The sequence below is a fragment of the Oncorhynchus mykiss genome, chromosome 19 (genome assembly GCF_057628025.1).
Source record: "Oncorhynchus mykiss isolate SJ-2025 chromosome 19, ASM5762802v1, whole genome shotgun sequence".
NCBI classification, from domain to species: domain Eukaryota; kingdom Metazoa; phylum Chordata; class Actinopteri; order Salmoniformes; family Salmonidae; genus Oncorhynchus; species Oncorhynchus mykiss.
In genome coordinates, this window is record NC_143040.1 from 8,510,581 (window position 1) to 8,582,669 (window position 72,089).

Here is a 72,089-nt window from a genome sequence, read left to right on the forward strand (position 1 = left end):
AGGGAGGGAGGGAGGAGCAGTGAGAGAGGGAGGGAGGAGCAGTGTGAGAGGGAGGGAGGGAGGGAGGAGCAGTGAGAGAGGGAGGGAGGAGCAGTGAGAGAGGGGTGGAGGGAGGGAGGAGCAGTGAGAGAGGGGTGGAGGGAGGGAGGAGCAGTGAGAGAGGGAGGGAGGAGCAGTGTGAGAGGGAGGGAGGGAGGAGCAGTGAGAGAGGGAGGGAGGAGCAGTGTGAGAGGGAGGGAGGGAGGAGCAGTGAGAGAGGGAGGGAGGAGCAGTGTGAGAGGGAGGGAGGGAGGGAGGAGCAGTGAGGGAGGGAGGGAGGAGCAGTGAGAGAGGGAGGGAGGGAGGAGCAGTGAGAGAGGGGTGGAGGGAGGGAGGAGCAGTGAGAGAGGGAGGGAGGGAGGAGCAGTGAGAGAGGGGTGGAGGGAGGGAGGAGCAGTGAGAGAAGGGTGGAGGGAGGGAGGAGCAGTGAGAGAGGGAGGGAGGAGCAGTGTGAGAGGGAGGGAGGGAGGAGCGGTGAGGAGGGAGGGAGGGAGGAGCAGTGAGAGAGGGAGGGAGGAGCAGTGTGAGAGGGAGGGAGGGAGTGAGAGAGGGAGGAGGGAGGGGAGGGAGGGAGGAGCAGTGAGAGAGGAGGGAGGGAGGGAGCAGCAGTGAGAGAGGGAGGGAGGGAGGGAGGGAGCAGCAGTGAGAGAGCTGGCAGCCATTGATGTCAGGTACACGCTGGAATATTTTCCCAAGGTGGTGAAAGAGGAGTGTCATAGCAACACCCAGGAGGAGAGAGAGACGGGGGCTGTCAGAACGAGAGAGCAGACAAGGACACAAACTCCTACCTGGAGGTGACAGCATTCACTCCCCAATATGCCCCAGTAGGCACAACTAAGACAACATAACCAACAAAAATGGGTCACAACTCCTGGAGCTCTGTAGCACACTGTGTCAGTACACAGTCAATGGTAGGCTTCAAAGGGACTCTAATGGTAGGCTTCAAGGGGATTGTAATGGTAGGCTTCAAGGGGATTGTAATGGTAGGCTTCAAGGGGACTCTAATGGTAGGCTTCATGCGGACTCTAATGGTAGGCTTTAAGGGGACTCTAATGGTAGGCTTCAAGGGGATTGTAATGGTAGGCTTCAAGGGGACTCTAATAGTAGGCTTCAAGGGGATTGTGATGGTAGGCTTCAAGGGGACTCTAATAGTAGGCTTCAAGGGGATTGTAATGGTAGGCTTCAAGGGGACTCTAATTATTTATTATTTATTTACCCGTTATTACTAATGGTAGGCTTCAAGGAGACTCTAATGGTAGGCTGCAAGGTGACTCTAATGGTAGGCTTCAAGGGGACTCTAATGGTAGGCTGCAATGGGACTCTGATGGTAGGCTTCTAGGGGACTCTAATGGTAGGCTACAATTGGACTCTCATGGTAGGCTTCAATTGGACTCTAATGGTAGGCTTCAAGGGGACTCTAATGGTAGGCTTCAAGGGGACTCTAATGGTAGGCATCTAGGGGACTCTAATGGCAGGCTTCAAGAACACTCAAATGGTAGGCTTCAAGGGGACTCTAATGGCAGGCTTCAAGGGGAATTTAATGGCAGGCTTCAAGGGGACTCTAATGGCAGGCTTCAAGGGGACTCTAATGGCAGGCTTCAAGGGGACTCTAATGGTAGGCTTCAAGGGGACTCTAATGGTAGGCTTCAAGGGGACTCTAATGGTAGGCTGCAAGGGGACTCTAGTGTAGGCTGCAAGGGGACTCTAATGGTAGGCTGCAAGGGGACTCTAATGGTAGGCTGCAAGGGGACTCTAATGGTAGGCTGCAAGGGGACTCTAATGGCAGGCTTCAAGGGGAATCTAATGGCAGGCTTCAAGGGGACTCTAATGGCAGGCTTCAAGGGGACTCTAATGGCAGGCTTCAAGGGGACTCTAATGGCAGGCTTCAAGGGGACTCTAATGGTAGGCTTCAAGGGGACTCTAATGGTAGGCTTCAAGGGGACTCTAATGGTAGGCTTCAAGGGGACTCTAATGGTAGGCTGCAAGGGGACTCTAATCTTAGGCTGCAAGAGGACTCTAATGGTAGGCTTCAAGGGTAATCTAATGGTAGGCTTCAAGGGGACTCTAATGGTACTGCACCTATAGCTTTTTTAACCTTTATTTAACTACAGTAGTACTGTATATTACTTTATCGCTGACCTCAACCCAGAGTCTCTCAGAGCGTTCACAGTCAACCCACTGACCTCAACCCAGAGTCTCTCAGAGCGTTCACAGTCAGCCCACTGACCTCAACCCAGAGTCTCTCAGAGCGCTCACAGTCAACCCACTGACCTCAACCCAGAGTCTCTCAGAGCGTTCACAGTCAACCCACTGACCTCAACCCAGAGTCTCTCAGAGCGTTCACAGTCAACCCACTGACCTCAACCCAGAGTCTCTCAGAGCGCTCACAGTCAACCCACTGACCTCAACCCAGAGTCTCTCAGAGCGTTCACAGTCAGCCCACTGACCTCAACCCAGAGTCTCTCAGAGCGTTCACAGTCAGCCCACTGACCTCAACCCAGAGTCTCTCAGAGCGTTCACAGTCAGCCCACTGACCTCAACCCAGAGTCTCTCAGAGCGTTCACAGTCAGCCCACTGACCTCAACCCAGAGTCTCTCAGAGCGTTCACAGTCAACTCACTACCACTGCTATTAGATCACAGCAAAATCACAGTCTACCTGAACAGAGCAATACTCAACCATGAGGCAACAAAGCCCAACATACTGTACGCTCCTTTGAAATGCTATAGATGGAAGGAAAGTAGTATAGCAACCAACCAGACAACAATTAGACAACAACAAATGTAATACCGTTTAGACAACTTCCTGGAGAAAACGTTTCACTGAGATAGCGAAGGAGTAAACCTGCCAGTAGAAAGCCTACAGTATATTTGACCTTTCAACTTCCCTATCAAATCTAAACATGTCCAGCAGACATCAGAAACCAGCTCAATGTAATTTAATAATCGATAGAATCTAACCACTTGTGGGAAAATTGTAAAACACTAAACAAACAACAACACGAAGAGTTATGAAGAGAGAGAGAGAGAGAGAAAGACAGAGAGTATAATGTTTACTGTTTTTATTGTTTATTATCTACTTCACTTGCTTTGAAAATGTAAACATATGTTTCCCATGCCAATTAAAGCCCCTTGAATTGAGAGAGAGAGAACAACAAAAAATGTCCAGCAGTCTAATTTAACAACATGTGGGGTTTTATGTGACAATTTGGGAGCATGGTAATATATTCCACTGGGTCGTCATTGACCGAGTACCAATCAGAGCGGTTGCTGGCAGCTTCCTGCACTTTGAGACTTATGACACTCCCCCTCCACCTCCCTGGAGTTTATAACGGCAGGAGGGAGAACCCAATCATTCTAGAGTGTTCTTTCCTGCCTCACAGCTCCAGACCCCCTCCTCACTTTAACACCTAGACAGACCTACTACACCTGTTGCTGTTCTGTTCTTCTCTTCCTCTGTGACAGAGGTCTGTCTGTCACCACTCTGTTGGTCTTTAAATCCTCCTTCATCCGTCCATTTGTCTATCCATCCGTCCATCCAGAAAGAGAGAGAGAGTGACTGGGAGAGACTCCCCATGTTTATGTGAATACCCTGAACAGACTGAACTGACAGACAGACTGACAGACCTGCAACACTATTTGGGACGTTATCTGTTATTCATTTAGGTACGTATGCGTTTATGGTATTTATTAGACTTCCCCCTAGACGCTGCTACTGTAGACTACCGTGTGTTTTATCTTACTGCTGAAAGGTCAACGTGGTTCATCTGACTGACAGTAAGATGCTGTACGGACAGAGAAACGTGTGAGTGTTTGTGTTGTATGTTTGTGTGTTTTCTGAGGTTGTGTAGGTTGATGTCATTTGCGTCGTCACAGATGTGTGTGGGTAGTGTGTGTGTGTGTGTGGGTGTGTAATCTACCTGTGTGCTTGTGATGACATTTGCGTTGTTAAAAAGGTGCATTGAGTTCAAGTTGTGTGTATGTAAGTGTGTGTGTGTGTGTGTGTGTGTGTGTGTGTGTGTGTGTACTCCTTCCATGTGTTGATAGAGCTGCATGTCTTGGCAGTAGGTCTCCAGGGGTTATGTAACAGTGAATACATACCTCCCCAGAATAGCTTAAAGAGAATTGCATGCCTCGGTTTACCCAGCACAACCCAATTTAAACCCACGGGTGCCAATCACAACTGAACCAGGTCAACTTGGTTCGTAACACTTGTATGTAAATGCTGGGGAAATAACTGTACGTTTTCATCGAGATAAAAGTCAAAGACTACAGTATCTTGTTTTGAGTCTCTCTCTCTCTCTCTCTCTCTCTCTCTCTCTCTCTCTCTCTCTCTCTCTCTCTCTCTCTCTCTCTCTCTCTCTCTCTCTCTCTCTCTCTCTCTCTCTCTCTCTCTCTCTCTCTCTCTCTCTCTCTCTCTCTCTCTCTCTCTCTCTCTCTCTCTCTCTCTCTCTCTCTCTCTCTCTCTCTCTCTCTCTCTCTCTCTCTCTCTCTCTCTCTCTCTCTCTCTCTCTCTCTCTCTCTCTCTCTCTCTCTCTCTGCATGGGAAACATGTGTTTACGTTGCCAAAGGGAATAGACACTCAACACAAGGGAAATAAACAAGATAAACTTTAGTAAACACTGATAAAAGTTGTCATTGTCCATTTGGAAGACCCATTTGCGACCAAGCTTTAACTTCCTGACTGATGTCTTGAGATGTTGCTTCAATATATTCACATAATTTTCCTTCCTTTTGTGAAGTGCACCAGTCCCTCCTGCAGTAAACCACCCCCACAACATGATGCTGCCACCCCCGTTCTTCACGGTTGGGATGGTGTTCTTCTGCTTGCAAGCCTCCACCCTTTTCCTCCAAACATAACAATGGTCATTATGGCCAAACAGTTCTATTTTTGTTTCATCAGACCAGAGGACATTTCTCCAAAAAGTACGATCTTTGTCCCATCTGCAGTTGCAAACCGTAGTCTGGCTTTTTATGGCGGTTTTGGAGCAGTGACTAGGCAGTGTGGTGTAGGACAGACAGTATGGTGTAGGACAGACAGTATGGTGTAGGACAGACAGTATGGTGTAGGACAGACAGTATGGTGTAGGACAGACAGTATGGTGTAGGACAGACAGTATGGTGTAGGACAGACAGTATGGTGTAGAACAGACAGTATGGTGTAAGGACAGACAGTATGGTGTAGAACAGACAGTATGGTGTAGGACAGACAGTATGGTGTAGGACAGACAGTATGGTGTAGGACAGACAGTATGATGTAGGACAGACAGTATGGTGTAGGACAGACAGTATGGTGTAGGACAGACAGTATGGTGTAGGACAGACAGTATGGTGTAGGACAGACGTGATATCTTAGACTCAGGTCTTCACATGATTGTATTGTATAACGGTGGCCCTCGCATACACACACTAACCCACACACACACACACACACTAACGCACACACACACACTAACCCACACACACACTAATGCACACACACACATGCACAAACACACACACTAACCCACACACACAAACACTAACCCACATACACACACTAACCCACATACACACACTAACCCACACACACACACTACCCCACATACACACACTAACCCACACACACACACAGAGAGAGTCGGGGAGAACGTTGGAAAACTACTGAGAGACATTCCTGGAGAGTGAGAGGAGACGTGTTGGTATGGCTGTTCAACCAGACTAATTATACCCTGTGACAACACAGACAGAATCATGTTTCAATGCATCACAGAAGTCGACCAATCACACCGTCTATGTAGATAGTTTATCTGAACCTGGTGTAAACTTAGACGAACAAAATAAAGGAAAGAATATTTAAAAAGATATGTTAAGAAATAAATATATGGAGGATTGGAAATGATCCAGACAACAACATTAATTGAAGCCACAATCTAGTTGTCCTATTAAAGTTGATCCACCCACCCCCCTCCCCCCTAACTTATATACTGGGTTGTCAGTATTAAAGTTGATCCTCCCCCCTAACTTATATACTGAGTTGTCAGTATAAAAGTTGATCCACCCACCCCCCTCCCCCCTAACTTATATACTGGGTTGTCAGTATAAAAGTTGATCCACCCACCCCCCTCCCCCCTAACTTATATACTGGGTTGTCAGTATTAAAGTTGATCCACCCACCCCCCCCCCCTGACTTATATACTGAGTTGTCAGTATAAAAGTTGATCCACCCACCCCCCTCCCCCTAACTTATATACTGGGTTGTCAGTATAAAAGTTGATCCACCCACCCCCCTCCCCCCTAACTTATATACTGAGTTGACAAAACATTATGAACACCCTTGACATTTTATTTAACCTTCATTTATCTAGGAAGGTCAGTTAAGGACAAATTCTTATTTACAATGACGGCCTACCCCAGCCTAACCCTACCCCAGCCTATCCCTACCCCAGCCTAACCCTACCCCACGCGTGTGTGCGTGTGTGTGTGTGTGCGTATGTGCGTGCGTGTGCGTGTGTGCGTGCGTGTGCGTGTGCGTGCGTGCGTGTGTGTGTGTGCGTGCGTGTGTGTGTGTACCCTCCTCCTCTCCTTATCTTATCCAGCTGATAGCTCAGAACCAATGAACACACATTCATCATAATGGCATATTATCAGCAGTCCTAGTTAACGACTCAGCTAATGATCTGGAGCTCATTGTGATGACTGTGAAGTAACTAGTTAACGACTCAGCTAATGATCTGGAGCTCATTGTGATGACTGTGAAGTGACTAGATAACGGGCCAGTTTCCCAGACACAGATTCGTCCTAGTTCTGGACACTCAATGGAGAACCTGTATCGGAAAAATATATAACGCTTTTGAGTCCAGGACTTGGATCCATCTGGTGTTTCAGGAAACCACTCCAAAGAGTCTGATATGTAGGTTTTGTTTAAAGGTCTTGTTCAGATGGAAGGCGAAATGGCATTTGAGGTAATGATTCTGGAAAATTCTATGCACCTTCCGCATTGACAATGAATTAGTTAATAAACAATATCTAGGTATGAATCAGCATCCTGCGGCTGAGGTGAGAGAGTGTGTGTGTGTGTGTGTGTGTGTGTGTGTGTGTGTGTGTGTGTGTGTGTGTGTGTGTGTGTGTGTGTGTGTGTGTGAGTGTGTGTGTGTGTGTGTGTGTGTGTGTGTGTGTGTGTGTGTGTGTGTGTGTTCTGTTCTTATAAAATAATTAAAAAGCTTTTATGAGTCACCTAAGTGATGTGTGTAGACCTAAGTGCTAGTCAAGGAAGTGGTTTGTTAGCAGAGCCAGAGTTGGCTTATACCTGTCCTGACGAGAGAGGGCAGGTAAAGGGTCGGAGACAGAGAGTAGAGTTCAAGGGTAGAGGTCAGAGGTCGAAGACGCCTGTCTCTACTAGAACCAGGTGAGACAGTGTCGGCTACATGTATCGGCAAGCCACCGTCCTAACCATTAACAAACCAAGAGAAACCCCTCCCTTTTTTTGACAGAGGGTGACACTGGTTTTGGAAGTAGGAGGTACCGTAGCAGATTCATGAAGTGGAGCCTTGCCCTCCATACCTGGTCGCTAGAACACAGTGAGAGCTGGGAAATCTGCTCCCCAGCTGGACCCTCTAGTCATGTCTACTGAATCAACACCACATTCAGAGAGGAGGAAAGAAAGGAGGAAAGAAAGAAAGAGAGAGAGAGAGAGACAGAGAGACAGAGAGAGGAGAGAGAGAGAGAGAGAGAGAGAGAGAGACAGACAGACAGACAGACAGACAGACAGACAGACAGACAGTCAGACAGACAGAGAGAGAGAGAGAGAGAGGGCGAGAGAGAGACACTTGTGAAAGACCGAGGGAGGAGGAGAGGAACTGGCCAACCCTTAGAGCCTGGTTCCTCTCCAGGTTTCTTCTGTGCTTCTGCATTGCTTGCTGTTTGGGGTTGTAGGCTGGGTTTCTGTACAACACTAAGTGAGATCGGCTGAGGTGAAAATGGCTTCATGAATACCTTGTATTGAATTTGATTGGCTGCAGTTGTGGTCCAGCCGTATAATACTGGGATTGTAGTTCTCTTCTCTACCACTCCTTCTACCCACCGACAGAACGTCTCCTCACATATCCCTCTAGTGTGAAGACAGACAGAAACATAATCCATCCATTCAGATCGACACTGGTAGTAAATATGACAGATCTGAACAGGAGTCCTGGGATTGATAATTACTTAGTCGTCTTCCCTTTAAGATAAATCTCCCTCCCTTTCCTTCCCTTCCTCCCTCCCTCCATCTCCCTTCCCTCCTCCCTCCCTTCCCTACTCCCTCCCTTCCCTCCTCCCACCCTCACTTCCCTCCTCCCTCCCTCATCTCCCCTACAGCCTCAGTCTCACCCCCCTCATCTCCCCTACAGCCCCAGTCTCACCCCCCTCATCTCCCTACAGCCTCAGTCTCACCCCCCTCATCTCCCCTACAGCCCCAGTCTCACCCCCCTCATCTCCCCTACAGCCCCAGTCTCACCCCCCCCCCATCTCCCCTACAGCCCCAGTCTCACCCCCCCCCATCTCCCCTACAGCCCCAGTCTCACCCCCCCCCATCTCCCCTACAGCCCCAGTCTCACCCCCCCCCATCTCCCCTACAGCACCAGTCTCACCCCCCCATCTTCCCTACAGCACCAGTCTCACCCCCCCATCTCCCCTACAGCACCAGTCTCACCCCCCCCCCCATCTCCCCTACAGCCCCAGTCTCACCCCCCCCCCCCCCCCCATCTCCCCTACAGCACCAGTCTCACCCCCCCATCTCCCCTACAGCACCAGTCTCACCCCTGCCCCCCCCCTCATCTCCCCTACAGAAAAACACCTTTTGTTCATTAGAAACTGCTATATTGCTGCTTCAGCAGCACCATAACCTTTGATTACATCTCTAACAGTCCACATCGCATGAACACGACGCATAACTGCCTCAGTGCTAGCTCTGGTCCCATTGTGTGATGACAACGAGGAACGCACGTTAACACCCTGGACCAGAGCTAGCAGGACATAACCTACATCAGGACATAACCTACATCAGGACTTAACCTACATCAGGACATAACCTACATCAGGACTTAACCTACATCAGGACTTAACCTACATCAGAGTTCTTCAATAGTGGGTTGCAGGCCAGATTCATCCCACGGGTGATTTTATTTCGCACTCCAAGTTTTTGTTTTTTGTTTTTTTGTTGTTAATAAACATAAACAACGGTAAAATCACCAGGTTATCAGCCCAGAGGGGTAAAATCACCAGGTTATCAGCTCAGAGGGGTAAAATCACCAGGTTATCAGCCCAGAGGGGTAAAATCACCAGGTTATCAGCCCAGAGGGGTAAAATCACCAGGTTATCAGCTCAGAGGGTTAAAATCACCAGGTTATCAGCCCAGAGGGGTAAAATCACCAGGTTATCAGCCCAGAGGGTTAAAATCACCAGGTTATCAGCCCAGAGGGGTAAAATCACCAGGTTATCAGCCCAGAGGGGTAAAATCACCAGGTTATCAGCTCAGAGGGGTAAAATCACCAGGTTATCAGCCCAGAGGGTTAAAATCACCAGGTTATCAGCCCAGAGGGGTAAAATCACCAGGTTATCAGCCCAGAGGGGTAAAATCACCAGGTTATCAGCCCAGAGGGGTAAAATCACCAGGTTATCAGCTCAGAGGGGTAAAATCACCAGGTTATCAGCCCAGAGGGGTAAAATCACCAGGTTATCAGCCCAGAGGGGTAAAATCACCAGGTTATCAGCCCAGAGGGGTAAAACCACCAGGTTATCAGCCCAGAGGGGTAAAATCACCATGTTATCAGCCCAGAGGGGTAAAATCACCAGGTTATCAGCCCAGAGGGGTAAAATCACCAGGTTATCAGCCCAGAGGGGTAAAATCACCAGGTTATCAGCTCAGAGTGGTAAAATCACCAGGTTATCAGCCCAGAGGGGTAAAATCACCAGGTTATCAGCTCAGAGGGGTAAAATCACCAGGTTATCAGCTCAGAGGGGTAAAATCACCAGGTTATCAGCCCAGAGGGGTAAAATCACCAGGTTATCAGCCCAGAGTGGTAAAATCACCAGGTTATCAGCTCAGAGGGGTAAAATCACCAGGTTATCAGCCCAGATGGGTAAAATCACCAGGTTATCAGCTCAGAGTGGTAAAATCACCAGGTTATCAGCTCAGAGGGTTAAAATCACCAGGTTATCAGCTCAGAGTGGTAAAATCACCAGGTTATCAGCCCAGAGTGGTAAAATCACCAGGTTATCAGCCCAGAGTGGTAAAATCACCAGGTTATCAGCTCAGAGTGGTAAAATCACCAGGTTATCAGCTCAGAGGGGTAAAATCACCAGGTTATCAGCCCAGAGGGGTAAAATCACCAGGTTATCAGCCCAGAGGGGTAAAATCACCAGGTTATCAGCTCAGAGTGACTGTATTGGAAGACATCTGTTCCCACACACTGTAAACAGAGAGACACGTCCCCGTATCTCAATGTCATCAAGGTTTGGAAATGATTCTGTGTTTTGTCAAGCGTTGTCTCTGTTTGGGGTTGTTGGCGGTCAGTTTGCAGTGGACACGTTATTTATAATTATGCTCCGCATCCCACGACCATCTGCTGAAGAAAAACAATGAGTCCCGTGGCTGAATGGAGCACTGACCTACACAGCCAATGTAACTTCTCCATTGTCCCTCAACCAGGCTGTCATGTCATTGGGGAGCACTGACCTACACAGCCAATGCAACTTCTCCATTGTCCCTCAACCAGGCTGTCATGTCATTGACAAGCCACACCAGTAGTAACAACAGTAGACGATGGTAATGTTATCTCAACGTTTAGCCAAAGAAGTGGCTAAGCTAGATTTAACTGAGCAAAACCGTTTCAACCGGTCTAATGTAAGAGTTGTGACTGAGTTCATTCTCACCTGGGCAGCGTCGTACCCATAGGTTTCTATGGTGGGAGCCAGAGCCCAGTGGGAACCCACCGTCACCTATAGAGGGTGCTGTTGTGACTACTGTAGAGACCATTGGACAGGCCTCTATATACACCAATATACTTCTACCTGAACCTGAACACCACAACAGGCCTCTATATACACCAATACACTTCTACCTGAACCTGAACACCACAACAGGCCTCTATATACACCAATACACTTCTACCTGAACACCACAACAGGCCTCTATATACACCAATACACTTCTACCTGAACCTGAACACCACAACAGGCCTCTATATACACCAATACACTTCTACCTGAACCTGAACACCACAACAGGCCTCTATATACACCAATACACTTCTACCTGAACCTGAACACCACAACAGGCCTCTATATACACCAATACACTTCTACCTGAACACCACAACAGGCCTCTATATACACCAATACACTTCTACCTGAACACCACAACAGGCCTCTATATACACCAATACACTTCTACCTGAACCTGAACACCACAACAGGCCTCTATATACACCAATACACTTCTACCTGAACCTGAACACCACAACAGGCCTCTATATACACCAATACACTTCTACCTGAACCTGAACACCACAACAGGCCTCTATATACACCAATACACTTCTACCTAAACACCACAACAGGCCTCTATATACACCAATACACTTCTACCTGAACCTGAACACCACAACAGGCCTCTATATACACCAATACACTTCTACCTGAACCTGAACACCACAACAGGCCTCTATATACACCAATACACTTCTACCTGAACCTGAACACCACAACAGGCCTCTATATACACCAATACACTTCTACCTAAACACCACAACAGGCCTCTATATACACCAATACACTTCTACCTGAACACCACAACAGGCCTCTATATACACCAATACACTTCTACCTGAACACCACAACAGGCCTCTATATACACCAATACACTTCTACCTGAACCTGAACACCACAACAGGCCTCTATATACACCAATACACTTCTACCTGAACACCACAACAGGCCTCTATATACACCAATACACTTCTACCTGAACACCACAACAGGCCTCTATATACACCAATACACTTCTACCTGAACACCACAACAGGCCTCTATATACACCAATACACTTCTACCTGAACCTGAACACCACAACAGGCCTCTATATACACCAATACACTTCTACCTGAACCTGAACACCACAACAGGCCTCTATATACACCAATACACTTCTACCTGAACCTGAACACCACAACAGGCCTCTATATACACCAATACACTTCTACCTAAACACCACAAGAGGCCTCTATATACACCAATACACTTCTACCTGAACCTGAACACCACAACAGGCCTCTATATACACCAATACACTTCTACCTAAACACCACAACAGGCCTCTATATACACCAATACACTTCTACCTGAACACCACAACAGGCCTCTATATACACCAATACACTTCTACCTGAACACCACAACAGGCCTCTATATACACCAATACACTTCTACCTGAACACCACAACAGGCCTCTATATACACCAATACACTTCTACCTGAACCTGAACACCACAACAGGCCTCTATATACACCAATACACTTCTACCTGAACACCACAACAGGCCTCTATATACACCAATACACTTCTACCTGAACACCACAACAGGCCTCTATATACACCAATACACTTCTACCTGAACCTGAACACCACAACAGGCCTCTATATACACCAATACACTTCTACCTGAACACCACAACAGGCCTCTATATACACCAATACACTTCTACCTGAACACCACAACAGGCCTCTATATACACCAATACACTTCTACCTGAACACCACAACAGGCCTCTATATACACCAATACACTTCTACCTGAACACCACAACAGGCCTCTATATACACCAATACACTTCTACCTGAACCTGAACACCACAACAGGCCTCTATATACACCAATACACTTCTACCTGCCGCCAGTTAAATCCTCCATGATCAACCACTCACCAGAAAACACTATGTACATGGCAACAAGTCTTTGCTCACCTCCCGAGGTTTCGGTCCATAAAACCTTGGGGGCCTCGTTCCCTGAAGAAGAGGGGGCCGGCGGACATTTTGTCAACGATGCTCAGCGCTGCCGGGTGAGACCCCGCCCATCTCTCCCCCACTCCCTCGTTCACGCCCCCCTCCCCCCACTCCCTCCTACACGCCCCCCACACTCCCTCCTTCACGCCCCCACCCCCCCACTCCCTCCTTCAACCCCCCCCCCTCCATCCTACACCCCCCCCACACTCCCTCCTCACCCCCCCCTCCATGACCAGTCAGCGCCCTCCACTCCCTCCTTCATGCCCCCCCCCCTCCATGACCAGTCAGCGCCTAACATCAGAGTAAATAGCTTTTTTATTTTTGTTCTTCCTACATCCTTTCTTTCTTTCTCTCCACTTCCTCTCCTCCTTGTCCCTGTATCAGCTGATCATGGACTGGCTTCCTGTCGTTGAGTTCCTTGTTTATTTATTAGTTGTTTGTTTATTGTAATTGAGCTTGACAGGATGCACGTGGTGAATGTTCCTCAGCGATCAACTATGTTGTCATGTGGTTCTGTTAAGATGTCAGTTCTATTTGTGCAACTCCCCCCTCTGCTTACCCTCCCTCAGCCCCATCCCAACGCCCCCCTCTGCTTACCCTCCCTCAGCCCCATCCCAACGCCCCCCTCTGCCTACCCTCCCTCAGCCCCATCCCAACACCCCCTCTCCTTACTCTACCTCAGCCCCATCCCAACACCCCCTCTCCTTACCCTCCCTCAGCCCCATCCCAACACCCCCCTCTGCCTACCCTCCCTCAGCCCCATCCCAAAACCCCTCTGTTTTACAGTCATGAGATTATTGGAAGTGTTCCTATGGTATATCTATGTATCTATATGTATATTCTGAACTTTCCCTTCCTTTCTTTGATCCTGTCTTCTCTGCTGTTTGCATGGTAGTGTACAGCAGGAATGGTCAACTCAGGGTTGGGCTCCATTCCATTTCAACTACAGTCCATTCAGGAAGTACCCTGAAATTCCAATTCCAATTATCTTCAATGCTTTTCAACTAGGAATATTTGGAATTGGAATGGACTTTACTTCTGGAATTGACTGTAATTGTAATGGAATTGAGCCCTAACCCTGTCCAGGCCAACCGTCCTCCTGGAGAGCTAGGGATCCTGCAGAGGCTGCAGTAGAGAGGAGGGATGGGCAAGCCTGATGTACATTCAATGTATGTACATCTCCCCCAATGCCTGAAACCTTCGTCCTTCTTTGTCCTTTTTCCTTTGTTTACAGATATCTCTCTCTCTCTCTCTCTCTCTCTCTCTCTCTCTCTCTCTCTCTCTCTCTCTCTCTCTCTCTCTCCCTCTCTCCCTCTCTCTCTCTCTCTCTCTCTCTCTCTCTCCCTCTCTCTCTCTCTCTAGTTGAACAATCATTTGCTTCAGTGAGAAGAGGAAGGAGAACAAGGTTAAAATGTCTCTGAACGTTCCGGGCCTGATCGTCATGGCGATCTTCTACTTGCTGATCCTAGGCACGGGGATCTGGGCCTCGATGCGCTCCAAGAAGGTGGAGAGGAAGTGTACAGGGTCGGACGGGATGGAGATCACGCTGCTCGCTGGACGCAACATCAACCTGTTGGTGGGGATCTTCACTCTGACTGGTAAGCAGCCAATCAGATTGGGTCTTGTAGAGACCATGCCCAATATACTGGTCGGAATCATCACACTGATTGGTGGGATGGAGGGAAAGAGGAAGGGAAAGAGGGAAAGAGGGAGGGAGGGAAGGAGACAGGGAGGGAAAGAGGAAGGGAAAGAGGGAGGGAGGGAAGGATGGAGGGAAAGAGGAAGGGAAAGAGGGAGGGAGGGAAGGAGAGAGGGAGGGAGGGAAAGAGGGGAGGAGGGAAGGATGGCGGGAAAGAGGAAGGGAAAGAGGGAAAGAGGGGGGGAGGGAAGGAGAGAGGGAGGGAAAGAGGGAGGGAAAGAGGAAGGGAAAGAGGAAGGGAGGGAAGGAGAGAAGGAGACAGGGAGGGAAAGAGGAAGGGAAAGAGGAAGGGAAAGAGGAAGGGAGGGAGGGAAAGATGGAGGGAAAGAGGAAGGGAAAGAGGGAAAGAGGGGGGAGGGAAGGAGAGAGGGAGGGAGGGAAAGAGGGGGGGAGGGAAGGATGGAGAGAAAGAGGAAGGGAAAGGGGGGGGAGGGAAGGATGGAGGGAAAGAGGAAGGGAAAGAGGGAGGGAGGGAAGGATGGAGGGAAAGAGGAAGGGAAAGAGGGAAAGGGGGGGGGAGGAGGGAAGGAGAGAGGGAGGGAGGGAGGGAAAGAGGGAGGGAGGGAAGGATGGAGGGAAAGAGGAAGGGAAAGAGGGAAAGAGGGGGGATGGAAGGAGGGAAGGAGAGAGGGAGCGAAAGAGGGAGGGGGGAAAGAGGGAGGGAGGGAAGGAGGGAAGGAGAGAGGGAGGGAAAGAGGGAGGGAGGGAGGGAAAGAGGGAAAGAGGGAGGGAAGGAGAGAGGGAGGGAAGGAGGGAAGGAGAGAGGGAGGGAGGGAGGGAAAGAGGGAAAGAGAGAGGGAAGGAGAGAGGGAGGGAGATTGCAGCATAGAAATAGAAACGACATGAAGGATCAGTTTATTCTGAGAGCTTTTACACAAATAAACAACAACCAATGGGTCAACTGCATATCTGTTTACGAGCCCTGGGGGAAGTGTTGAATATCAGATGTCTTTAGACTGCATGCCTACTGGACGCCACTAAACATCTGTTGACTTGTCACTGACAGCTTGTTGATAGTTAGTTGAGCGTCTACAGTGGGACTCTCAGAAGTAGGTGTTACTGCATTGGTATGTATTGGCCCATGTTTATGTGTGTTTTTCTCTCTCTCTCTCTCTATCTCGCTCTCTCTCTCTTTCCCTCTCTCTCTCTCCCTCCCTCCCTCCCTCTCTTTCCCTCTCCCCCTCCCTCCCTCCCTCCCTCTCTTTCCCTCACTCTCTTTCCCTCCCTCCCTCCCTCCCTCCCTACCTTTCCTTCTCCCCCTCTCCTCCCTACAGCTACGTGGGTTGGAGGAGGGTTTATCCTGGGTATAGCGGAGGCTGTCTACAACCCTACCCTGGGTCTGGTCTGGGCTCTGATGCCAGTCCCCTACATACTCACCTTCTTCCTGGGTGAGTCATATGACCTCTAACCTCTAACCCCACGGTCTGATCCTGGTACTAATAGCTGATATGAGCTGTATATACGGAAGAGGGGGCAAATTTTAGACGTACCTTCACCTCATCCACTCTAGCACTAACCCTTCTGTTACCCAGTAACACAGTTATAAACACACCTGTGTGCTATGAGGTCATCTGGAAAGGTGCTCAGCAGGCCGAAACAGGATATGTGTTATGAAACAGTAGAGTGAGGTACTAAAGCTAAGATATGTTCTCTGCCCTTATCGACTGCGGCACTCTGGTCTAAAGTAGTGCACTACATAGGGAATAGGGCTCTGGTCTAAAGTAGTCCACTATATAGGGAATAGGGCTCTGGTCTAAAGTAGTGCACTATATAGGGAATAGGGCTCTGGTCTAAAGTAGTCCACTATATAGGGAATAGGGCTCTGGACTTCGGGCTAGAAGTCTTATTGGCCCCTGGTCTAAAGTAGTGCACTATATAGGGAATAGGGCTCTGGTCTAAAGTAGTGCACTATATAGGGAATAGGGCTCTGGTCTAAAGTAGTGCACTATATAGGGAATAGGGCTCTGGTCAACAGTAGTGCACTATATAGGGAATAGGGCTCTGGTCTAAAGTAGTCCACTATATAGGGAATAGGGCTCTGGTCTAAAGTAGTGCACTATATAGGGAATAGGGATCTGGTCAACAGTAGTACACTATATATTAGTGCACTATATGTGTGTATCAAGAATGGTCCACCACCTAAAGGACATCCACCCCTATGGGCCCTGGTCAAACTACATCCTACTCCCCTATGGGCCCTGGTCAAACTACACCCTACTCCCCTATGGGCCCTGGTCAAACTACACCCTACTCCCCTATGGGCCCTGGTCAAACTACACCCTATTCCCCGATGGGCCCTGGTCAAACTTCACCCTACTCCCCTATGGGCCCTGGTCAAACTACACCCTACTCCCCTATGGGCCCTGGTCAAACTACACCCTGCTTCCCTCTGGGCCCTGGTCAAACTACACCCTATTCCCCGATGGGCCCTGGTCAAACTTCACCCTACTCCCCTATGGGCCCTGGTCAAACTACACCCTGCTTCCCTCTGGGCCCTGGTCAAACTACACCCTACTCCCCTATGGGCCCTGGTCAAACTACACCCTGCTTCCCTATTGGCCCTGGTCAAACTACACCCTGCTTCCCTATTGGCCCTGGTCAAACTACACCCTACTCCCCTATGGGCCCTGGTCAAACTACACCCTACTCCCCTATGGGCCCTGGTCAAACTACACCCTACTCCCCTATGGGCCCTGGTCAGGGAATAGGGTGCCATTTGGAACGTGACCTTTGTGTAACTGGATCGCTGGAGCAGAATGCTCCCAACTGGGCCGTGAGTGTCCTACACACACACACACGCACGCACGCACGCACACACACACACACACGCACACACACACGCACACACACACGCGAATGAAACAGCTGTCCTTGCACGTAACCAACAAAAGAACACAGTAGTAAAGTGAGAGGGAAATGATTTGTCATAGTTATGGGCTATGGGGTGAGTGGTGGGGGGCAAGGGTTTATGTGTGTGTGTGTGTGTGTTTTTATTTTTTTATTTTATTTTTTTAAATCAAATCAAATTTTATTTGTCACATACACATGGTTAGCAGATGTTAATGCGAGTGTAGCGAAATGCTTGTGCTTCTAGTTCCGACAATGCAGTAATAACCAACAAGTAATCTAACTAACAATTCCAAAACTACTGTCTTATACACAGTGTAAGGGGATAAAGAATATGTACATAAAGATATATGGATGAGTGATGGTACAGAGCAGCATAGGCAATATACAGTAGATGGTATTGAGTACAGTATATACATATGAGATGAGTATGTAAACAAAGTGGCATAGTTAAAGTGGCTGGTGATACATGTATTACATAAAGATGCAGTAGATGATATAGAGTACAGTATATACATATACATATGAGATGAATAATGTAGGGTATGTAAACATTATATTAGGTAGCATTGTTTAAAGTGGCTAGTGATATATTTTACATCATTTCCCATTAATTCCCATTATTAAAGTGGCTGGAGTTGAGTCAGTGTGTTGGCAGCAGCCACTCAATGTTAGTGATGGCTGTTTAACAGTCTGATGGCCTTGAGATAGAAGCTGTTTTTCAGTCTTTCGGTCCCTGCTTTGATGCACCTGTACTGACCTCGCCTTCTGGATGATAGCGGGGTGAACAGGCAGTGGCTCGGGTGGTTGTTGTCCTTGATGATCTTTATGGCCTTCCTGTAACATCGGGTGGTGTAGGTGTCCTGGAGGGCAGGTAGTTTGCCCCCGGTGATGCGTTGTGCAGACCTCACTACCCTCTGGAGAGCCTTACGGTTGTGGGCGGAGCAGTTGCCGTACCAGGCGGTGATACAGCCCGCCAGGATGCTCTCGATTGTGCATCTGTAGAAGTTTGTGAGTGCTTATGGTGACAAGCCGAATTTCTTCAGCCTCCTGAGGTTGAAGAGGCGCTGCTGCGCCTTCTTCACAATGCTGTCTGTGTGAGTGGATCAATTCAGTTTGTCTGTGATGTGTATGCCGAGGAACTTAAAACTTACTACCCTCTCCACTACTGTTCCATCGATGTGGATAGGTAGGTGTTCCCTATGCTGTTTCCTGAAGTCCACAATCATCTCCTTAGTTTTGTTGACGTTGAGTGTGAGGTTTTTTCCTGACACCACACTCCGAGGGTCCTCACCTCCTCCCTGTAGGCCGTCTCGTCGTTGTTGGTAATCAAGCCTACCACTGTTGTGTCGTCCGCAAACTTGATGATTGAGTTGGAGGCGTGCGTGGCCACGCAGTCGTGGGTGAAAAGGGAGTACAGGAGAGGGCTCAGAACGCACCCTTGTGGGGCCCCAGTGTTGAGGATCAGCGGGGTGGAGATGTTGTTGCCTACCCTCACCACCTGGGGGCGGCCCGTCAGGAAGTCCAGTACCCAGTTGCACAGGGCGGGGTCGAGACCCAGGGTCTCGAGCTTGATGACGAGCTTGGAGGGTACTATGGTGTTGAATGCCGAGCTGTAGTCGATGAACAGCATTCTCACATAGGTATTCCTCTTGTCCAGATGGGTTAGGGCAGTGTGCAGTGTGGTTGAGATTGCATCGTCTGTGGACCTATTTGGGCGGTAAGCAAATTGGAGTGGGTCTAGGGTGTCAGGTAGGGTGGAGGTGATATGGTCCTTGACTAGTCTCTCAAAGCACTTCATGATGACGGAAGTGAGTGCTACGGGGCGGTAGTCGTTTAGCTCAGTTACCTTAGCTTTCTTGGGAACAGGAACAATGGTGGCCCTCTTGAAGCATGTGGGAACAGCAGACTGGTATAGGGATTGATTGAATATGTCCGTAAACACACCGGCCAGTTGGTCTGCGCATGCTCTGAGGGCGCGGCTGGGGATGCCGTCTGGGCCTGCAGCCTTGCGAGGGTTGACACGTTTAAATGTTTTACTCACCTCGGCTGCAGTGAAGGAGAGTCTGCATGTTTTCTTTGCAGGCCGTGTCAGTGGCACTGTATTGTCCTCAAAGCGGGCAAAAAAGTTATTTAGTCTGCCTGGGAGCAAGACATCCTGGTCCGTGACTGGGCTGGTTTTCTTCTTGTAGTCCGTGATTGACTGTAGACCCTGCCACATACCTCTTGTGTCTGAGCCGTTGAATTGAGATTCTACTTTGTCTCTATACTGACGCTTAGCTTGTTTGATAGCCTTGCGGAGGGAATAGCTGCACTGTTTGTATTCGGTCATGTTACCAGTCACCTTGCCCTGATTAAAAGCAGTGGTTCGCGCTTTCAGTTTCACGCGAATGCTGCCATCAATCCACGGTTTCTGGTTAGGGAATGTTTTAATCGTTGCTATGGGAACGACATCTTCAACGCACGTTCTAATGAACTCGCACACCGAATCAGCGTATTCGTCAATGTTGTTATCTGACGCAATACGAAACATATCCCAGTCCACGTGATGGAAGCAGTCTTGGAGTGTGGAATCAGCTTGGTCGGACCAGCGTTGGACAGACCTCAGCGTGGGAGCTTCTTGTTTTAGTTTCTGTCTGTAGGCAGGGATCAGCAAAATGGAGTCATGGTCAGCTTTTCCGAAAGGAGGGCGGGGCTGGGCCTTATATGCGTCGCGGAAGTTAGAATAACAAAGTTCGTTCAGAGCCATCGATGTGTCTGCTTGGGGGGGAATATATACGTCTGTGATTATAATCGAAGATAATTCTCTTGGTAGATAATGCGGTCGACATTTGATTGTGAGGAATTCTAAATCAGGTGAACAGAAGGACTTGAGTTCCTGTATGTTGTTGTGACCACACCACGTCTCGTTAGCCATAAGGCATACGCCTCCGCCCCTCTTCTTACCAGAAAGATGTTTGTTTCTGTCGGCGCGATGCGTGGAGAAACCCGCTGGCTGCACCGCCTCCGATAGCGTCTCTCCAGTGAGCCATGTTTCCGTGAAGCAAAGAACGTTACAGTCTCTGATGTCCCTCTGGAATGCTACCCTTGCTTGGATTTCATCAACCTTGTTGTCAAGAGACTGGACATTGGCGAGAAGAATGCTAGGGAGTGGTGCACGATGTGCCCGTCTCCGGAGTCTGACCAGAAGTCCGCCTCGTTTCCCTCTTTTACGGAGTCGTTTTTTTGGGTCGCCGGCTGGGATCCATTCCGTTGTCCTGGTTGAAAGGCAGAACACAGAATCCGCTTCGCGAAAATCATATTTTTGGTTGTACTGATGGTGAGTTGACGCTGATCTTATATTCAGTAGTTCTTCTCGACTGTATGTAATGAAACCTAAGATTACCTGGGGTACTAATGTAAGAAATAACACGTAAAAAAACAAAAAACTGCATAGTTTCCTAGGAACACGAAGCGAGGCGGCCATCTCTGTCGGCGCCATGGCAACCACCAAGTGTGTGTGTGTGTGTGTGTGTGTGTGTGTGTGTGTGTGTGTGTGTTTAGCGTTTTGTCAAGCGTAGCTTTGATTGGAAATCAGGAAACGTAACATGATCCCCTTGGTGTTGTTTGGATCCATTGTTTATCCGCTCGGCTGGCAATAACAGAAACAGGTGTTGTGTTATCAGAGGTCAACACCTGTTTGTTTTCAGTTTCCTATGTTTTATTATCCCTCCTCTCTCTCCCCCCTCCATCCCCCTCTTCCTCTCTCTCCCCCCTCCATCCCTCGCTTCCTCTCTCTCCCCCTCCATCCCCCTCTTCCTCTCTCTCCGCCTCTTCCTCTCTCTCCTCTCTCTCTCTTCCCCATCCATCCCCCTCCTCTCTCCCCCATCCTCTCTCCCCCCTCCATCCCCCTCCTCCTCTCTCTCACCCTCTATTCCCCTCCTCCTCTCTCTCCCCCCCTCTATCCCCCTCCTCCTCTCTCTCCCCCCCTCCATCTCCATACTCCTCTCTCTCCCCCCCTCTATCCCCCTCCTCCTCTCTCTCCCCCTCTATCCCCCTCCTCCTCTCTCTCCCCCTCTATCCCCCTCCTCTCTCTCCCCCCTCCATCCCCCCCTCCTCCTCTATCCCCCTCCTCCTCTCTCTCACCCTCTATCCCCCTCCTCCTCTCTCTCACCCTCTATTCCCCTCCTCCTCTCTCTCCCCCTCAATCTCCATATTCCTCTCTCTCCCCCTCTATCCCCCTCCTCCTCTCTCTCCCCCTCTATCCCCCTCTCTCTCTCCCCCCCTCTATCCCCCTCCTCCTCTCTCTCCCCCCTCCATACTCCTCTCTCTCCCCCTCAATCTCCATATTCCTCTCTCTCCCCCTCTATCCCCCTCCTCCTCTCTCTCCCCCTCTATCCCCCTCTCTCTCTCCCCCCCTCTATCCCCCTCCTCCTCTCTCTCCCCCTCCATCCCCCTCCTCCTCTCTCTCCCCTCCATCCCCCTCCTCCTCTCTCTCCCCACTCCATACTCCTCTCTCTCTTTTCTCTCTTTTCTGACGCAGGTGGTTTTTTCTTCGCCAAGCCAATGAGGGAAAACAAGTACGTGACAATGATGGATCCGTTCCAGATAAAGTATGGCAACGTCCTGAGCAGCCTGCTCATCTTCCCAGCGCTCATTGCAGACGTCCTGTGGGTCGCTAGGACGCTGGTCAGCCTAGGTAACCAACTGATTCAATCTTTTATTGTGGACCAAGAATGACCAACTGATACAACGTTTGAATGTTGCCTAGGTAACCAACTGGTCCTGCAGTACAGTATGTTCTCCAACCCTCGACACACACACACACACACACACACAACTACACACAACTACACACAGACACAGACACGCACGCACACACACACACACACACAATCTCTGAAGGGGCTAAAGAAAATATAAAAAAGAGATACTCCTCGACATCAGAGGTCAAACATTTAAATAGAAGTTCAAGTCAAAGGTCAAGAGCAGAGGTCAAAAGGTCACAGGCAGGCTGAAAAACCTAGTAGTCAGCGATGTGGTGATCTGACACTTTTCTGTTTAAGGACGTAGGTGCGTCTTGGCCAGGAGGGCAGGGCCGTGCTGGGGGCGGGGCCGAGCTGGGCGGGGCCATGCTGGGGGCGGGGCCGAGCTGGGTAGGGCGGGGCCGAGCTGGGTGGGGCCGTGCTGGGGGCGGGGCCGAGCTGGGTGGGGCCGTGCTGGGGGCGGGGCCGAGCTGGGCGGGCCGAGCTGGGTAGGGCGGGGCCGAGCTGGGTAGGGCGGGGCCGAGCTGGGTGGGGCCGTGCTGGGTAGGGTGGGGCCGAGCTGGGTAGGGCGGGGCCGAGCTGGGTGGGGCCGTGCTGGGGGCGGGGCCGAGCTGACCCTGGCCCTGATTGGAGGGAGGTAGACCTGGATTTACTCATGTTTATCTACTTATTGATTCATTATTTTCTCTATTTATTTATTTTTTTTAAACATTTATTTGTGCATTATTATTATTTAATATTATTTAGTTCCTTAGTTCTTAATAGTTATGATGTCACCTGATGATGGTGATTTATGATGAATCTTCGAGTGAGAGAAGCAACTCAGAGACTCAGTAGGCTTCTTCCGATATGAGCAGTTTTGCTTTCTTCGGTTTTAAAAAATATACATTTTGGCCTGTTGCTTGACCATTGCTCTTCGGTTGCATCAATGGACAGACAGTATGTATGTGGACAGGCGCGTTCTGTCTCCTAGAGATGAATGTACTTTGGTGCGAAAAGTGCAAATCAATCCCAGAGCAACAGCAAAGGACCTTGTGAAGATGCTGGAGGAAACAGGTACAAAAGTATCTATATCCACAGTAAAAGGAGTCCTATATCGACAAAACCTGAAAGGCCACTCAGCAAGGAAGAAGCCACTGCTCCAAAACCGCAATAAAAAGCCAGACTACGGTTTGCAACTACATGATGGGATGGGGACAAAGATCGGACTTTTAGAGAAATGTCCTCTGCTATGATGAAACTGTTTGGCCATAATGACCATCGATATGTTTGGAGGAAAAAGGGGGAGGCTTGCAAGCCGAAGAACACCATCCCAACCGTGAAGCACGGGGGTGGCAGAAATCATGTTGTGGGGGTGGTTTGCTGCAGGAGATGGTATCATGAGGCAGGAAAATGATATATATTGAAGCAACATCTCAAGACATCAGTCAGGAATTTAAAGCTTGGTCGCAAATGGGTCTTCCAAATGGACAATGACCCCAAGCATACTTCCAAAGTTGTGGCAAAATGGCTTAAGGACATTAAAGTCAAGGTATTGGAGTGGCCATCACAAAGCCCTGAGCAAGGAGGCCTTCAAACCTGACTCAGTTACACCAGCTCTGTCAGGAGGAATGGGCCAAAATTCACCCAACTTACCGTGGGAAGCTTGTGGAAGGCTACCCAAAACGTTTGACCCAAGTTGAACAATTTAAACGCAATGCTACCAAATACTAATTGAGTGTATGTAAACGTCTGACCCACTGGGAATGTGATGAAAGAAATAAAAGCTGAAATAAATAATTTTCTCTACTATTATTCTGACATTTCACATTCTTAATTAAAATAAAGTGGTGATCCTAATTGACCTAAGACAGGGAGTTTTTACAAGGATTAAATGTCCGGAATTATGACAAACTGAGTTTAAATGTATTTGGCTAAGGTGTATGTAAACTTCCGACTTCAACTGTATGTATATAAAAAAGTTACATTTAGAATATGTACTGTTAATAGTATATAGCAATAGAAAAGTATTATAGTGTACTTGACCAGGCTCACCACTGTTTCTATGATATTACTTTAGTATTTGCAGTACATTTATGCAGTATTAGAACCAGCATTTAGTCTCCAGAAGAAGAAGCAGAGTGGTTCATCTATACAGCAGTAGGTTATCAGCCAATCACTGATAACGGTCTGTGAACATTCTATTGCTGATGATGCGTGTTCTGAGTGTTCCGTAGCTCAGTGTTCTGAGTGTTCTGTAGCTCAGTGTTCTGAGTGTTCTGTAGCTCAGTGTTCTGAGTGTTCCGTAGCTCAGTGTTCCGTAGCTCAGTGTTCTGAGTGTTCCGTAGCTCAGTGTTCTGAGTGTTCCGTAGCTCAGTGTTCCGTAGCTCAGTGTTCTGAGTGTTCCGTAGCTCAGTGTTCCATAGCTCAGTGTTCTGAGTGTTCCGTAGCTCAGTGTTCCGTAGCTCAGTGTTCTGAGTGTTCCGAGCTCAGTGTTCCGTAGCTCAGTGTTCTGAGTGTTCCGTAGCTCAGTGTTCCGTAGCTCAGTGTTCCGTTGCCCTCCCTGTGTGCTGCAGGTGGCACTATGAGTGTGATTCTGGACCTGCCCTATGTCTACTCCATCTGTATCAGCTCTGTGGTGGCCATCATCTACACTCTACTGGGAGGACTCTACTCTGTAGCCTACACCGATGTCATCCAGCTCATCCTCATCTTCCTCAGTCTGGTGAGTGACAGGTGGCCATTTTGAATCCAATCCAACTTTATTTGAAGAATATTTCAGCCTGATGATCAGTCATAGCCATTCAAATCGAATCCAACTTTATTTGAAAGGAAATGCCAATACAGTGCCTTGCGAAAGTATTCGGCCCCCTTGAACTTTGCGACCTTTTGCCACATTTCAGGCTTCAAACATAAAGATATAAAACTGTATTTTTTTGTGAAGAATCAACAACAAGTGGGACACAATCATGAAGTGGAACGACATTTATTGGATATTTCAAACTTTTTTAACAAATCAAAAACTGAAAAATTGGGTGTGCAAAATTATTCAGCCCCTTTACTTTCAGTGCAGCAAACTCTCTCCAGAAGTTCAGTGAGGATCTCTGAATGATCCAATGTTGACCTATATGACTAATGATGATAAATACAATCCACCTGTGTGTAATCAAGTCTCCGTATAAATGCACCTGCACTGTGATAGTCTCAGAGGTCCGTTAAAAGCGCAGAGAGCATCATGAAGAACAAGGAACACACCAGGCAGGTCCGAGATACTGTTGTGAAGAAGTTTAAAGCCGGATTTGGATACAAAAAGATTTCCCAAGCTTTAAACATCCCAAGGAGCACTGTGCAAGCGATAATATTGAAATGGAAGGAGTATCAGACCACTGCAAATCTACCAAGACCTGGCCGTCCCTCTAAACTTTCAGCTCATACAAGGAGAAGACTGATCAGAGATGCAGCCAAGAGGCCCATGATCTCTCTGGATGAACTGCAGAGATCTACAGCTGAGGTGGGAGACTCTGTCCATAGGACAACAATCAGTCGCATATTGCACTAATCTGGCCTTTATGGAAGAGTGGCAAGAAGAAAGCCCTTTCTTAAAGATATCCATAAAAAGTGTTGTTTAAAGTTTGCCACAAGCCACCTGGGAGACACACCAAACATGTGGAAGAAGGTGCTCTGGTCAGATGAAACCAAAATTGAACTTTTTGGCAACAATGCAAAACGTTATGTTTGGCGTAAAAGCAACACAGCTGAACACACCATCCCCACTGTCAAACATGGTGGTGGCAGCATCATGGTTTGGGCCTGCTTTTCTTCAGCAGGGACAGGGAAGATGGATGGAGCCAAATACAGGACCATTCTGGAAGACAACCTGATGGAGTCTGCAAAAGACCTGAGACTGGGATGGAGATTTGTCTTCCAACAAGACAATGATCCAAAACATAAAGCAAAATCTACAATGGAACGGTTCAAAAATAAACATATCCAGGTGTTAGAATGGCCAAGTCAAAGTCCAGACCTGAATCCAATCGAGAATCTGTGGAAAGAACTGAAAACTGCTGTTCACAAATGCTCTCCATCCAACCTCACTGAGCTCGAGCTGTTTTGCAAGGAGGAATGGGAAAACATTTCAGTCTCTCGATGTGCAAAACTGATAGAGAGATACCCCAAGCGACTTACAGCTGTAATCGCAGCAAAAGGTGGCGCTACAAAGTATTAACTTAAGGGGGCTGAATAATTTTGTACGCCCAATTTTTCCGTTTTTGATTTGTTAAAAAAGTTTGAAATATCCAATAAATGTCGTTCCACTTCATGATTGTGTCCCACTTGTTGTTGAATCTAAACAAAAAAATACAGTTTTATATCTTTATGTTTGAAGCCTGAAATGTGGCAAAAGGTCGCAAAGTTCAAGGGGGCCGAATACTTTCGCAAGGCACTGTATACTTAAAGGCCCAGTGCATTCAAATCGAGATTGTCTTGTGTTTTATATATATTTCCACACTAGGCTGGAATAATACTGTGAAATTGTGAAAATTATGATAATGCCATTTTAGTGTAAGAGCCGACTGAAGTTTCTGCTAGTTGTTCTAGGATGGAGTTTTGGCCTGCCTGGTGACATCACCAAGCGGGAAATGAGTTAATAGACCAATAAGAAAGAGTTCCAAACCTCTCGGACAATAACAGACCACTCCCAGACAATAACAGACCACTCCCAGACAATAACAGACCACTCCCAGACAATAACAGACCACTCCCAGACAATAACAGACCACTCCCAGACAGTCCCAGATAAATTCTTGATTAAGAAGTGATTTTTGTTTCCTTTTTTACCATTTTAATTGAAAACAATTACAGCACTTAATTATTCGATATTGAGATTTTAAAAAAGAAACAGCCTCATTGGACCTTTAACAATGTGTATGTGTCAGCTTTCTACCGTAGGTTGGAGGACATGTATGTGTCAGCTTTCTACCGTAGGTTGGAGGACATGTATGTGTCAGCTTTCTACCGTAGGTTGGAGGATATGTATGTGTCAGCTTTCTACCGTAGGTTGGAGGACATGTATGTGTCAGCTTTCTACCGTAGGTTGGAGGACATGTATGTGTCAGCTTTCTACCGTAGGTTGGAGGATATGTATGTGTCAGCTTTCTACCGTAGGTTGGAGGACATGTATGTGTCAGCTTTCTAACGTAGGTTGGAGGACATGTATGTGTTAGCTTTCTACCGTAGGTTGGAGGACATGTGTCAGCTTTCTACTGTAGGTTGGAGGACATGTATGTGTCAGCTTTCTACCGTAGGTTGGAGGACATGTATGTGTTAGCTTTCTAACGTAGGTTGGAGGACATGTATGTGTCAGCTTTCTACCTGAGGTTGGAGGACATGTATGTGTTAGCTTTCTACCGTAGGTTGGAGGACATGTGTCAGCTTTCTACTGTAGGTTGGAGGACATGTATGTGTCAGCTTTCTACCGTAGGTTGGAGGACATGTATGTGTCAGCTTTCTACCGTAGGTTGGAGGACATGTGTCAGCTTTCTACCGTAGGTTGGAGGACATGTATGTGTTAGCTTTCTACCGTAGGTTGGAGGACATGTATGTGTCAGCTTTCTACCGTAGGTTGGAGGACATGTATGTGTTAGCTTTCTACTGTAGGTTGGAGGACATGTATGTGTTAGCTTTCTACCATAGGTTGGAGGACATGTATGTCAGCTTTCTACTGTAGGTTGGAGGACATGTATGTGTCAGCTTTCTACCGTAGGTTGGAGGACATGTATGTGTCAGCTTTCTACCATAGGTTGGAGGACATGTATGTCAGCTTTCTACCGTAGGTTGGAGGACATGTATGTGTCAGCTTTCTACCGTAGGTTGGAGGACATGTATGTGTCAGCTTTCTACCGTAGGTTGGAGGACATGTATGTGTTAGCTTTCTACCGTAGGTTGGAGGACATGTATGTCAGCTTTCTACCGTAGGTTGGAGGACATGTATGTGTCAGCTTTCTACCGTAGGTTGGAGGACATGTATGTGTTAGCTTTCTACCGTAGGTTGGAGGACATGTGTCAGCTTTCTACCGTAGGTTGGAGGACATGTATGTGTTAGCTTTCTACCGTAGGTTGGAGGACATGTATGTGTTAGCTTTCTACCGTAGGTTGGAGGACATGTGTCAGCTTTCTACCGTAGGTTGGAGGACATGTATGTGTTAGCTTTCTGCCGTAGGTTGGAGGACATGTATGTGTCAGCTTTCTACCGTAGGTTGGAGGACATGTGTCAGCTTTCTACCGTAGGTTGGAGGACATGTATGTGTTAGCTTTCTACCGTAGGTTGGAGGACATGTGTCAGCTTTCTACCGTAGGTTGGAGGACATGTATGTGTTAGCTTTCTGCCGTAGGTTGGAGGACATGTATGTGTCAGCTTTCTACCGTAGGTTGGAGGACATGTATGTGTCAGCTTTCTGCCGTAGGTTGGAGGACATGTATGTGTCAGCTTTCTACTGTAGGTTGGAGGACATGTATGTGTCAGCTTTCTACCGTAGGTTGGAGGACATGTATGTGTCAGCTTTCTACCGTAGGTTGGAGGACATGTATGTGTCAGCTTTCTACTGTAGGTTGGAGGACATGTATGTGTCAGCTTTCTACTGTAGGTTGGAGGACATGTATGTGTCAGCTTTCTACCATAGGTTGGAGGACATGTATGTCAGCTTTCTACCGTAGGTTGGAGGACATGTATGTGTCAGCTTTCTGCCGTAGGTTGGAGGACATGTATGTGTCAGCTTTCTACCGTAGGTTGGAGGACATGTATGTGTCAGCTTTCTACTGTAGGTTGGAGGACATGTATGTGTCAGCTTTCTACTGTAGGTTGGAGGACATGTATGTCAGCTTTCTACCGTAGGTTGGAGGACATGTATGTGTCAGCTTTCTGCCGTAGGTTGGAGGACATGTATGTGTCAGCTTTCTACTGTAGGTTGGAGGACATGTATGTGTCAGCTTTCTACTGTAGGTTGGAGGACATGTATGTGTCAGCTTTCTACTGTAGGTTGGAGGACATGTATGTGTCAGCTTTCTACCGTAGGTTGGAGGACATGTATGTGTCAGCTTTCTACTGTAGGTTGGAGGACATGTATGTGTCAGCTTTCTACCGTAGGTTGGAGGACATGTACGTGTCAGCTTTCTACTGTAGGTTGGAGGACATGTATGTGTTAGCTTTCTACCGTAGGTTGGAGGACATGTGTGTGTTAGCTTTCTACCGTAAGTTGGAGGACATGTATGTGTTAGCTTTCTACCGTAGGTTGGAGGACATGTATGTGTTAGCTTTCTACCGTAGGTTGGAGGACATGTATGTCAGCTTTCTACCGTAGGTTGGAGGACATGTATGTGTTAGCTTTCTACCGTAGGTTGGAGGACATGTATGTCAGCTTCCTACTGTAGGTTGGAGGACATGTATGTCAGCTTCCTACTGTAGGTTGGAGGACATGTATGTGTTAGCTTTCTGCCGTAGGTTGGAGGACATGTATGTGTCAGCTTTCTACCGTAGGTTGGAGGACATGTATGTGTTAGCTTTCTGCCGTAGGTTGGAGGACATGTATGTGTCAGCTTTCTACCGTAGGTTGGAGGACATGTATGTGTCAGCTTTCTACCATAGGTTGGAGGACATGTATGTGTTAGCTTTCTACCGTAAGTTGGAGGACATGTATGTCAGCTTTCTACCGTAGGTTGGAGGACATGTATGTGTCAGCTTTCTACCGTAGGTTGGAGGACATGTATGTGTCAGCTTTCTACCGTAGGTTGGAGGCATGTATGTGTCAGCTTTCTACCGTAGGTTGGAGGACATGTATGTGTCAGCTTTCTACCGTAGGTTGGAGGACATGTATGTGTTAGCTTTCTAGCGTAGGTTGGAGGACATATGTCAGCTTTCTAACGTAGGTTGGAGGACATGTGTCAGCTTTCTACCGTAGGTTGGAGGACATGTGTCAGCTTTCTAACGTAGGTTGGAGGACATGTGTCAGCTTTCTACCGTAGGTTGGAGGACATGTGTCAGCTTTCTACCGTAGGTTGGAGGACATGTATGTCAGCTTTCTACCGTAGGTTGGAGGACATGTATGTGTCAGCTTTCTACCGTAGGTTGGAGGACATGTATGTCAGCTTTCTACCTTAGGTTGGAGGACATGTATGTGCTAGCTTTCTACCGTAGGTTGGAGGACATGTGTCAGCTTTCTACCGTAGGTTGGAGGACATGTATGTGTCAGCTTTCTACCGTAGGTTGGAGGACATGTATGTCAGCTTTCTACCATAGGTTGGAGGACATGTATGTGTCAGCTTTCTACCGTAGGTTGGAGGACATGTATGTCAGCTTTCTACCTTAGGTTGGAGGACATGTATGTGCTAGCTTTCTACCGTAGGTTGGAGGACATGTGTCAGCTTTCTACCGTAGGTTGGAGGACATGTATGTGTCAGCTTTCTACCGTAGGTTGGAGGACATGTATGTCAGCTTTCTACCGTAGGTTGGAGGACATGTATGTGTCAGCTTTCTACCATAGGTTGGAGGACATGTATGTCAGCTTTCTACCTTAGGTTGGAGGACATGTATGTGCTAGCTTTCTACCGTAGGTTGGAGGACATGTATGTGTCAGCTTTCTACCGTAGGTTGGAGGACATGTATGTCAGCTTTCTACCGTAGGTTGGAGGACATGTGTCAGCTTTCTACCGTAGGTTGGAGGACATATATTTTAGGGAGTGCAGTGAAAACAGTGGGAGCTACTTAACTTGAAATGTTCTGGAAGTAGAATACTCACTGATCCTCATGTTGTTGTCACAGTGGATCTGTTGTGATGACCAACCCTAACTCCTCCCCCTCTCCTCCCTTCCCGTCCCCTTGCATCACCTCCCCTTCCCATCCCCTTGCATCACCTCCCCCCCCCCCTCCCCTCACCTCTACTCTCCTCTCACAGTGGATCTGTGTGCCATTTATGATGACCAACCCAAACTCCATGGACATCACTCTGACCGCATTCAACGAGACGTTCCAGGCCCCCTGGGTCGGCAAGCTGGAGCTTAGAGACGCGGGGAAGTGGATTGACGACTTCATGGTCCTGGTGAGTGACCGAAAACACACGCACAGACGTAGGTACACACACACACACACACACAGACGTAGGTACACACACTAACTTGCCGTCGATGTTGATGATGACACTGCTCCCAATTGTGGTTGTTGATGAGGTTGCGTTTGTGCCGTTGCATGTGGCTGTGCGAGAACCACATGGTTTAATATACATGAGGGGCAGGTGAATTCTCCTCTAGAGAGCACCTGCTCCACCATGGTATAGCCGTGCCATTACATTCTCCTCTAGAGAGCCCCTGCTCCACCATGGTATAGCCGTGCCATTCCATTCTCCTCTAGAGAGCCCCTGCTCCACCATGGTATAGCTGTGCCATTCCATTCTCCACTAGAGAGCACCTGCTCCACCATGGTATAGCCGTGCCATTACATTCTCCTCTAGAGAGCCCCTGCTCCACCATGGTATAGCCGTGCCATTCCATTCTCCTCTAGAGAGCCCCTGCTGCACCATGGTATAGCCGTGCCATTCCATTCTCCTCTAGAGAGCCCCTGCTGCACCATGGTATAGCCGTGCCATTCCATTCTCCTCTAGAGAGCCCCTGCTCCACCATGGTATAGCTGTGCCATTCCATTCTCCACTAGAGAGCACCTGCTCCACCATGGTATAGCCGTGCCATTACATTCTCCTCTAGAGAGCCCCTGCTCCACCATGGTATAGCCGTGCCATTCCATTCTCCTCTAGAGAGCCCCTGCTCCACCATGGTATAGCCGTGCCATTCCATTCTCCACTAGAGAGCCTCTGCTGCACCATGGTATAGCTGTGCCATTCCATTCTCCACTAGAGAGCCTCTGCTGTACCATGGTATAGCTGTGCCATTCCATTCTCCTCTAGAGAGCCCCTGCTCCACCATGGTATAGCCGTGCCATTCCATTCTCCACTAGAGAGTCCCTGCTGCACCATGGTATAGCTGTGCCATTACATTCTCCTCTAGAGAGCCCCTGCTCCACCATGGTATAGCTGTGCCATTACATTCTCCTCTAGAGAGCCCCTGCTCCACCATGGTATAGCTGTGCCATTCCATTCTCCTCTAGAGAGCCCCTGCTCCACCATGGTATAGCTGTGCCATTACATTCTCTTCTAGAGAGCCTCTGCTGCACCATGGTATAGCCGTGCCATTCCATTCTCCTCTCTGGGATCCTCTGGCTCCGTCTTCGTGCATTTTCACTGCTGCACTGTGTTGTCTTTGACTTGACCTCTATCTACCTCTTCTCCCTCTCAGAAAAAAAACCCACAAAACTAATTTGACCTTTCCCCTCTTCCTTTCTTTTAGCATTTCTTTCCCTTTGTTTCCAGATATTCTCTATATCGCACAGGGGCTGTTTTTATCCTCTCTGTTCTCAGAGAAGATCTCTGTCTTTCTGCTGTACTTCAAATCATGTCCCCAACTGTCCTTAATAACTCTACAAATAATCATGTTGCCTCCTTACGGATGTCCCCGACTGTCCTTAATAAATAATCATGTTGCCACCTTACGGATGTCCCTGACTGTCCTTAATAAATAATAATGTTGCCACCTTACGGATGTCCCCGACTGTCCTTAATAAATAATAATGTTGCCACCTTACGGATGTCCCCGACTGTCCCTAATAAATAATCATGTACGTGTTTAATGTAGATTATCACAGCAGATGTGTTTTTCAAATCGATGTAAAGAAATACCATTGGAGTAACAATCAAGTGTCATATCCAAAACCAATCACATTGTTTAGATTGTGACCATTTTAGTTTTGATAATTTAAACTTATTTTGGACTTTAAATGATTCCCCATAGCTAAGATATGACTAGCAGCTATATTTTGGACTGATATACATCCCTAAAAAACATATTTTTAGTCCCAAAATCATTAGAAATATATATTTTCAGTATTGATACTTCTTAAAAATACAGAAGATTTGTTCTTTGAAATGTTGGCAGACTCACCATGTGGCCACGATGCAGAGGAATGCAATCCCACTTCCTGATTACAATCGTAGGGGTGTGGCCAATTAAGGCGCATTCATTCTACAGTCTTTTAATGTGTATGTGCCGGGAGTGTCATCAAAACCGGGAACAACATTCAGATCAGCACGTTTCCATTTAATAACAGAACAACTCAAGATGTTATATTGAAGTCCTAGTGTTGAAGAATTACAAAAGTCATTATGCGGCAGGGTAGCCTAGTGGTTAGAGCGTTGGACTAATAACCGGAAGGTTGCAAGTTCAAATCCCAGAGCTGACAAGATTGAAAAATCTGTCGTTCCTAGGCCATCATTGAAAATAAGAATTAGTTTTTAACTGACTTGTCTAGTTAAATAAAGATTAAATAAAATTTTAAAAAGCCAGGGTGGGAGACCGCCACATCTCAATATAAATACAGTAAATAAACTATGGTTTTTCACTATATTAATTCAACAATACGTCTGTTATTGCCTTGGAATGGACTAGAACATATCATGGTGTAAAGAAATGTCCTAAATGTTTTATTATTATAAGTAGTTGTATTTTTGTTTCTCCTGGTGCCCCACCACATTAAAAGGATATATTCACTATATTCTCTAAATGACAAAACAGACACCTTGATGAAGGCGTAGGACAATACACATTGGTGTAATTTAATAATGGCCTCATTAAAGGCTTTTTAAAATGTCAAACCCACACGGGTGGCTGGACGTGGATTTGTTTATGCCACTTAGCACCTGTTAGTGATGACATGTTGTGTTCTCAGGCTCTGGGAGGCCTGGCCTATCAGGCCTTCTACCAGAGGATCCTATCAGCGTCGTCCTACACCCAGGCTCAGGTCACCTGCTTCGCCTCCTCAGCTTTCTGCCTGGTGCTGGGGGTCCCGTCTGTCTTGGTGGGGGCTGTCGCTGCATCCACAGGTAACACACACACGCAGGCACACGCACGCACGCACGCACGCACACACACACACACACACACACACACACACACACACACACACACACACACACACACACACTTACCGTAGTGAGGGTATGTGACAGAACAGTACAACTCCACAGGAAGTGTCTGTTTTTATGCAACAAGCACAAAATTGCCAAACAGCAGCCAGTTGTTGCACTAGAAAAGGGTCCGTGAGGGTTTGTGAACCTAAAATAAAAAGATTATTTCACAAACTGGACCAATGACTAATGTTAATTTATGTGTTGTTCAGACTGGAACCTGACTAGCTACGGTTCTCCGACCCCATACGAGCGTGGCCAGGCCGGGTCCATCCTCCCCATCGCCCTGCAGTACCTCACCCCCTCCTACGTGTCCGTCATCGGCATCGGGGCCGTCGCTGCCGCCGTGATGTCATCCATGGACTCCGCCCTCCTCAGCTCCGCCTCCATGTTCTCCTCCAACATCTACAAGAACATCATCAGGAATCAGGTCGGAGAACATTACAAAACGTCACTTCATTGTTGTTTCAACGTTACTTCAACGTTACTTCAACGTCACAAAACCCATCAGTGGATTTATTTTTATTTTTATGACGTTATTGTGACGTTAGAAAGTCATCCTAAAAGGGCTCTTAAAATGTCACAAACAACAACAAGTCGTCTTAAAACGTCACAGAACCACCGAAACGTCCCCAAATGACCAAACTCAGACAAACATCAACACCACTAGCATACATTGAGACAGAAAACAGACTGTTGGCAAAACAACCACAATCCTGTTGTAGCCAAGCACTTCTATTTTGACACGCTCACTTGTATGAAAACACGCGCACACGCACACGTCTCCATTTGGCCCTCCTGCTGTTCTAGGAGACAGAGGATTTAATATTTTTTGAATTCAACTGTTTCTTGGGAAACATGTTTTTCGTTCCTGTTTTTCTCTGTTGGGGGTCTGAAAACGAGGGCTTTTGATTGGTTAAGAGCATTATGTATAGACAACCTTGTGTTGTGTGGGCAGCTGCATGATATTTACAGCCAATCACAAAATTACATATTATCCACACACATACCTACTGCCAGATTATCATACCACTATATTACACACACATGCCTACTGCTGGCTTCGAGAAGTAATGGGGCCTATTGACAGACAGACAGACAGACAGACAGACAGACAGACAGACAGACAGACAGACAGACAGACAGACAGACAGACAGACAGACAGACAGACAGACAGACACGCTAGGAGCAGTGAGTTGAATCCTAAGGACAACATGTTGACCAGACAGCATCATCCTCTTTCTGACCAGACAGCATCATCCTCTTTCTGTCCAGACAGCATCATCCTCTTTCTGTCCAGACAGCATCGTCCTCTTTCTGACCAGACAGCATCATCCTCTTTCTGACCAGACAGCATCATCCTCTTTCTGACCAGACAGCATCGTCCTCTTTCTGTCCAGACAGCATCGTCCTCTTTCTGTCCAGACAGCATCGTCCTCTTTCTGACCAGACAGCATCATCCTCTTTCTGACCAGACAGCATCATCCTCTTTCTGACCAGACAGCATCGTCCTCTTTCTGTCCAGACAGCATCGTCCTCTTTCTGACCAGACTGCATCATCCTCTTTCTGACCAGACAGCATCATCCTCTTTCTGACCAGACTGCATCATCCTCTTTCTGACCAGACAGCATCATCCTCTTTCTGACCAGACAGCATCATCCTCTTTCTGACCAGACAGCATCATCCTCGTTCTGACCAGACAGCATCATCCTCATTCTGACCAGACAGCATCGTCCTCTTTCTGACCAGACAGCATCATCCTCGTTCTGACCAGACAGCATCATCCTCGTTCTGACCAGACAGCATCATCCTCTTTCTGACCAGACAACATCATCCTCTTTCTGACCAGACAGCATCATCCTCTTTCTGACCAGACAGCATCATCCTCTTTCTGACCAGACAGCATCATCCTCGTTCTGACCAGACAGCATCGTCCTCGTTCTGACCAGACAGCATCGTCCTCTTTCTGACCAGACAGCATCATCCTCGTTCCGACCAGACAGCATCATCCTCGTTCTGACCAGACAGCATCATCCGCTTCCTGTATTGCGTTTCTCCTAACCACTGTGCCTCCATTTTGGATCTGTCCCGACCACTGTGGCTCCATCTTGGATCTGTCCTGACCACTGTGGCTCCATCTTGGATCTGTCCTGACCACTGTGGCTCCATCTTGGATCTGTCTTGATCTGTGCTGACTACTGTGCCTCCATTTTGGATCTGGCCTGACCACTGTGCCTCCATCTTGGATCTGTCTTGATCTGTGCTGACCACTGTGCCTCCATCTTGGATCTGTCTTGATCTGTGCTGACCACTGTGCCTCCATCTTGTGTCTATCTCTCCTCCAGGCCTCAGACAGGGAGATGCAGTGGGTGATCCGTACCTCGGTGGTGGTGTGTGGCCTGGCGGGGACGGCCCTGACCTTCCTGGATAACAGTGTCCTGGTTTTCTGGCTGGTGGGCGTCGACATGTCATACACAATCATGTTCCCACAGCTTGTCTGTGTCCTCTTCTTCAAGGTAGGGGTGGATGAGTGGGTGAGCATCACAGGAGGCTGCTGAGGGGCCATGGGTGGATGAGTGGGTGAGCATCCCAGGAGGCTGCTGAGGGGAGAACGGCTCATAATAATGGCCCAATCGGAGCAAATGTACTTGCATCAAACACCTGTAAACCGTGTGTTTGATACCATTCCACCTATTCCGCTCCAGCCATTGCCACCAGCACGTCCTCCCCAATTATAGTGCCACCAGCCTCCTGTGGTGGATGTGTGTAGAGATTATTTGTGAATTCTGCATGTCGTGATATCCGTTTCTATTCATCTATCTAGTGATTGGTTCATTCATTCCGCTAGGTGTCCAACGGCTACGGTGCCAGTGTGGGGTATCTCCTAGCGTTGGTCCTCCGTATCCTGAGTGGGGAACCCCTCATCAACCTTCCCCCTGTCATCCACTTCCCTGGGTTCAGGAAGGACGCGGAGGGCGTGATGACCCAGTTCTTCCCGTTCCGTACCACCATCATGCTGACGTCTCTCTGCTCCATCCTCGTCGCCTCCGGCGTCACCTCCGTCATCTTCAACAAGGGCCTGCTGTCGGAGAGGTGGGACGTGTTTCAGATCAAGAGGTCGCAGGCCAAAGTGACAGCGCTGACCAGGCTTAAGAAAGAAGAGAGTAAAAAGGACTGCGTGGAGGCCAAGGAGGCGGTGGTGAACAAGCAGCTTCTGGACACCAGCTGCTGAACAGAGGGGGGCGATGGAAACTGAGGACGGCCATGGGTGGATGAGTGGGTGAGCATCACAGGAGGCTGCTGAGGACGGCCATGGGTGGATGAGTGGGTGAGCATCACAGGAGGCTGCTGAGGACAGCCATGGGTGGATGAGTGGGTGAGCATCACAGGAGGCTGCTGAGGGGCCATGGGTGGATGAGTGGGTGAGCATCACAGGAGGCTGCTGAGGGGCCATGGGTGGATGAGTGGGTGAGCATCACAGGAGGCTGCTGAGGACAGCCATGGGTGGATGAGTGGGTGAGCATCACAGGAGGCTGCTGAGGACAGCCATGGGTGGATGAGTGGGTGAGCATCACAGGAGGCTGCTGAGGGGCCATGGGTGGATGAGTGGGTGAGCATCACAGGAGGCTGCTGAGGGGCCATGTTGAGGCAAAGGGTTTTGTTTGGTCGGGCGGACATTTTGTGTTTCTGCTGAGGACTCGAAGGATTTTGGAGACGGGAGGATGGTCGAAAAACACGCAACAACAACAACAACAACAACAACAACAACAACAACATCAGAAAGAACACCCATTATGACATCATAAAGCATTGTGTTGCTGGTAAAAAAAATGTCCAGACACTCGTCAGTTTCCAGTGACCCGGGCTAGTTACACAAAAGCAATGTGGCGAAGACCAACGGCAGCTCTGGGAGAGACGTTCCAATGAACGACTTTTCATTTTCCACAAGGGGTGGAGTTTTATTTTGTCTGACTTTCTTTATTGCGACAAATGATCGAAACTGTGTTTTTTTTTTTTCAAATCAACGATGATTGCCGAATAACTTTTAAAAGGTACACACGGGGCACGTGATGTCATCACACAACTATAAAGCAGTTTATACCCTACGGTTCATTCTAAATGCCTACTGCTTGCTAAATCTATGTTTTAAACGACAACGTTTTTTAAGTTCATTTGCAGGGAAAGGGATTGTCTTGACTTTCAAGAATGCCTGAATTGCCCTCGCTTTGCTTTTCTGATTGGCTGAATGCAAGTTTCACCATCCAATTATTACAGATCTACAGGAGTGGACGTTTCACCGTGGCAACAACTAGGCACATGAGAATGATTAAAATATGGCAACTATTAGTCCATTCTCACGCAAAATGTGTTGTTGTAGGTGTGACCTCACTACGTCCAGTTGTTATCAACACAAGACATTTGAATGGAAACACACCTTAACAGGCTGTCTTCTAGTCCAACTTTCTAAATCTCGACAAAAGTTCAAGGACATTTGTATTTTTTTTTGTGTTTGTTTATGTTTTGTGGGTCAGTTTTGACACTGTGATTTGGGGGGTGAAGGGTAGAGACTGTGAAACAACTATCCGATTGATCCTCTCTGAATATAACTTTTATACTGTAACTCTGGCTCCCTAGTGGCTGTATCACATCCGGCCGTGATTGGACGGCACACAGTTGTCCCAGCGTCGTCCGGGTTTGGCCGGGGTAGGCCGTCATTGTAAATAAGAATTTGTTCTTAACTGACTTGCCTAGATATATAAAGGTAAAAAATAAAATCTGGGGTGACCAGAAGCCCCAGTCTTAAAAGCAGCCATTTTGTTTGTTTGTTTGTGTGTGTTGTGTGATAAATCTGGCAATTTAGTACAACTGCACACAACAACGAAAACTCATGAATGCTATATACTCCTCTCCACCCCCCCCCCCTCCTCTTTCTCCTTCACCTCATCCCCTCTACTCCCCCTTTTCTCCTTCCACTCTCTCCCCCTCTCTGGCCAGATTCAGCAACGCAAAACAAAACCGTTCTCTGTTTTCTAAGAGGTTTTTGTACAGTATAGTTGTGTTCTATGGTTCTATATGCAGAGCTGTGTGTTCTATGGTTCTATATGCAGAGCTGTGGTTTACATGGAGGTGTGTTCTATGGTTCTATATGCAGAGCTGTGTGTTCTATGGTTCTATATGCAGAGCTGTGGTTTACATGGAGGTGTGTTCTATGGTTCTATATGCAGAGCTGTGGTTTACATGGAGGTGTGTTCTATGGTTCTATATGCAGAGCTGTGGTTTACATGGAGGTGTGTTCTATGGTTCTATATGCAGAGCTGTGGTTTACATGGAGGTGTGTTCTATGGTTCTATATGCAGAGCTGTGGTTTACATGGAGGTGTGTTCTATGGTTCTATATGCAGAGCTGTGGTTTACATGGAGGTGTGTTCTATGGTTCTATATGCAGAGCTGTGGTTTACATGGAGGTGTGTTCTATGGTTCTATATGCAGAGCTGTGGTATACATGGAGGTGTGTTCTATGGTTCTATATGCAGAGCTGTGGTTTACATGGAGGTGTGTTCTATGGTTCTATATGCAGAGCTGTGGTTTACATGGAGGTCCAACCTCTTTTTATTTGTGTGTTTTGTATTTACATTTTCATACCAAACAAAGTGTTGTACAGAGAGAAACTCTCTGTTTCTGAACTCCACATTTACAAGCCCCTAATTCCTAGGGTCCTACACCCTAGCCCCTTTAAACTAGGGCCCTACACCCTAGCCCCTTTAAACTAGGGCCCTACAGTCTAGCCCCTTTAAACTAGGGCCTGACACTCTAGTCCCTATGCCTTAGCTTCTACTACTTAGCCCCTACATCTTAGCCCCTACACCCTAGACGTCAAACTCATTCCACGGAGGGCAGAGTGTCTACAGGTTTTCGCTCCTGCCTTGTACTTGACTGATGAATTAAGGTCACTAATTAGTAAGGAACTCCCCTCACCTGGTTTCCGAGGGCTTAATTGAAAGGAAAAACCTAAAACCAGCAGACAACGAGTCCCTCCAGAGAATGAGTTTGACACCCCTGTCCTAGACACTCCTATGGATCTCATATAAGCATCACGGTGACGCTTTCATCTGGCCTTTTTATGATTGGCTGGGTGGAACTGTTACCCTAATGCTTCCACCAATCAGATCCTCTCAGATCTACAGTAGTGGCCAGGAGGGAGGGGCTACAGTACCTGATTTGGAATTCAGAATGTTTGAGTGACAGTTGTAGAAGGGGTCTATTATATAGTTATAGATATATATGGGTATAGATATATATGGGTATAGATATATATATGGGTATATATATATATATGGGTATATATATATATATATATATATGGGTATATATATATATATATATATATATATATGGGTATATATATATATATATATATATATATATATATGGGTATAGATATATATGGGTATATATATGTATGGGTGTATATATATGGGTATATATATATGGGTATATATATATATATATATATATATATAGCACCAGTCAGACGTTTTGGACACGCCTACTCATTCAAGAGTGTTTTCTTTATTTGTACTATTTTCGTCATTGTGGAATAATAGTGAAGACGTCAAAACTATGGAATAACACATATGGGATCATGTATATTCTTCAAAGTAGCCACCCCTTGCCTTGATGACAGCTTTGCACACGCTAGGCATTCTCTCAACCAGCTTCATGAGGAAGTCACCTGGAATGCATTTCAATTAACAGGTGTGCCTTGAGGCAGCCTATACTATTAACCAGGATCCAGTTTTCGATTAACTTAGCCTTAAGATGTTTTTTTGGGGACATCGGCTCCTGGACCCAAAGGGCTCTGGTCTAAAGTAGTACACTACATAGTGAATAGGGTACCTTTTGGGACTCCACCAGTAAGAACAGACATGCTTCAGCTAGTTATTGAATGATGTGTTTCGTTTCCCTGCGACATGAACAGAACTGATGCAGCACTGAGGACCCTGCGGACGGACGAGCAGGCCTCTTTTTATACATGAACAGAACTGATGCAGCACTGAGGACCCTGCGGACGGACAACCAGGCCTCTTTTTATACGTGTGAATTGTGATTTGTAATATACTCTTGCACTGTACAGTCTTCGCTTTAGATATTATGAAGTATATATGATATACTGCTTTATCAAAGAGCAACATGTAGCCAAAGAGTTGGAAAGAACTGTTCTGTTGCAAAAGGCTTCTTAAAATGGAAGCAAATGAAAAGGGGAGGGACTTAACGGAATTTGTCCAATAGAAACTATTTTTGGTTGCAACACATTCAGTTTACAACAGAATAAAAACACCTCAGATTGTGAACTAGAATGTGTGAAAGGTGTTAGGTTTATGTTGTACCTCCAGGGTCGTGTTCATTAGGCACCAAACGGACTGAAACAGGGAAGGACTACCTGGACTATTTTTCATTGTGTGTTGCAAAACCCTATCCATTTCGTGTCCTAATGAACACAACCCAGTTATGTTATGTACTTAGTTACCAAATGTAGTTGAATTCAAAAGCAGCGGTAGTATTCTGTGCAGCAGTATGGAGGCTTTCATCAGTGGGGGAAGACTGGAGAGCTGTAGATAGAAATGTAACTTGAGATGTGATTGAGAATCATCCCCATTTCCAGCTTGAGCTACTCCAAACCAGAAGTTGCCTCACGGGAACATACAATGAACAAAAATATAAACGCAACATGTAAAGTGTTGGTCCCGTGTTTCATGAGCTGAAATAAAACTAAATCCCAGAAATGTTCCATACGTACAAAAAGCTTAACTTAAATTGTGCACAAATTTAAAATCCCCGTTAGTGAGCATTTAGCCTTGGCTAAAATAATCCAGCCACCTGACCGGTGTGGCATATCAAGAATCTGGTTAAACAGAATACTCATTACACAGGTGCACCTTGTTCTGGGGACAATAAAAGGCCACTTTAAAATGTACAGTTCTGTCACAACACATGCCACAGATGTCTCAAGTTGAGGGAGCGTGCAATTGGCATGCTGACTGCAGGGAAGCCCACCAGCGCTGTTGTAATGAGTATTCTGTCAGGTGGCTGCATACTGACTGCAGGGAAGCCCACCAGCGCTGTTGTAATGAGTATTCTGTCAGGTGGCTGCATGCTGACTGCAGGGAAGCCCACCAGCGCTGTTGTAATGAGTATTCTGTCAGGTGGCTGCATGCTGACTGCAGGGAAGCCCACCAGCGCTGTTGTAATGAGTATTCTGTCAGGTGGCTGCATGCTGACTGCAGGGAAGCCCACCAGCTCTGTTGTAATGAGTATTCTGTCAGGTGGCTGCATGCTGACTGCAGGGAAGCCCACCAGCTCTGTTGTAATGAGTATTCTGTCAGGTGGCTGCATGCTGACTGCAGGGAAGCCCACCAGCTCTGTTGTAATGAGTATTCTGTCAGGTGGCTGCATGCTGACTGCAGGGAAGCCCACCAGCGCTGTTGTAATGAGTATTCTGTCAGGTGGCTGCATGCTGGGAAGCCCACCAGCTCTGTGGTAATGAGTATTCTGTCAGGTGGCTGCATGCTGACTGCAGGGAAGCCCACCAGCTCTGTTGTAATGAGTATTCTGTCAGGTGGCTGCATGCTGACTGCAGGGAAGCCCACCAGCTCTGTTGTAATGAGTATTCTGTCAGGTGGCTGCATGCTGACTGCAGGGAAGCCCACCAGCGCTGTTGTAATGAGTATTCTGTCAGGTGGCTGCATGCTGACTGCAGGGAAGCCCACCAGCTCTGTTGTAATGAGTATTCTGTCAGGTGGCTGCATGCTGACTGCAGGGAAGCCCACCAGCTCTGTTGTAATGAGTATTCTGTCAGGTGGCTGCATGCTGACTGCAGGGAAGCCCACCAGCTCTGTTGTAATGAGTATTCTGTCAGGTGGCTGCATGCTGACTGCAGGGAAGCCCACCAGCTCTGTTGTAATGAGTATTCTGTCAGGTGGCTGCATGCTGACTGCAGGGAAGCCCACCAGCGCTGTTGTAATGAGTATTCTGTCAGGTGGCTGCATGCTGACTGCAGGGAAGCCCACCAGCTCTGTTGTAATGAGTATTCTGTCAGGTGGCTGCATGCTGACTGCAGGGAAGCCCACCAGCTCTGTTGTAATGAGTATTCTGTCAGGTGGCTGCATGCTGACTGCAGGGAAGCCCACCAGCGCTGTTGTAATGAGTATTCTGTCAGGTGGCTGCATGCTGACTGCAGGGAAGCCCACCAGCTCTGTTGTAATGAGTATTCTGTCAGGTGGCTGCATGCTGACTGCAGGGAAGCCCACCAGCTCTGTTGTAATGAGTATTCTGTCAGGTGGCTGCATGCTGACTGCAGGGAAGCCCACCAGCGCTGTTGTAATGAGTATTCTGTCAGGTGGCTGCATGCTGGGAAGCCCACCAGCTCTGTTGTAATGAGTATTCTGTCAGGTGGCTGCATGCTGACTGCAGGGAAGCCCACCAGCTCTGTTGTAATGAGTATTCTGTCAGGTGGCTGCATGCTGACTGCAGGGAAGCCCACCAGCTCTGTTGTAATGAGTATTCTGTCAGGTGGCTGCATGCTGACTGCAGGGAAGCCCACCAGCTCTGTTGTAATGAGTATTCTGTCAGGTGGCTGCATGCTGACTGCAGGGAAGCCCACCAGCGCTGTTGTAATGAGTATTCTGTCAGGTGGCTGCATGCTGACTGCAGGGAAGCCCACCAGCTCTGTTGTAATGAGTATTCTGTCAGGTGGCTGCATGCTGACTGCAGGGAAGCCCACCAGCTCTGTTGTAATGAGTATTCTGTCAGGCGGCTGCATGCTGACTGCAGGGAAGCCCACCAGCGCTGTTGTAATGAGTATTCTGTCAGGTGGCTGCATGCTGACTGCAGGGAAGCCCACCAGCTCTGTTGTAATGAGTATTCTGTCAGGTGGCTGCATGCTGACTGCAGGGAAGCCCACCAGCTCTGTTGTAATGAGTATTCTGTCAGGCGGCTGCATGCTGACTGCAGGGAAGCCCACCAGCGCTGTTGTAATGAGTATTCTGTCAGGTGGCTGCATGCTGACTGCAGGGAAGCCCACCAGCTCTGTTGTAATGAGTATTCTGTCAGGTGGCTGCATGCTGACTGCAGGGAAGCCCACCAGCTCTGTTGTAATGAGTATTCTGTCAGGTGGCTGCATGCTGACTGCAGGGAAGCCCACCAGCTCTGTTGTAATGAGTATTCTGTCAGGTGGCTGCATGCTGACTGCAGGGAAGCCCACCAGCTCTGTTGTAATGAGTATTCTGTCAGGTGGCTGCATGCTGACTGCAGGGAAGCCCACCAGCTCTGTTGTAATGAGTATTCTGTCAGGTGGCTGCATGCTGACTGCAGGGAAGCCCACCAGCGCTGTTGTAATGAGTATTCTGTCAGGTGGCTGCATGCTGACTGCAGGAAAGCCCACCAGCGCTGTTGTAATGAGTATTCTGTCAGGTGGCTGCATGCTGACTGCAGGGAAGCCCACCAGCTCTGTTGTAATGAGTATTCTGTTAGGCGGCTGCATGCTGACTGCAGGGAAGCCCACCAGCTCTGTTGTAATGAGTATTCTGTCAGGTGGCTGCATGCTGACTGCAGGGAAGCCCACCAGCGCTGTTGTAATGAGTATTCTGTCAGGTGGCTGCATGCTGACTGCAGGGAAGCCCACCAGCGCTGTTGTAATGAGTATTCTGTCAGGTGGCTGCATGCTGACTGCAGGGAAGCCCACCAGCGCTGTTGTAATGAGTATTCTGTCAGGTGACTGCAGGGAAGCCCACCAGCTCTGTTGTAATGAGTATTCTGTCAGGTGGCTGCATGCTGACTGCAGGGAAGCCCACCAGCTCTGTTGTAATGAGTATTCTGTCAGGCGGCTGCATGCTGACTGCAGGGAAGCCCACCAGCTCTGTTGTAATGAGTATTCTGTCAGGTGGCTGCATGCTGACTGCAGGGAAGCCCACCAGCGCTGTTGTAATGAGTATTCTTTCAGGTGGCTGCATGCTGACTGCAGGGAAGCCCACCAGCGCTGTTGTGATGAGTATTCTGTCAGGTGGCTGCATGCTGACTGCAGGGAAGCCCACCAGCTCTGTTGTAATGAGTATTCTGTCAGGTGGCTGCATGCTGACTGCAGGGAAGCCCACCAGCTCTGTTGTAATGAGTATTCTGTCAGGTGGCTGCATGCTGACTGCAGGGAAGCCCACCAGCTCTGTTGTAATGAGTATTCTGTCAGGTGGCTGCATGCTGACTGCAGGGAAGCCCACCAGCTCTGTTGTAATGAGTATTCTGTCAGGTGGCTGCATGCTGACTGCAGGGAAGCCCACCAGCGCTGTTGTAATGAGTATTCTGTCAGGTGGCTGCATGCTGACTGCAGGGAAGCCCACCAGCGCTGTTGTAATGAGTATTGTCAGGTGGCTGCATGCTGGGAAGCCCACCAGCTCTGTTGTAATGAGTATTCTGTCAGGTGGCTGCATGCTGACTGCAGGGAAGCCCACCAGCTCTGTTGTAATGAGTATTCTGTCAGGTGGCTGCATGCTGACTGCAGGGAAGCCCACCAGCTCTGTTGTAATGAGAACTTCATTTCTCCATAAGCTGCCGCCGTCATAGAGAATTTGGAAGTGCGTTCAACCGGCCACAACCACAGAACAGATGTAACCATGCCAACCCAGGACCGCCACACTCAGCTTCTTCACCTGTGGAATCAGAGGGGTGGGGGCGGGGGGGGTAAAAACGAATTGATTGGCTGCCCTCCCAGGCCCACCTATTACTGCAGCCCTGCCATTGAGTGACATCCATAGATTAGGGCCTAATGAATTTCCATTGGCTGATTTCCAAATATGAACTGTAACAATTTTTGCATTTATATTTTTCGTTCAGTATAAAGTGATATCCTAGAACGCTTACAGCTATTAGATTTCCTTGGTTCTAATGTAGCGGCAAAGTTTTGGCAACGTCACATTTTGGAAACATGATTTCAATAATGCAAGCTTTTTCCTTAGGGACCTTGCTAATGATAACCCAATATTAACTACATCCATTTCTCCCTCTCACACCGTGCATGTGGTCTAAGACAGAGGTTATGCAAGGCTGGCCATCCTATTGCAAGGTTATACATTGTAAATCCCCAAGGGGGGGGGGGGGTTGTTCAGTACAGTGAATAAAAGGTTGAATTAAAACGACAATTCTTAACTGGATGTGTGTTCCCTTGTCAGGGAGGGACTGTAACCTGAGAAACAAAGCCTGTCTCTTAGTTAGTGTATATCGTAATGTCACTTAGACAGCAATTATATAAGGGTCAAATGGAACACTACACTAATCCATGGAGGGAAATAGACAAATCAGATGAATTCCACAGTCACACAGGCTGGCTAAATAAATATTGTAAGAACAATTATTAGCAAGAGACCTGATTAGTAAATAGACCAATTGGTTTACACAGACTGCTTGTGTAAACAGCCTAGTAGACATGCCTTAATATGAACACAAGCCCAGTCAAGATTAATTGAACAAATGCCAGCAACACATTGATTAGTCTACGTGGCTTTTATTGAGTCAGTGACTTAGGCAGCCATGAGGATCCAGTCCAGAATGGAGAGTTCAGGTTTGAGAAACAGTCCCTCTGGGATGTAGCTTGTGAGTAATGACAACAGCCATTTTAGGATTCCACCTGCTTCTCCTGGTCAATGACTGTAGGTGAGAAGAACAGCTTAAAATGGAGAGCAAGAGAGAATTGTGACGTCGATGCTAACGTGACAAAGTTAACCACCAAAATTCAAGTTGGCGTACCCATCAGAGTGCCTTAATTCAAGGTCTAGTAGTTCTAGTTGCCATCAGGGATCATAATAAAACCAGTGGCTACTAAGGCATTGTATTTACCCTCTTTGGTAGGTAGAGTGTTCTTCTCCTCAGTCTCAGTCTTCTTCAGTTTAGTCATGTCAAACTGAGCAATCTCACTCACATCTGGTTTGTCTGCCATTGTTGAGTTGGGTTCTAATGAAACAGATTGGTTGTTACATAAACAGACAATGACATGCCAGTATGATAAAGTTCCCATAATTGATGTGGAGTAATACTATTAGACAACATTTTACTGAAGTTATTCACCTGCTGACAGTCTAAAACATAAGCTATTGAAGCACAGGCCTACCTTAAACCTCCACAGGTACTGCACCACACAAAATGGTTTGTAAATAAGGAAGGAATGAACACCTTCATTTCCGGAATCTATTTATGAGAATGGAAAGGAACGCTGATTACTAACAGGAGGAGCCTTCTAATTTTCTAAGTGGTGGCACCTGTTCATTCACCTGTTTAACATCCAATTAGCATAATTGGATCGGCTACTCTGGAACACTGAATGAAGTGAGCACCCAACTGTAGGATTTTGAATTAACAGAACAAACTGTTCTGTCACCTGTAATTTATTGTAAAAACCATGGCACATTTTTCTCAAGCTCATTTGATCGACGATTCGGTTTTGTTTACATCCAAATTGACAAGATAGATAAAATAAAAACTTCACGTGTCTTTAAAAATGACCAGAGCCAATCAGAAGGCAGGTCTGGGAGTTGGCTCGGATTCATAACGCGGCTGAATACGGAAAGAACCGAACTGGAGACTCCGTGTGAGAGCAGAACGTCAAGACGTAAAGGTGGACAAAAGTGTCCCCTGTTAAGTGTTTGATTTAGCGATTTAGTAACGGTTTGATTTAGCGACTGTTGGGTTTAAAACCGCGGCGGGAAACATTCATTCAGTCAGAGCACCCTGTGTTGTTGTGTGTTTGTTGTCACTGTAAATATAATATCAACACGACTGTATTTACAACAATCTGCATACAGTCATAACATCATCATGCCCAGTCGTCATTCTCGAGCTGGTATTGACATGACTTCTATGTCACTGGCTTCAATGTAGAATATTTGGCTACGTGTCATGTTGGAATAGCCAACAATAAGAGTAGCAAACAACAGCTAGCTGACCAGAGATGGTATATAGCTACTGTATCAGTATTATCCAGCTAGCTGACCAGAGATGGTATATAGCTACTGTATCAGTATTATCCAGCTAGCTGACCAGAGATGGTATATAGCTACTGTATCAGTATTATCCAGCTAGCTGACCAGAGATGGTATATAGCTACTGTATCAGTATTATCCAGCTAGCTGACCAGAGATGGTATATAGCTACTGTATCAGTATTATCCAGCTAGCTGACCAGAGATGGTATATAGCTACTGTATCAGTATTATCCAGCTAGCTGACCAAAGATGGTATATAGCTACTGTATCAGTATTATCCAGCTAGCTGACCAAAGATGGTACACTGTATCAGTATTATCCAGCTAGCTGACCAGAGATGGTATACTGTATCAGTATTATCCAGCTAGCTGATCAAAGATGTTATGTGTATATATATATATATATATATATATATATATATATATATATATATATATATATAACGAATTGGTAAACAACCCAAAGAAAAAAGCAGGGAGACACCCCCACCTACCCAGCCCTTCTTCCTCTCAATGATGCCCTGACCTGCATTTCTTCCACAGGAGGCTGCAGAGGGGAGGACGGCTCATAATAATGGATGGAACAGAGCAAATGGAACGGCATCAAACACATTGGAACCATGTTTTATGTATTTGATCCCATTCCACTGATTCCGTTCCAGTCATTACAACGAGCCCCTCCTCTCCAATTACGGTTCCACCAACCTCCTGTGATTTGTAGTCTCACACACTGTCACACATACATATGCAAGTGTACAATATGCACTTAACACACACGTGTCAGAACAATACTGATACAGTAGCTATATACCATCTCTGGTCAGCTAGCTGGATAATACTGATACAGTAGCTATATACCATCTTTGATCAGCTAGCTGGATAATACTGATACAGTAGCTATATACCATCTCTGGTCAGCTAGCTGGATAATACTGATACAGTAGCTATATACCATCTTTGATCAGCTAGCTGGATAATACTGATACAGTAGCTATATACCATCTCTGGTCAGCTAGCTGGATAATACTGATACAGTAGCTATATACCATCTCTGGTCAGCTAGCTGGATAATACTGATACAGTAGCTATATACCATCTTTGGTCAGCTAGCTTTTGTTTGCTACTCTAATTGTTGGCTATTCCAACATGACATGTAGTCAAATATTCTACATTGAAGCCAGTGACATAGAAGTCATGTCAATACCAGCTCGAGAATGACGACTGGACATGATGATGTTATGACTGTATGCAGATTGTTGTAAATACAGTCGTGTTGATATTATATTTACAGTGACAACAAACACACAACAACACAGGGTGCTCTGACTGAATGAATGTTTCCCGCCGCGGTTTTAAACCCAACAGTCGCTAAATCAAACCGTTACTAAATCGTTAAATCAAACACTTAACAGGGGACACTTTTGTCCACCTTTACGTCTTGACGTTCTGCTCTCACACGGAGTCTCCAGTTCGGTTCTTTCCGTATTCAGCCGCGTTATGAATCCGAGCCAACTCCCAGACCTGCCTTCTGATTGGCTCTGGTCATTTTTAAAGACACGTGAAGTTTTTATTTTATCTATCTTTTCAATTTTGATGTTAAAAAACCCGAATCGTCGATCAAATGAGCTTGAGAAAAATTGCCATGGTTTTTACAATAAATTACAGGTGACAGAACAGTTTTTTTTCTGTTAATTCAAAATCCTACAGTTGGGTGCTCACTTCATTCGGTGTTACGCAGTATTACGTAATTATGCTAATTGGATGTTAAACAGGTGAATGAACAGGTGCCACCACTTAGAAAATTAGAAGGCCCCTCCTGTTAGTAATCAGTGTTCCTTTCCATTCTCATAAATAGATTCCGGAAATGAGGGTGTTCATTCCTTCCTTATTTACAAACCATTTTGTGTGGTGCAGTACCTGTGGAGGTTTAAGGTAGGCCTGTGCTTCAATAGCTTGTGTTTTAGACTGTCAGCAGGTGAATAACTTCAGTCAAATGTTTGCCTAATAGTATTACTCCACATCAAGTCTGGGGACTTTATCATACTGGCATGTCATTGGCTGTTTATTTAACACCAATCTGTTTCATTAGAACCCAAATCAACAATGGCAGACAAACCAGATGTGAGTGAGATCGCTCAGTTTGACATGACTAAACTGAAGAAGACTGAGACTGAGGAGAAGAACACTCTACCTACCAAAGAGGGTAAATACAATGCCTTAGTAGCCACTGGTTTTATTATGATCCCTGTTGGCAACTAGAACTACTAGACCTTGAATTAAGGCACTCTGATGGGTACGCCAACTTGAATTTCGGTGGTTAACTTTGTCACGTTAGCATCGATGTCACAATTCTCTATTGCTCTCTGTTTTAAGCTGTTCTTCTCACCTACAGTCATTGACCAGGAGAAGCAGGTGGAATCCTAAAATGGCTGCTGTCATTACTCACAAGCTACATCCCAGAGGGACTGTTTCTCAAACCTGAACTCTCCATTCTGGACTGGATCCTCATGGCTGCCTAAGTCACTGACTCAATAAAAGCCATGAAGACTAATCAATGTGTTGCTGGCATTTGTTCAATTGATCTTGACTGACCTTGTGTTCATATTAAGGGATTTCTCCTAGGCTGTTTACACAGGCAGTCTGTTTTGGACCTCCCCCTCATGCAAATTATTACTTAAATCATACGTGATTTTCTGCATTTTTGTTTTAGATTCCGTCTCACAGTTGAAGTGTACCTATGATTAAAAAATGACAGACCTCTACATGCTTTGTAAGTAGTAAAATCCAAAGACAGAAATAGTGAACATTAAATTACCAAAAAGCTTTACGGTGAAAGCTAACCATGTGATTCAGCCCTCTGCTGTACTGCTGTGTGCAGGCGATAAAGTGTTGTCAGCCAGCAGGCGTGTGGGTGTTTTTCTGATATTCAGCCCTAAGCCATTGTGTTCCTGTGACTCAACTAGCACCAGTTGACTGCCTTCATCTCCTGTCACCATATCAGCTTACACACACATTAGGTTTGCCAAGTGTCACAATGGCTTCATACCTTATTCCAATAAAAGGTGTGGTGGTACGTTAACCTGGATATATATAAAATTGACAATACTTTTTTGCCCCACTGTATATATCCATATTTCCTTAATCCTTTGAGGTAAATTTGTCTATATTTACAATGGCTGACTTCAAAAGCACTAGATGTAGCCTAGCTTGTTGGCCAACACCCAATCTCCTGTATTTCCTCAAAGGTTTTGGCAATTAATAAACCCTTTTCCTATTTACCCAGAGTTAGATTAACTCATGGATAATATTTGTAAACTTTCAGTTTTGATGAAAGTTAAAGTTTGTTTGTGGATCCATTTGTAATGACTGGAAGTCTATAGGACAGGTCTCTCCAACCCTGTTCCCGGAGAGCTAAAATCCTGCAGGTTTTCACTCCAACCCTAATCTAACACATCTGATTCTAAGAATTAGCTGGTTGATAAAATCAACCAGCTTAGTTAAAACTGGGGTTGGATTGAAAACCCGCAGGACTATACGCGCTCCAGGAACGGGTTTGGAGAGCCCTGCTGTCATCAAATCCAACTGTATTGGTCACATGCACCAAATACAACCTCACAGTGAAATGCTGACTACAACAGGTGTAGTAGACCTCACAGTGAAATGCTGAATACAACAGGTGTAGTAGACCTCACAGTGAAATGCTGACTACAACAGGTGTAGTAGACCTCACAGTGAAATGCTGAATACAACAGGTGTAGAAGACATTACAGTGAAATGCTGACTACAACAGGTGTAGTAGACATTACAGTGAAATGCTAACTACAACAGGTGTAGTAGACATTACAGTGAAATGCCGAATACAACAGGTGTAGTAGACATTACAGTGAAATGCTGACTACAACAGGTGTAGTAGACATTACAGTGAAATGCTGAATACAACAGGTGTAGTAGACCTTACAGTGAAATGCTGACTACAACAGATGTAGTAGACCTTACAGTGAAATGCTGACTACAACAGGTGTAGTAGACCTTACAGTGAAATGCTGAATACAACAGGTGTAGTAGACCTCACAGTGAAATGCTGAATACAACAGGTGTAGTAGACCTCACAGTGAAATGCTGACTACAACAGGTGTAGTAGACCTCACAGTGAAATGCTGACTACAACAGGTGTAGTAGACATTACAGTGAAATGCTGAATACAACAGGTGTAGTAAACCTCACAGTGAAATGCTGACAACAACAGGTGTAGTAGACCTTACAGTGAAATGCTGAATACAACAGGTGTAGTAGACCTCACAGTGAAATGCTGAATACAACAGGTGTAGTAGACCTCACAGTGAAATGCTGACTACAACAGGTGTGGTAGACCTCACAGTGAAATGCTGAATACAACAGGTGTAGTAGACCTTACAGTGAAATGATGACTACAACAGGTGTAGTAGACATTACAGTGAAATGCCGAATACAACAGGTGTAGTAGACATTACAGTGAAATGCTGACAACAACAGGTGTAGTAGACATTACAGTGAAATGCTGAATACAACAGGTGTAGTAGACCTTACAGTGAAATGATGACTACAACAGGTGTAGTAGACATTACAGTGAAATGCTGAATACAACAGGTGTAGTAGACATTACAGTGAAATGCCGAATACAACAGGTGTAGTAGACCTCACAGTGAAATGCTGACTACAGCAGGTGTAGTAGACATTACAGTGAACTGCTGAATACAACAGGTTTAGTAGACCTTACAGTGAAATGATGACTACAACAGGTGTAGTAGACCTCACAGTGAAATGCTGACTACAACAGGTGTAGTAGACCTTACAGTGAAATGCTGAATACAACAGGTGTAGTAGACCTTACAGTGAAATGCTGACTACAACAGGTGTAGTAGACATTACAGTGAAATGCCGAATACAACAGGTGTAGTAGACATTACAGTGAAATGCTGACTACAACAGGTGTAGTAGACATTACAGTGAAATGCTGAATACAACAGGTGTAGTAGACCTTACAGTGAAATGATGACTACAACAGGTGTAGTAGACATTACAGTGAAATGCTGAATAGAACAGGTGTAGTAGACATTACAGTGAAATGCTGACTACAACAGGTGTAGTAGACCTCACAGTGAAATGCTGACTACAACAGGTGTAGTAGACCTTACAGTGAAATGCTGAATACAACAGGTGTAGTAGACCTCACAGTGAAATGCTGAATACAACAGGTGTAGTAGACCTCACAGTGAAATGCTGACTACAACAGGTGTGGTAGACCTCACAGTGAAATGCTGAATACAACAGGTGTAGTAGACCTTACAGTGAAATGATGACTACAACAGGTGTAGTAGACATTACAGTGAAATGCCGAATACAACAGGTGTAGTAGACATTACAGTGAAATGCTGACAACAACAGGTGTAGTAGACATTACAGTGAAATGCTGAATACAACAGGTGTAGTAGACCTTACAGTGAAATGATGACTACAACAGGTGTAGTAGACATTACAGTGAAATGCTGAATACAACAGGTGTAGTAGACATTACAGTGAAATGCCGAATACAACAGGTGTAGTAGACCTCACAGTGAAATGCTGACTACAGCAGGTGTAGTAGACATTACAGTGAACTGCTGAATACAACAGGTTTAGTAGACCTTACAGTGAAATGCTGACTACAACAGGTGTAGTAGACCTCACAGTGAAATGCTGACTACAACAGGTGTAGTAGACCTTACAGTGAAATGCTGAATACAACAGGTGTAGTAGACCTTACAGTGAAATGCTGACTACAACAGGTGTAGTAGACATTACAGTGAAATGCCGAATACAACAGGTGTAGTAGACATTACAGTGAAATGCTGACTACAACAGGTGTAGTAGACATTACAGTGAAATGCTGAATACAACAGGTGTAGTAGACCTTACAGTGAAATGATGACTACAACAGGTGTAGTAGACATTACAGTGAAATGCTGAATACAACAGGTGTAGTAGACATTACAGTGAAATGCTGACTACAACAGGTGTAGTAGACCTCACAGTGAAATGCTGACTACAACAGGTGTAGTAGACCTTACAGTGAAATGCTGAATACAACAGGTGTAGTAGACCTCACAGTGAAATGCTGAATACAACAGGTGTAGTAGACCTCACAGTGAAATGCTGACTACAACAGGTGTGGTAGACCTCACAGTGAAATGCTGAATACAACAGGTGTAGTAGACCTTACAGTGAAATGCTGACTACAACAGGTGTAGTAGACCTCACAGTGAAATGATGACTACAACAGGTGTAGTAGACCTCACAGTGAAATGATGACTACAACAGGTGTAGTAGACCTCACAGTGAAATGCTGAATACAACAGGTGTAGTAGACCTTACAGTGAAATGATGACTACAACAGGTGTAGTAGACCTCACAGTGAAATGATGACTACAACAGGTGTAGTAGACCTCACAGTGAAATGCTGAATACAACAGGTGTAGTAGACCTTACAGTGAAATGATGACTACAACAGGTGTAGTAGACCTCACAGTGAAATGCTGAATACAACAGGTGTAGTAGACCTCACAGTGAAATGCTGACTACAACAGGTGTAGTAGACCTCACAGTGAAATGCTGAATACAACAGGTGTAGTAGACCTCACAGTGAAATGCTGACTACAACAGGTGTAGCAGACCTCACAGTGAAATGCTGAATACAACAGGTGTAGTAGACATTACAGTGAAATGCTGACTACAACAGGTGTAGTAGACATTACAGTGAAATGCTGAATACAACAGGTGTAGTAGACCTTACAGTGAAATGCTGACTACAACAGATGTAGTAGACCTTACAGTGAAATGCTGACTACAACAGGTGTAGTAGACCTTACAGTGAAATGCTGAATACAACAGGTGTAGTAGACCTCACAGTGAAATGCTGAATACAACAGGTGTAGTAGACCTCACAGTGAAATGCTGACTACAACAGGTGTAGTAGACCTCACAGTGAAATGCTGACTACAACAGGTGTAGTAGACCTCACAGTGAAATGCTGACTACAACAGGTGTGGTAGACCTCACAGTGAAATGCTGAATACAACAGGTGTAGTAGACCTTACAGTGAAATGATGACTACAACAGGTGTAGTAGACATTACAGTGAAATGCCGAATACAACAGGTGTAGTAGACATTACAGTGAAATGCTGACAACAACAGGTGTAGTAGACATTACAGTGAAATGCTGAATACAACAGGTGCAGTAGACCTTACAGTGAAATGATGACTACAACAGGTGTAGTAGACATTACAGTGAAATGCTGAATACAACAGGTGTAGTAGACATTACAGTGAAATGCCGAATACAACAGGTGTAGTAGACCTCACAGTGAAATGCTGACTACAGCAGGTGTAGTAGACATTACAGTGAACTGCTGAATACAACAGGTTTAGTAGACCTTACAGTGAAATGCTGACTACAACAGGTGTAGTAGACCTCACAGTGAAATGCTGACTACAACAGGTGTAGTAGACCTTACAGTGAAATGCTGAATACAACAGGTGTAGTAGACCTTACAGTGAAATGCTGACTACAACAGGTGTAGTAGACATTACAGTGAAATGCCGAATACAACAGGTGTAGTAGACATTACAGTGAAATGCTGACTACAACAGGTGTAGTAGACATTACAGTGAAATGCTGAATACAACAGGTGTAGTAGACCTTACAGTGAAATGATGACTACAACAGGTGTAGTAGACATTACAGTGAAATGCTGAATAGAACAGGTGTAGTAGACATTACAGTGAAATGCTGACTACAACAGGTGTAGTAGACCTCACAGTGAAATGCTGACTACAACAGGTGTAGTAGACCTTACAGTGAAATGCTGAATACAACAGGTGTAGTAGACCTCACAGTGAAATGCTGAATACAACAGGTGTAGTAGACCTCACAGTGAAATGCTGACTACAACAGGTGTGGTAGACCTCACAGTGAAATGCTGAATACAACAGGTGTAGTAGACCTTACAGTGAAATGATGACTACAACAGGTGTAGTAGACATTACAGTGAAATGCCGAATACAACAGGTGTAGTAGACATTACAGTGAAATGCTGACAACAACAGGTGTAGTAGACATTACAGTGAAATGCTGAATACAACAGGTGTAGTAGACCTTACAGTGAAATGATGACTACAACAGGTGTAGTAGACATTACAGTGAAATGCTGAATACAACAGGTGTAGTAGACATTACAGTGAAATGCCGAATACAACAGGTGTAGTAGACCTCACAGTGAAATGCTGACTACAGCAGGTGTAGTAGACATTACAGTGAACTGCTGAATACAACAGGTTTAGTAGACCTTACAGTGAAATGCTGACTACAACAGGTGTAGTAGACCTCACAGTGAAATGCTGACTACAACAGGTGTAGTAGACCTTACAGTGAAATGCTGAATACAACAGGTGTAGTAGACCTTACAGTGAAATGCTGACTACAACAGGTGTAGTAGACATTACAGTGAAATGCCGAATACAACAGGTGTAGTAGACATTACAGTGAAATGCTGACTACAACAGGTGTAGTAGACATTACAGTGAAATGCTGAATACAACAGGTGTAGTAGACCTTACAGTGAAATGATGACTACAACAGGTGTAGTAGACATTACAGTGAAATGCTGAATACAACAGGTGTAGTAGACATTACAGTGAAATGCTGACTACAACAGGTGTAGTAGACCTCACAGTGAAATGCTGACTACAACAGGTGTAGTAGACCTTACAGTGAAATGCTGAATACAACAGGTGTAGTAGACCTCACAGTGAAATGCTGAATACAACAGGTGTAGTAGACCTCACAGTGAAATGCTGACTACAACAGGTGTGGTAGACCTCACAGTGAAATGCTGAATACAACAGGTGTAGTAGACCTTACAGTGAAATGCTGACTACAACAGGTGTAGTAGACCTCACAGTGAAATGATGACTACAACAGGTGTAGTAGACCTCACAGTGAAATGATGACTACAACAGGTGTAGTAGACCTCACAGTGAAATGCTGAATACAACAGGTGTAGTAGACCTTACAGTGAAATGATGACTACAACAGGTGTAGTAGACCTCACAGTGAAATGATGACTACAACAGGTGTAGTAGACCTCACAGTGAAATGCTGAATACAACAGGTGTAGTAGACCTTACAGTGAAATGATGACTACAACAGGTGTAGTAGACCTCACAGTGAAATGCTGAATACAACAGGTGTAGTAGACCTCACAGTGAAATGCTGACTACAACAGGTGTAGTAGACCTCACAGTGAAATGCTGAATACAACAGGTGTAGTAGACCTCACAGTGAAATGCTGACTACAACAGGTGTAGTAGACCTCACAGTGAAATGCTGAATACAACAGGTGTAGTAGACCTCACAGTGAAATGCTGAATACAACAGGTGTAGTAGACCTTACAGTGAAATGCTGAATACAACAGGTGTAGTAGACCTTACAGTGAAATGCTGACTACAACAGGTGTAGTAGACCTCACAGTGAAATGCTGACTACAACAGGTGTAGTAGACCTTACAGTGAAATGCTGACTACAACAGGTGTAGTAGACCTCACAGTGAAATGCTGAATACAACAGGTGTAGTAGACCTCACAGTGAAATGCTGACTACAACAGGTGTAGTAGACCTCACAGTGAAATGCTGAATACAACAGGTGTAGTAGACCTCACAGTGAAATGCTGACTACAACAGGTGTAGTAGACCTTACAGTGAAATGCTGACTACAACAGGTGTAGTAGACCTCACAGTGAAATGCTGAATACAACAGGTGTAGTAGACCTCACAGTGAAATGCTGACTACAACAGGTGTAGTAGACCTCACAGTGAAATGCTGAATACAACAGGTGTAGTAGACCTCACAGTGAAATGCTGACTACAACAGGTGTAGTAGACCTCACAGTGAAATGCTGAATACAACAGGTGTAGTAGACCTCACAGTGAAATGCTGACTACAACAGGTGTAGTAGACCTCACAGTGAAATGCTGAATACAACAGGTGTAGTAGACCTCACAGTGAAATGCTGACTACAACAGGTGTAGTAGACCTCACAGTGAAATGCTGAATACAACTGGTGTAGATAGACCTCACAGTGAAATGCTGAATACAACAGGTGTAGTAGACCTCACAGTGAAATGCTGAATACAACAGGTGTAGTAGACCTCACAGTGAAATGCTGACTACAACAGGTGTAGTAGACCTTACAGTGAAATGCTGAATACAACAGGTGTAGTAGACCTCACAGTGAAATGCTGACTACAACAGGTGTAGTAGACCTCACAGTGAAATGCTGAATACAACAGGTGTAGTAGACCTTACAGTGAAATGCTGACTACAACAGGTGTAGTAGACCTCACAGTGAAATGCTGACTACAGCAGGTGTAGTAGACCTTACAGTGAAATGCTGACTTACGAGCCCATAATGCCGTTTTAAGAAATAAAAGAGCAGCAGTAAAAGGTGGAGGCTATATACAGGGTATTACGGTACAGAGTCAATGTGGAGGCTATATACAGGGTATTACGGTACAGAGTCAATGTGGAGGCTATATACAGGGTATTACGGTACAGAGTCAATGTGGAGACTATATACAGGGTATTACGGTACAGAGTCAATGTGGAGGCTATATACAGGGTATTACGGTACAGAGTCAATGTGGAGGCTATATACAGGGTATTACGGTACAGAGTCAATGTGGAGGCTATATACAGGGTATTACGGTACAGAGTCAATGTGGAGACTATATACAGGGTATTACGGTACAGAGTCAATGTGGAGGCTATATACAGGTGGTACCGGTACAGAGTCAATGTGGAGGCTATATACAGGGTATTACGGTACAGAGTCAATGTGGAGGCTATATACAGGGTATTACGGTACAGAGTCAATGTGGAGGCTATATACAGGGTATTACGGTACAGAGTCAATGTGGAGGCTATATACAGGGTATTACGGTACAGAGTCAATGTGGAGGCTATATACAGGGTATTACGGTACAGAGTCAATGTGGAGGCTATATACAGGGTATTACGGTACAGAGTCAATGTGGAGGCTATATACAGGGTATTACGGTACAGAGTCAATGTGGAGGCTATATACAGGGTATTACGGTACAGAGTCAATGTGGAGGCTATATACAGGTGGTACCGGTACAGAGTCAATGTGGAGGCTATATACAGGGTATTACGGTACAGAGTCAATGTGGAGGCTATATACAGGGTATTACGGTACAGAGTCAATGTGGAGGCTATATACAGGTGGTACCGGTACAGAGTCAATGTGGAGGCTATATACAGGGTATTACGGTACAGAGTCAATGTGGAGGCTATATACAGGGTATTACGGTACAGAGTCAATGTGGAGGCTATATACAGGGGTACTGGTACAGAGTCAATGTGGAGGCTATATACAGGGGGTACCGGTACAGAGTCAATGTGGAGGCTATATACAGGGGGTACCGGTTAGTCTGTAACCTGTGGGAGTGTTATTGTCAGTCTGTAACATGTGGGAGTGTTATTGTCAGTCTGTAACCTGTGGGAGTGTTATAGTCAGTCTGTAACCTATGGGAGTGTTATTGTCAGTCTGTAACCTGCGGGAGTGTTTATTGTCAGTCTGTAACCTGTGGGAGTGTTATTGTCAGTCTGTAACCTGTGGGAGTGTTATTGTCAGTCTGTAACCTGTGGGAGTGTTATAGTCAGTCTGTAACCTGTGGGAGTGTTATAGTCAGTCTGTAACCTGTGGGAGTGTTATTGTCAGTCTGTAACCTGTGGGAGTGTTATTGTCAGTCTGTAACCTGTGGGAGTGTTATTGTCAGTCTGTAACCTGTGGGAGTGTTATAGTCAGTCTGTAACCTGTGGGATTGTTATAGTCAGTCTGTAACCTGTGGGAGTGTTATTGTCAGTCTGTAACCTGTGGGAGTGTTATTGTCAGTCTGTAACCTGTGGGAGTGTTATTGTCAGTCTGTAACCTGTGGGAGTGTTATAGTCAGTCTGTAACCTGTGGGATTGTTATAGTCAGTCTGTAACCTGTGGGAGTGTTATTGTCAGTCTGTAACCTGTGGGAGTGTTATTGTCAGTCTGTAACCTGTGGTAGTGTTATTGTCAGTCTGTAACCTGTGGGAGTGTTATTGTCAGTCTGTAACCTGTGGGAGTGTTATTGTCAGTCTGTAACCTGTGGGAGTGTTTATTGTCAGTCTATAACCTGCGGGAGTGTTATTGTCAGTCTGTAACCTGCGGGAGTGTTATTGTCAGTCTGTAACCTGTGGGAGTGTTATTGTCAGTCTGTAACCTGCGGGAGTGTTATTGTCAGTCTATAACCTGCGGGAGTGTTATTGTCAGTCTATAACCTGCGGGAGCACAGAGGCCTGTGTCACCATAGGAGGTGGATCTGGGTCACTGTGGCTGGCTGACATGCCAATTACAGTCATTTAGAGAACTTTTTACCCAGAGGACATAGAGCTCTGAAGCCACTCTGTCATTTCGGCACCTCTTCTTACCACAGACACTCCATGAAGTGAATCACCAACACACACCACAAAGTTACCCTCCTACTCTTCTAACATCCAGACTTGAGACGAGCGATATTTCAGTGTGTCTTCACAGTATTTCAGTGTGTCTTTTCAGACCTCACAGTGAAATGCTGAATACAACAGGTGTAGTAGACCTCACAGTGAAATGCTGACTACAACAGGTGTAGTAGACCTCACAGTGAAATGCTGAATACAACAGGTGTAGTAGACCTCACAGTGAAATGCTGACTACAACAGGTGTAGTAGACCTCACAGTGAAATGCTGAATACAACAGGTGTAGTAGACCTCACAGTGAAATGCTGACTACAACAGGTGTAGTAGACCTCACAGTGAAATGCTGAATACAACTGGTGTAGATAGACCTCACAGTGAAATGCTGAATACAACAGGTGTAGTAGACCTCACAGTGAAATGCTGAATACAACAGGTGTAGTAGACCTCACAGTGAAATGCTGACTACAACAGGTGTAGTAGACCTTACAGTGAAATGCTGAATACAACAGGTGTAGTAGACCTCACAGTGAAATGCTGACTACAACAGGTGTAGTAGACCTCACAGTGAAATGCTGAATACAACAGGTGTAGTAGACCTTACAGTGAAATGCTGACTACAACAGGTGTAGTAGACCTCACAGTGAAATGCTGACTACAGCAGGTGTAGTAGACCTTACAGTGAAATGCTGACTTACGAGCCCATAATGCCGTTTTAAGAAATAAAAGAGCAGCAGTAAAAGGTGGAGGCTATATACAGGGTATTACGGTACAGAGTCAATGTGGAGGCTATATACAGGGTATTACGGTACAGAGTCAATGTGGAGGCTATATACAGGGTATTACGGTACAGAGTCAATGTGGAGACTATATACAGGGTATTACGGTACAGAGTCAATGTGGAGGCTATATACAGGGTATTACGGTACAGAGTCAATGTGGAGGCTATATACAGGGTATTACGGTACAGAGTCAATGTGGAGGCTATATACAGGGTATTACGGTACAGAGTCAATGTGGAGACTATATACAGGGTATTACGGTACAGAGTCAATGTGGAGGCTATATACAGGTGGTACCGGTACAGAGTCAATGTGGAGGCTATATACAGGGTATTACGGTACAGAGTCAATGTGGAGGCTATATACAGGGTATTACGGTACAGAGTCAATGTGGAGGCTATATACAGGGTATTACGGTACAGAGTCAATGTGGAGGCTATATACAGGGTATTACGGTACAGAGTCAATGTGGAGGCTATATACAGGGTATTACGGTACAGAGTCAATGTGGAGGCTATATACAGGGTATTACGGTACAGAGTCAATGTGGAGGCTATATACAGGGTATTACGGTACAGAGTCAATGTGGAGGCTATATACAGGGTATTACGGTACAGAGTCAATGTGGAGGCTATATACAGGTGGTACCGGTACAGAGTCAATGTGGAGGCTATATACAGGGTATTACGGTACAGAGTCAATGTGGAGGCTATATACAGGGTATTACGGTACAGAGTCAATGTGGAGGCTATATACAGGTGGTACCGGTACAGAGTCAATGTGGAGGCTATATACAGGGTATTACGGTACAGAGTCAATGTGGAGGCTATATACAGGGTATTACGGTACAGAGTCAATGTGGAGGCTATATACAGGGGTACTGGTACAGAGTCAATGTGGAGGCTATATACAGGGGGTACCGGTACAGAGTCAATGTGGAGGCTATATACAGGGGGTACCGGTTAGTCTGTAACCTGTGGGAGTGTTATTGTCAGTCTGTAACATGTGGGAGTGTTATTGTCAGTCTGTAACCTGTGGGAGTGTTATAGTCAGTCTGTAACCTATGGGAGTGTTATTGTCAGTCTGTAACCTGCGGGAGTGTTTATTGTCAGTCTGTAACCTGTGGGAGTGTTATTGTCAGTCTGTAACCTGTGGGAGTGTTATTGTCAGTCTGTAACCTGTGGGAGTGTTATAGTCAGTCTGTAACCTGTGGGAGTGTTATAGTCAGTCTGTAACCTGTGGGAGTGTTATTGTCAGTCTGTAACCTGTGGGAGTGTTATTGTCAGTCTGTAACCTGTGGGAGTGTTATTGTCAGTCTGTAACCTGTGGGAGTGTTATAGTCAGTCTGTAACCTGTGGGATTGTTATTGTCAGTCTGTAACCTGTGGGAGTGTTATTGTCAGTCTGTAACCTGTGGGAGTGTTATTGTCAGTCTGTAACCTGTGGGAGTGTTATTGTCAGTCTGTAACCTGTGGGAGTGTTATAGTCAGTCTGTAACCTGTGGGATTGTTATAGTCAGTCTGTAACCTGTGGGAGTGTTATTGTCAGTCTGTAACCTGTGGGAGTGTTATTGTCAGTCTGTAACCTGTGGTAGTGTTATTGTCAGTCTGTAACCTGTGGGAGTGTTATTGTCAGTCTGTAACCTGTGGGAGTGTTATTGTCAGTCTGTAACCTGTGGGAGTGTTTATTGTCAGTCTATAACCTGCGGGAGTGTTATTGTCAGTCTGTAACCTGCGGGAGTGTTATTGTCAGTCTGTAACCTGTGGGAGTGTTATTGTCAGTCTGTAACCTGCGGGAGTGTTATTGTCAGTCTATAACCTGCGGGAGTGTTATTGTCAGTCTATAACCTGCGGGAGCACAGAGGCCTGTGTCACCATAGGAGGTGGATCTGGGTCACTGTGGCTGGCTGACATGCCAATTACAGTCATTTAGAGAACTTTTTACCCAGAGGACATAGAGCTCTGAAGCCACTCTGTCATTTCGGCACCTCTTCTTACCACAGACACTCCATGAAGTGAATCACCAACACACACCACAAAGTTACCCTCCTACTCTTCTAACATCCAGACTTGAGACGAGCGATATTTCAGTGTGTCTTGTCACCCAACTAGACATTCCTTAACGTTACCCTGGCTCCTACCTGCTTAACCTATTTCAGTAGGCTAGTGTGTGTGTGTGATCTCTGGGGGGAAGTTGAACCCACAGCCATGGCACTAGTCCTCTAAATTCTAACCTTTTAGTCAGGTTGTATTTCTGTGGCTTACTACCACAGTGGCCCTCATACAGTGTGTGTTTATGTGTTTTGTTATGTGTGTGTCTTGCCACAGTCACCCTATCAAACCCTCCTGCTCTTCTGTCTGTCTTACCACAGTCACCCTATCAAACCCTCCTGCTCTTCTGTCTGTGGCCTTTCAACCAATCAGACACACGGGCCTTTCAACCAACCAGACACACGGGCCTTTCAACCAATCAGACACACGGGCCTTTCAACCAATCAGACACACGGGCCTTTCAACCAACCAGACACACGGGCCTTTCAACCAACCAGACACACGGGCCTTTCAACCAATCAGACACACGGGCCTTTCAACCAATCAGACACACTGTGTGAAACTCACACTTGCACAAGCCTTTTTCTTCCCACCACTGAAACGTTTTCCCTCAGCGATCGAAACCCAACCATGGTTATCGAAGCCCCACCCTGAGGTCTGTCTACCACAGTTGGCTCCCTGCCCTAGCCTCAACCTGCTGGGTGCTTTGAATAGAGGAAAATTACTAGGTCTGCTGACATGGCCTTGCCACACACACACACTGAACACACACACACACACACTGAGCACACACACACTGAACACACACACACACACACTGAACACACACACACACTGAACACACACACACACACACTGAACACACACACACACACACACACACTGAGGACACACACACACACACACACACACTGAGGGCACACAAACACACACTGAACACACACACACACACACACACTGAGGACACACACACACACTGAACACACACACACACACTGAGGACACACACACACTGAGGACACACACACACTGAGGACACACACACACTGAGCACACACACACACTGGGTTCAGTGTGTGTTTGTGTGCCCTCAGTGTGTGTGTGTGTGTGTCCTCAGTGTGTGTGTGTGTGTGTGTGTTCAGTGTGTGTGTGTGTGCTCAGTGTGTGTGTGTGTGTGTGTGTCCTCAGTGTGTGTGTGTGTGTGTGTGTGTTCAGTGTGTGTGTGTGTGTGCTCAGTGTTTGTGTGTGTCCAGGGTGGGTACGCTAGTTTTTCCAGTGCCTAGGGTTTTTGTATCATCTAGTTTTTTGTGTATGTCTAGAGTTTTGTAGGTCTAAGTGATTTGTATGTCTATGGTGGCCTGATATGGTTCCCAATCAGAGAAAGCTGTTTATCGTTGTCTCTGATTTGGGGATCATATTTAGGCAGCCATTTCCATATTTAGGTAGCCATTTCCCTTTGGTGTTGGTGGGTTCTTGTTCTATGTTTAGTTCCCTGTCTGCACTATTCATGTTGCTTCACGGTTCGTTTTGTTATTTTGTTAGTTTGTTCAGTGTTTCATTCTTTAAATAAAGAAGAATGAACGCAGACCACGCTGCACCTTGGTCTCCTTCGTACAACAAACATGTACAGGAGGAGGGCTTGAATGCCAATCCTATATCGTACACTTGTAATACTAAATATGAGGTCCTATTGTATGATACGTTTTGTAACAGATACATTGATCTTTTACCACATAGTGTTCAAACACTGGTGTAGGATACTTGTATTTGCCTTTCTTCACTTGCATTGATCTCAACGGGAGACGAGATGAAAATGTTACTTAAGTGGATGTTTAGGATTCGCCCCTTAAGGCACCATGGTTAGAGAGGTTAGAGAGCACGGTAAAGAGGTTAGAGAGCACGGTAGAGAGGTTAGAGAGCACGGTAGAGAGGTTACAGAGGTTAGAGAGCACAGTAGAGAGGTTAGAGAGCACAGTAGAGAGGTTAGAGAGCATGGTAGAGAGGTTAGAGAGCACGGTAGAGAGGTTAGAGAGCACGGTAGAGAGGTTAGAGAGCACGGTAGAGAGGTTAGAGAGCACGGTAGAGAGGTTAGAGAGCACGGTAGAGAGGTTAGAGAGGACGGTAGAGAGGTTAGAGAGCACGGTAGAGAGGTTAGAGAGCACGGTAGAGAGGTTAGAGAGCACGGTAGAGAGGTTAGAGAGCACGGTAGAGAGGTTAGAGAGGTTAGAGAGTTTAGAGAGGTTTGAGAGGTTAGAGAGCTTAGAGAGCTTAGAGAGGTTAGAGAGGTTAGAGAGCACGGTAGAGAGGTTAGAGAGGTTAGAGAGCACGGTAGTGAGGTTAGAGAGGTTAGAGAGCACGGTAGAGAGGTTTGAGAGGTTAGAGAGCACAGTAGAGAGGTTAGAGAGCATGGTAGAGAGGTTTGAGAGGTTAGAGAGCATGGTAGAGAGGTTAGAGAGCATGGTAGAGAGGTTAGAGAGCATGGTAGAGAGGTTAGAGCAGTTTGAGAGGTTAGAGAGTTTGAGAGCATGGTAGAGAGGTTAGAGAGTTTGAGAGCATGGTAGAGAGGTTAGAGAGCACGGTAGCGACAGTGTTCTTTGGCTATTTCAACTGTCGATGTAACCGGCGGTTCAGTTTGTGGAGACACACACCATCTTGTCAGTTCAGTTTGTGTAGACACATACACCATCTTGTCAGTCCTCAAAAGTGCAAACCCTTCTCTGCCACTCTAGGCAGGCTAAAACAAACGCTCAAAGTATTTTAAAGATGTCAAATACTATTTGAACCCAGGTCAGATTGTTTGGACTGTTTGTCCCTAACTGTCTTTTTATTTATATTTATATATATATATTTATATATTTGTATTTATTTATTTATATATATATTTATATATATATATATATATAACTAGGCAAGTCGGTTAAAAACAAATTCCTATTTGCAATGATGGCCGACCACGGCCAAATCCTAACCCGGGCGACGCTGGGCCAATTGTGCGGTCTGGGTCATGTAACTAGCTGACGGGCTGATGCAGTACTGCACTAAGCCTTTGGTGTAACATAGTTATGTGGCCAGCAGAGAATATTTCATGTGTCATACTCCCACCAAACTGCAGTGAAGTCTAACCGTTTCAGAGTTGGGATCGCTGATCTAGGATCAAGTCCCCCCTTATCCATCTAAAAGTCCCCCCTTATCCATTAGTTGTCATCCAAAAGGGCAAAACTGATACTAGACCAGCGCTCCTAACTCTGAGACGCTCTACGAATACAGGCCCTGTGTTCTATGTGATGTAAGTCCTACATGGTTCAAAACTGATACTAGACCAGCGCTCCTAACTCTGAGACGCTCTACGAATACAGGCCCTGTGGTCTATGTGATGCAAGTCCTACATGGTTCAAAACTGATACTAGACCAGCGCTCCTAACTCTGAGACGCTCTACGAATACAGGCCCTGTGTTCTATGTGATGTAAGTCCTACATGGTTCAAAACTGATACTAGACCAGCGCTCCTAACTCTGAGACGCTCTACGAATACAGGCCCTGTGTTCCATGTGATGCAAGTCCTACATGGTTCAAAACTGATACCAGACCAGCGCTCCTAACTCTGAGACGCTCTACGAATACAGGCCCTGTGGTCTATGTGATGTAAGTCCTACATGGTTCAAAACTGATACTAGACCAGCGCTCCTAACTCTGAGACGCTCTACGAATACAGGCCCTGTGGTCTATGTGATGTAAGTCCTACATGGTTCAAAACTGATACTAGACCAGCGCTCCTAACTCTGAGACGCTCTACGAATACAGGCCCTGTGGTCTATGTGATGCAAGTCCTACATGGTTCAAAACTGATACTAGACCAGCGCTCCTAACTCTGAGACGCTCTACGAATACAGGCCCTGTGGTCTATGTGATGCAAGTCCTACATGGTTCAAAACTGATACTAGACCAGCGCTCCTAGACTCTGAGGTCTAGGAACAGTGGGTTAACTGGTCTAGGAACAGTGGGTTAACTGGTTTAGGAACAGAGGGTTAACTGCCTGTTCAGGGGCAGAACGACAGATTTGTGCCTTGTCAGCTCGGGGATTTGAATTTGCAACCTTCCGTTTACTAGTCCAACGCTCTAACCACTAGGCTACCCTGCCATTTTTCTCTGTTAAGATAATTTCCTTTTGAATTTCTTGCCAAATGTAAAATGTTCCTGTTTTGATTAATTTAATGGAGTGAGTTAGGTCTGTTCTGTACCAAATTAGCATACCCACTGAGTCTCTTCCCTGTTTCACACCTGGTAGTTTGGTGGATGAGACTACCAGCTCTCTGTAACCTAGAGTGAGTGGGCAACCAGTGGGTCTGTCTCCTCTATACCAGGTTTCTTGCAGGATGACAATGTCTGTATTACCGATTTCTTTGGTGAAATCCGGGTTCCTGCTCTTTAGGCCAAAGGCAGATGACCTCAGGCCTTGGATATTCCAGGATGATATAGTGAAGGCTTTTTGACCCATACAGTGTCCAATGTTGTTGGTCGCGGTTTGGCCTTAGGCCAGTAAGTGTGAGCAGAGCCTGCTGAGCATCTTGGCTTGGGCGAGTGTGAGAGTGGGGGTTGGGACTGTTTGCCCGCTCACTACCTGGGCGTATGTGTGACTTCCATGTTGAGGCCCTCTTTGCGGGGGTGGGGTGCATGGGGTGGGCATAGGTCTGATCTGAGGGGGCCTAAATGGGGTGTGGGCATGGTTGACGTGGGGGGGTGTTGATTGGTTGGGGTGGGGGCATGGTTGACGTGGGGGGGGTGTTGATTGGTTGGGGTGGGGGCATGGTTGACGTGGGGTGGTGTTGATTGGTTGGGGTGGGGGCATGGTTGACGTGGGGGGGTGTTGATTGGTTGGGGTGGGGGCATGGTTGACGTGGGGGGGTGTTGATTGGTTGGGGTGTGGGCATGGTTGATGTGGGGGGGTGTTGATTGGTTGGGGTGGGGGTGTGGATGTGGATGTGGGTGCTGTGGTCTGGATGTAACTCATGATATATATATTTACTGACAGGTAATAGAGAGATTAAATAGTAGTTCCCTGAACTGGTGCCGTTTTTAATGGAAGAGTCCTGGATGAATCGTTTTCCAAATAGGATCTGCAGCATTCAAAGGGACAGCCAAAGTCCCTTTCAACATTTCGGCTGTGCGCCTTTCAAGACATTTTGGTGACGCGCGCGTGGACAACCGGAAACCGTGGACAACCGGAAACCGTGGACAACCAGAAGCCGTGGACAACCGGAAACGGATTCCGTGTTTGGATTCAGTATTGTGAGTTCTATTTGGAACTAGGCACTTTTCTTAATCGTAAACGCCATTAACATGAGCGCTCCTAGTTATCGAATCCTGGTACCAGATTTAGAGATGGCGTGTACCTAGGCTAAATATATATCAGTAAATTACTTACTATTTCTGTTGATTTATTGGTTTTATAATATGTTTCCAGCTTGAGCTTTTCCTTTGGAATTGAATTGAAAGAGAAGGTGTTCTTAATGTTTTGTTCACTCGGTGTAGATACTCGGTCCCAAACTGATAGAACTCAGGTCCTTCAGAAGAGAAGTTTACAGTAAAACCTTTAAGCCCACTGAGCCTACGGTCCCAAACTGATAGAACTCAGGTCCTTCAGAAGAGAGGTTTACAGTAAAACCTTTTAGCCCACTGAGCCTACCTGACCTGTTTTTTTTGTGTGCAAAAGTGTCATTATCTGGAGAGGAAAAAATGGAGGCATCAAATCCCAAAAATGGGCCAGTGTGGGTGAACAAACATCTATCTGACTGTCACTAATACCAGGTCTCTGTTAGACTGATCACATCTATCTGACTGTCAGTAATACCAGGTCTCTGTTAAACTGATCACATCTATCTCACTGTCAGTAATACCAGGTCTCTGTTAAACTGATCACATCTATCTGACTGTCAGTAATACCAGGTCTCTGTTAAACTGATCACATCTATCTGACTGTCACTAATACCAGGTCTCTGTTAGACTGATCACATCTATCTGACTGTCAGTAATACCAGGTCTCTGTTAAACTGATCACATCTATCTGACTGTCAGTAATACCAGGTCTCTGATCACATCTATCTGACTGTCAGTAATACCAGGTCTCTGTTAGACTGATCACATCTATCTGACTGTCAGTAATACCAGGTCTCTGTTAGACTGATCACATCTATCTGACTGTCAGTAATACCAGGTCTCTGATCACATCTATCTGACTGTCAGTAATACCAGGTCTCTGTTAAACTGATCACATCTATCTGACTGTCAGTAATACCAGGTCTCTGTTAGACTGATCACATCTATCTGACTGTCAGTAATACCAGGTCTCTGTTAAACTGATCACATCTATCTCACTGTCAGTAATACCAGGTCTCTGTTAAACTGATCACATCTATCTGACTGTCAGTAATACCAGGTCTCTGTTAAACTGATCACATCTATCTGACTGTCAGTAATACCAGGTCTCTGTTACACTGATCACATCTATCTGGCTGTCAGTAATACCAGGTCTCTGTTACACTGATCACATCTATCTGACTGTCAGTAATACCAGGTCTCTGTTAAACTGATCACATCTATCTCACTGTCAGTAATACCAGGTCTCTGTTACACTGATCACATCTATCTGACTGTCAGTAATACCAGGTCTCTGTTACACTGATCACATCTATCTGACTGTCAGTAATACCAGGTCTCTGTTAAACTGATCACATCTATCTCACTGTCAGTAATACCAGGTCTCTGTTAAACTGATCACATCTATCTGACTGTCATTAATACCAGGTCTCTGATCACATCTATCTGACTGTCAGTAATACCAGGTCTCTGTTAAACTGATCACATCTATCTCACTGTCAGTAATACCAGGTCTCTGTTAAACTGATCACATCTATCTGACTGTCAGTAATACCAGGTCTCTGTTACACTGATCACATCTATCTGACTGTCAGTAATACCAGGTCTCTGTTAAACTGATCACATCTATCTCACTGTCAGTAATACCAGGTCTCTGTTAAACTGATCACATCTATCTGACTGTCAGTAATACCAGGTCTCTGTTACACTGATCACATCTATCTAACTGTCAGTAATACCAGGTCTCTGTTAAACTGATCACATCTATCTGACTGTCAGTAATACCAGGTCTCTGTTAAACTGATCACATCTATCTGACTGTCAGTAATACCAGGTCTCTGTTACACTGATCACATCTATCTGACTGTCAGTAATACCAGGTCTCTGTTAAACTGATCACATCTATCTCACTGTCAGTAATACCAGGTCTCTGTTAAACTGATCACATCTATCTGACTGTCAGTAATACCAGGTCTCTGTTAAACTGATCACATCTATCTGACTGTCAGTAATACCAGGTCTCTGTTACACTGATCACATCTATCTCACTGTCAGTAATACCAGGTCTCTGTTAAACTGATCACATCTATCTGACTGTCAGTAATACCAGGTCTCTGTTAAACTGATCACATCTATCTGACTGTCAGTAATACCAGGTCTCTGTTACACTGATCACATCTATCTCACTGTCAGTAATACCAGGTCTCTGATCACATCTATCTGGCTGTCAGTAATACCAGGTCTCTGTTACACTGATCACATCTATCTGACTGTCAGTAATACCAGGTCTCTGTTAAACTGATCACATCTATCTCACTGTCAGTAATACCAGGTCTCTGTTACACTGATCACATCTATCTGACTGTCAGTAATACCAGGTCTCTGTTAAACTGATCACATCTATCTGACTGTCAGTAATACCAGGTCTCTGTTACACTGATCACATCTATCTGACTGTCAGTAATACCAGGTCTCTGTTACACTGATCACATCTATCTGACTGTCAGTAATACCAGGTCTCTGTTAAACTGATCACATCTATCTGACTGTCAGTAATACCAGGTCTCTGATCACATCTATCTGACTGTCAGTAATACCAGGTCTCTGTTAGACTGATCACATCTATCTGACTGTCAGTAATACCAGGTCTCTGTTAGACTGATCACATCTATCTGACTGTCAGTAATACCAGGTCTCTGATCACATCTATCTGACTGTCAGTAATACCAGGTCTCTGTTAAACTGATCACATCTATCTGACTGTCAGTAATACCAGGTCTCTGTTAGACTGATCACATCTATCTGACTGTCAGTAATACCAGGTCTCTGTTAAACTGATCACATCTATCTCACTGTCAGTAATACCAGGTCTCTGTTAAACTGATCACATCTATC

The 72,089-nt window shown here is 46.1% G+C and overlaps 3 protein-coding genes across 8 annotated transcripts; 2 read left to right on the plus strand and 1 right to left on the minus strand.

The window, feature by feature from the left end:
* The first annotated feature begins 3,365 nt into the window (after window positions 1-3,365).
* LOC110497258 (high affinity choline transporter 1) lies at window positions 3,366-39,197 on the plus strand. 6 transcript variants are annotated; one of them, XM_090210023.1, is made up of 11 exons: window positions 12,733-13,113; window positions 13,953-14,226; window positions 14,420-14,655; window positions 16,031-16,144; window positions 22,126-22,281; window positions 24,904-25,052; window positions 31,273-31,416; window positions 34,149-34,302; window positions 34,599-34,816; window positions 36,734-36,904; window positions 37,237-39,197. In XM_090210023.1, exons 3-11 carry the CDS (start codon window positions 14,469-14,471, stop codon window positions 37,618-37,620), a joined length of 1,677 nt encoding a protein of 558 aa, XP_090066149.1. In that variant the 5' UTR covers window positions 12,733-13,113; window positions 13,953-14,226; window positions 14,420-14,468; the 3' UTR covers window positions 37,621-39,197. The 6 variants fall into 6 exon arrangements, with proteins under 6 accessions (XP_090066147.1, XP_090066151.1, XP_090066148.1 ...); XM_090210026.1 differs by having other exon boundaries at window positions 13,035-13,113; window positions 31,140-31,416; XM_090210021.1 differs by lacking the exons at window positions 12,733-13,113; window positions 13,953-14,226 and adding an exon at window positions 3,366-3,703.
* Window positions 39,198-46,921: 7,724 nt separating this feature from the next.
* LOC110513304 (thymosin beta-b) lies at window positions 46,922-47,618 on the minus strand. The gene is made up of 3 exons (XM_036971898.2): window positions 47,541-47,618; window positions 47,270-47,383; window positions 46,922-47,080 (listed from the first exon to the last, which is right to left on the minus strand). The coding sequence occupies exons 2-3, from the start codon at window positions 47,367-47,369 to the stop codon at window positions 47,049-47,051; spliced, it is 132 nt and encodes a 43-aa protein (XP_036827793.1). The 5' UTR covers window positions 47,370-47,383; window positions 47,541-47,618; the 3' UTR covers window positions 46,922-47,048.
* Window positions 47,619-50,264: 2,646 nt separating this feature from the next.
* On the plus strand, window positions 50,265-50,960 carry LOC110497257 (thymosin beta-b). Its single transcript, XM_090210028.1, has 3 exons — window positions 50,265-50,341; window positions 50,499-50,612; window positions 50,802-50,960. Exons 2-3 carry the CDS (start codon window positions 50,513-50,515, stop codon window positions 50,831-50,833), a joined length of 132 nt encoding a protein of 43 aa, XP_090066154.1. The 5' UTR covers window positions 50,265-50,341; window positions 50,499-50,512; the 3' UTR covers window positions 50,834-50,960.
* The last annotated feature ends 21,129 nt before the right edge of the window (window positions 50,961-72,089 follow it).

Coding starts and splice junctions, on each gene's coding strand:
- LOC110497257 (XM_090210028.1), top strand. CDS start 50,513: ATGGCAGACAAACCAGATGTGAGTGAGATCGCTCAGTTTGACATGACT. Junction 50,613..50,801: donor CACTCTACCTACCAAAGAGG/GTAAATACAATG, acceptor TCTCACCTACAG/TCATTGACCAGGAGAAGCAG.
- LOC110497258 (XM_090210021.1), top strand. CDS start 14,469: ATGTCTCTGAACGTTCCGGGCCTGATCGTCATGGCGATCTTCTACTTG. Junction 14,656..16,030: donor GGGGATCTTCACTCTGACTG/GTAAGCAGCCAA, acceptor TCCTCCCTACAG/CTACGTGGGTTGGAGGAGGG. Junction 34,817..36,733: donor AGAACATCATCAGGAATCAG/GTCGGAGAACAT, acceptor TCTCTCCTCCAG/GCCTCAGACAGGGAGATGCA.
- LOC110513304 (XM_036971898.2), bottom strand. CDS start 47,369: ATGGCAGACAAACCAGATGTGAGTGAGATTGCTCAGTTTGACATGACT. Junction 47,081..47,269: donor CACTCTACCTACCAAAGAGG/GTAAATACAATG, acceptor TCTCACCTACAG/TCATTGACCAGGAGAAGCAG.